The 70,173-nt window shown below is 34.0% G+C and overlaps 7 protein-coding genes, 3 non-coding genes and 1 pseudogene across 11 annotated transcripts in view; 6 read left to right on the top strand and 5 right to left on the bottom strand.

The window, feature by feature from the left end:
- LOC107487577 (uncharacterized) overlaps positions 1-1,144 on the top strand; it is a gene marked incomplete in the record, with an annotated part of 1,518 nt that extends 374 nt beyond the window's left edge. Inside the window, 1 exon segment of the mRNA XM_016108241.3 lies at positions 1-1,144. Within this exon segment, the coding sequence (XP_015963727.1) occupies positions 1-842 (842 nt within the window).
- Positions 1,145-17,150: 16,006 nt separating this feature from the next.
- Positions 17,151-19,846, bottom strand: LOC107487537 (uncharacterized). The gene is made up of 4 exons (XM_052261588.1): positions 19,522-19,846; positions 17,951-18,696; positions 17,702-17,891; positions 17,151-17,617 (listed from the first exon to the last, which is right to left on the bottom strand). The coding sequence occupies exons 1-4, from the start codon at positions 19,844-19,846 to the stop codon at positions 17,151-17,153; spliced, it is 1,728 nt and encodes a 575-aa protein (XP_052117548.1).
- A 13,933-nt stretch (positions 19,847-33,779) lies between these two features.
- LOC107487574 (ribose-phosphate pyrophosphokinase 1) lies at positions 33,780-36,662 on the top strand. The gene is made up of 8 exons (XM_016108238.3): positions 33,780-34,162; positions 34,274-34,447; positions 34,559-34,807; positions 35,185-35,328; positions 35,415-35,582; positions 35,686-35,755; positions 35,970-36,051; positions 36,335-36,662. Exons 1-8 carry the CDS (start codon positions 34,007-34,009, stop codon positions 36,513-36,515), a joined length of 1,224 nt encoding a protein of 407 aa, XP_015963724.1. The 5' UTR covers positions 33,780-34,006; the 3' UTR covers positions 36,516-36,662.
- Positions 36,663-37,703: 1,041 nt separating this feature from the next.
- On the top strand, positions 37,704-37,793 carry LOC127748284 (small nucleolar RNA U61). The gene has a single exon (XR_008010226.1). It is a non-coding gene; the product is annotated as a small nucleolar RNA U61 (small nucleolar RNA).
- A 151-nt stretch (positions 37,794-37,944) lies between these two features.
- LOC127748286 (small nucleolar RNA snoR14) lies at positions 37,945-38,028 on the top strand. The gene has a single exon (XR_008010228.1). It is a non-coding gene; the product is annotated as a small nucleolar RNA snoR14 (small nucleolar RNA).
- Positions 38,029-38,163: 135 nt separating this feature from the next.
- LOC127748282 (small nucleolar RNA Z101) lies at positions 38,164-38,257 on the top strand. The gene has a single exon (XR_008010224.1). It is a non-coding gene; the product is annotated as a small nucleolar RNA Z101 (small nucleolar RNA).
- A 1,022-nt stretch (positions 38,258-39,279) lies between these two features.
- LOC110281440 (uncharacterized) lies at positions 39,280-45,037 on the bottom strand (annotated as a pseudogene).
- Positions 45,016-46,616, bottom strand: LOC107487572 (peroxidase 20). The gene is made up of 3 exons (XM_016108235.3): positions 46,160-46,616; positions 45,797-45,988; positions 45,016-45,719 (listed from the first exon to the last, which is right to left on the bottom strand). The coding sequence occupies exons 1-3, from the start codon at positions 46,376-46,378 to the stop codon at positions 45,126-45,128; spliced, it is 1,005 nt and encodes a 334-aa protein (XP_015963721.1). The 5' UTR covers positions 46,379-46,616; the 3' UTR covers positions 45,016-45,125.
- Positions 46,617-46,867: 251 nt separating this feature from the next.
- LOC107487571 (type I inositol polyphosphate 5-phosphatase 2) lies at positions 46,868-50,228 on the bottom strand. 2 transcript variants are annotated; one of them, XM_016108232.3, is made up of 11 exons: positions 50,069-50,228; positions 49,863-49,986; positions 49,672-49,764; positions 49,488-49,569; positions 49,283-49,387; positions 48,370-49,195; positions 48,052-48,236; positions 47,853-47,961; positions 47,563-47,711; positions 47,199-47,463; positions 46,868-47,069 (listed from the first exon to the last, which is right to left on the bottom strand). In XM_016108232.3, the coding sequence occupies exons 1-10, from the start codon at positions 50,102-50,104 to the stop codon at positions 47,244-47,246; spliced, it is 1,929 nt and encodes a 642-aa protein (XP_015963718.1). In that variant the 5' UTR covers positions 50,105-50,228; the 3' UTR covers positions 46,868-47,069; positions 47,199-47,243. The 2 variants fall into 2 exon arrangements, with proteins under 2 accessions (XP_015963718.1, XP_015963717.1); XM_016108231.3 differs by having other exon boundaries at positions 49,488-49,575; positions 50,069-50,227.
- A 1,891-nt stretch (positions 50,229-52,119) lies between these two features.
- LOC127747552 (protein MAIN-LIKE 2-like) lies at positions 52,120-53,542 on the top strand. The gene is made up of 2 exons (XM_052261587.1): positions 52,120-52,197; positions 53,045-53,542. Exons 1-2 carry the CDS (start codon positions 52,120-52,122, stop codon positions 53,540-53,542), a joined length of 576 nt encoding a protein of 191 aa, XP_052117547.1.
- An 11,737-nt stretch (positions 53,543-65,279) lies between these two features.
- LOC107487570 (tobamovirus multiplication protein 2A) lies at positions 65,280-68,919 on the bottom strand. Its single transcript, XM_016108230.3, has 7 exons — positions 68,750-68,919; positions 67,918-68,233; positions 67,341-67,440; positions 67,072-67,152; positions 66,883-66,987; positions 66,317-66,526; positions 65,280-65,660 (listed from the first exon to the last, which is right to left on the bottom strand). Exons 2-7 carry the CDS (start codon positions 68,148-68,150, stop codon positions 65,553-65,555), a joined length of 837 nt encoding a protein of 278 aa, XP_015963716.1. The 5' UTR covers positions 68,151-68,233; positions 68,750-68,919; the 3' UTR covers positions 65,280-65,552.
- Between the last annotated feature and the right edge of the window lie 1,254 nt (positions 68,920-70,173).

Here is a 70,173-nt window from a genome sequence, read left to right as displayed (position 1 = left end):
CCAGCTTCACCCTCTCCCCTTCCTACGCCCCTCTTCCCTCTTTCTTCCTCCACCTCAAGCCCCAATTCGGTCATTTCTCCCTCAACAAAACCGTCTTCTCCGATGCTATCCCCCCTCCCGAACCTACCAAACCCTATTTCGCCAATGCTTCCCTCGATCGTAATGGTTCTTCTTCCGGTTGGCAAGAGATGAAACTGGAGCCTTTTGGTGCCAGAGACAACAACAACCACAATGATCGTATTAATGATACCCCTGGAACTGTGTTTGTTCCTGAGAGTGAGAAGAGGAACAACAGAAATGGTGACCGACGCGGCGTTTCAGCTGGTGTTGCGGTTATGGCTAGAACAGTGATGCCTGTGACGAAGGGGCTTCTATTGAATATGCGTTGGGGAGTGAACTTTCCGGAGGATTCGGGGTTGAAGATGCCGTATTTGACAGTAAACAAGATTGGGTTAGAGAGGGTTGTTGAGGAAGCTAAGCAAGAGGATGAATATAATAAGAAGGGAAGGGATTTGCAGATGCTGAAGGGAATGTGTTTGTGGATGAAGAAGGACTTGGAGGATGCAGAGAAGGAGAATAGGGAGATGAAGCAGTTGTTGGATGAGATCAGAGTTAGAAGCAATGGTGGTGGTAACGGTGGGAGGAAGGTGTCGCATTCGCAGCATTCTAGTGCAGGGTCTAGCGAGTTTGAACGTTGGAGAAGCAAGAAGAGTGTTAGAGAAGCTAACGAGAAGAAAGAACCACCATCACCGCCACCACCAAAACAGAGTGTAGCGAGTGATGTGGAATCTGAATTGCAGAAAGCCATACAAGCAGCCGCCGCAGCTGCTGCTTCCTCTTAGCAAGAAGGAGGTCATTTACTCATTTTTATTCTGAATTTGCAGTGCTTTCAATGTACATAAATTCTGAGCTTCTGTTTCTTATTTGATATCAACAATTGATAAAATGGTACTACTTCTATATGAACTCTGAAGTCTACAACAACTATCTCTTTGGGTTGATGGCAGGAGAGGTATGGACTGGAATGAAATACATTACCAAAACTTGCATTGTTTGGATTTGAAAATTTTGAGATGCAATGCAAATAGAGATGGATCGGGAGAGGAATTGAATGGAATAGTGATCTTTGATTTTCTTTTATTCATTTACTATCTTTGTTATATTACCAATTTAGGCAATTATATTTGAGAAATGCTAGAAGGTCAAATTTATTATTTAACTATTAATATTTAAAATTATGGGTTAAAAGTATATTTAAAAATGCTAGTCCTTGAGTATTGTTTCGGCCCAGCCCAGTTGGCACGATGCTCCGGCTCGGATGGCCGACCCGACGAGCACGTCGAATCCGAATCAGAAGGCCAACCCGACATCTCCATCCCTCCAGCAAGACACCTGACAGCTGGGGGAAAGGAAACTTTCTGGAAGGTGGGTCTGCTCCTGTGGGATCCGTCCTAGGCACAGAGTATATAGGGTAGGGTCCTACCCCTCCCCGAGGTACGTCACTACATCCTCACTCTTACTGTCATCTGTACGGATCCTAACTTGAGCGTCGGAGTCCCTTTTGCAACCATCCACCTTCAGACACGAACCCGGTGGCACATCCATTCACCAGCAGCCTAGGTTTAGATTCCCTTCACCACTCATGTCCGTTCCGTTCATTCGACCCGTTTGGCACCCGGTCAACTGAACATTGGCACCATTTGTGGAGACTCTGGCCTTAATGGACTTTCTGTTGGGACCAGTGGAACCAGAAGATGGAGGCGAGCCGAGTATGGAGGAATTGGTTCACCGAGCCAATAGGGTAGCCTCGTTGGCTTCCTCCCGTGAACGCACAAGATTCCCTCCTCGGCGAGACGAACGTCCCTCTCGCTCCCAGGAAAGGCGTCCCTTTGGAGGAACGAGGAGCGACAGCGCGAGAATAATGCAGGAGCTGTGCCACAGGGTGCAGAACCTGGAGCGAGAGCTAGCACACAGAGAGCGTTACCAGCCCGGTCCGGGTCACTCTCGTTCCCTGTCTCCTCAACGGAGGGGAAACCAGAGGAAGAAGCCCCCGGAGGGACCACTCCAGGCGCTCACGACCCCCCGAACCCAGTCAGAGGGCCAGGGGAAAAGCAGGGAAGTGCTGAGGAGACGGCAAGACCACATAATCTACACTCGACCTCCAGTGAGACACACAAAGGAGGAAAACCGAGAAAATAGCAGGGAGAGACCAAGAAGGCAACGATACCTCGTAATCATAGGGGCAACCCCTTTCCACCACTCCATTCTCGAAGTCCGGCTACCGAAACATTTCGACAAGCCAACGGACATGAGATACGACGGAATTCAGGACCCTTAGGAACATCTAACGGCCTTTGAGGCCAGGATGAATCTGGAAGGTGTGGGCGATGAGGTAAGATGTCGCGCCTTCCCCGTGACCTTGGCAGGACCGGCAATCCGCTGGTTCAACGCCCTCCCCAAAGGCTCTATGACGACCTTTGCAGACATATCCCGCGCTTTTCTGGCTCAGATCACCATGCGCATCGCCAAAGCTAAGCACCCGATCAACTTGCTGGGGGTGACACAAAGAAGCAGGAACCGGCTAGGAAGTATCTGGACAGGTTCAATGACGAATGCCTAGAGATTGACGGCCTGACCGACTCGGTGGCCAGCTTGTGTTTAACAAATGGTTTGTTGATTGAAGACTTCAGGAAACACCTCACCACCAAACTTGTGTAGACAATGCAAGAAATCTAGAATGTGGCGAGAGAGTACATCAATGACGAGGAAGTTAGTTAAGTGGTGGCAGCCAACAAGCGGCAGCCCGCCTATCATCCTACTTGTCAGCCCGGCAATGGAGAAAGGCCTAAGGAGCACTCCAAGGATGGAGTGCCGCCTAAAACCTTCAAGCCGTTTCCCCAGGTAGGGAAGTTCACTAACTACTCCCCCCTGATGGCCCCGATTGTTGAGGTGTATCAACAGATAGCCGATAAAGGCATCTTGTCGAAGCTTCGCCAGCTCAAGGATAGGACCGAAGGAAACAAGAACCTCTTCTGCGACTACCAGAAGGGTTTCGGCCATAAAACCCAAGATTGCTTCGATTTGAAGGACGCTCTGTAACAGGCGATTAGGGAAGGTAAGCTAGCGGAGTTCTCCCACCTCATTAGAGAACCCAGGAGGCGAGAGCGCGACCGAGCTGACAATGACAGGAGCTGAGCCGTGAAGCCAAGGCAAGAGCCCGAAGAGGACAGCGATCGTGGCCTCACCATCGTGAACGTTGTAGTCGAGAGGGATGTCGCACCAAAGTCTAAGTCGGCAACAAAGAAGGATGTTAAGGTCCTGGCCATGTCATCAGCCAGCCAAGGGCCTTCCCCCAGGAGAACCCCAACGATGTCATTCAGACCGGAGGACCAATGGTTCCACGACCTGCCGGAGAACCCTCCCACGGTAATTACAACGAGAGTGGGAACCAGCTTGGTTAGGCGAATCCTTGTCGACACCGGAGCCGACTCAAACATCATGTTCCGAAACGTGTTTGACGCCCTGTGTCTCCGAGAAGCCTGCTTAAGAACTCACCAACACGGTGTGGTTGGCTTAAGGGATAATTTCATCAAGCCTGATGGAATAATCTCCCTCCCGGTGTCCATAGGGGGAAGCCAAGGAAGAAGGTCGCTCCTGGCAGAATTTGTCGTTCTGAGAGACTCCACGGCTTACAACCTTATCTTGGGGAGGAAAACGATCAACGAGTTCAGGGTGGTAATATGTACCAAGATGCTAATAATGAAATTCGTAGCCGACGATGCGTCAGTGGGATCCGTCAGGGGAGATCTGAAAATGGCTGTCGCATGCAACAATGCCAGCCTCTCCTTGAGAAAGAAGTCAAAAGAGGCATACAGAGTTTTCCTAGCCGACCTGGACGCCATGATTGACGACAAACCGAAGTCAGAGCCTGAAGGAGACCTAGAAAAATTTAGGGTCGGAGACTCGGAAGATAAGTTCACCTTTGTGAATAGAAACCTCCCCCACAACTTGAAAGAGCCTTTCATGGAGATGATATGGGCAAACAACGATCTGTTCTCCTGGACGCCAGCTGACATGCCGGGGATCGAGCCCCAGTTCATGTCACACCACTTGGCCGTGAAGGCAGAGGCCAAGCCTGTAGCCCAAAGACGAAGGAAGATGTCCCAGGAGAGAGCCAACGAAGTGGCAAAGCAGACGGCCAGCTTGTTAGAAGCAGGATTCATCCGAGAGCTAGACTACTCGACCTGGTTGTCGAACGTAGTCCTGGTTAAGAAAGCAAACGGGAAGTGAAAGATGTGTGTAGACTACTCCGACCTCAACAAGGCATGCCCTAAGGACTCTTTCTCCCTCCCCAACATTGATGCTCTAGTAGACGGGGCCGCGGGATATCGCTTTCTGAGTTTCATGAACGCATACTCTGGTTATAACCATATCCTGATGCACCGACCAGACGAAGAAAAAATGGCGTTTATAACACCAAGTGGCACCTATTGTTACAAGGTAATGTCGTTCGAATTAAAGAACGTGGGAGCAACCTACCAAAGGCTAATTAGCAAAGTCTTCAGCGAACTTATTGGGAGGTCAGTAGAGGTGTATGTGGACGACATCCTGGTAAAGACCGACAAGTCGGAAGACCTAATTGGTGACCTAGAGACTGTGTTCGCGTCCCTCCGGCGACACAACATGAGACTTAACCCTCTCAAGTGTGCCTTTGCCATGGAGGCCGAAAAGTTCCATGGATTTATGATAACTCAGAGAGAAATGGAGGCCAATCTTGAGAAATGCGAAACAATTCTGCAAATGAAGAGCCCAAGTTGCGTCAAGGACGTACAGAGGCTAGCCGGAAGGCTTACAGCCCTATCCCGCTTCCTCGGAGCGTTGGCAGCTAAGGCCCTTCCATTCTTCAACTTGATGAAAAAAGGAATAGCGTTCGAGTGGACCCCAGCATGCGAAGAGGCATTCCGCCATTTCAATAGAATATTGTCGGCACCCCCCGTTCTCGGCAAACCCAAGGACTCTGAGGCGCTGTATCTATACCTTGCTATAACCGACGAAGCCCTGGCGGTCGTCTTAATACGGGAAGAAGGGAAAACACAACAGCCGGTATATTTTGTTAGCAAAGCACTACAAGGGTCAGAGATGAGATACAGTAAGTTGGAAAAGTTAGCATATGCGCTATTAACCTCATCCCGAAGGCTACGACAATATTTCCAAGGTCATCGCGTTGTCGTCAGAACAGACCAAGCGATACGTCAAGTCTTGCAAAAACCCGACCTGGCTGGACGGATGATGACCTGTGCAATCGAGCTATCTCAATACGACCTGCAGTATGAGCCCAGACATGCAATCAAGGCCCAGGCTATAGCCGACTGCCTTGTGGAGGTCACGGGAGACCCTCACGAAACCCCGGACACATAGTGGAAACTCCATATTGACGGAGCTTCCAACTAAACGTCTGGAGGTGGAGGGATAATCCTCGATAGCCAGACAGAGATAATATACGGACAGTCCATCAAGTTCGAGTTCCCAGTCTCCAACAACCAGGAGGAATACAAGGCCTTTATCGGCGGCCTGCTATTGTCAAAAGAAGTGGGGGTAACAAGGGTAGAGGTGAACAACGACTCTCAGGTCGTCACCTCCCAAATCAACGGTATGTATCAAGCCAAGGACCTCCTGCTACAAAAATACCTGGAATAGGTTAAGGGCTTGAGCAAGACGAATAACCATAGAAATACCTCTACATAGGCTGGCAAATCTAGGTATTCGCAAACCATCTCAAAACACCGGATCGCGGCCCAACTGTTCGGGTGCAGCTGGGACGGAGCCACGTCGCACCAGTTGAGGAGAGCCATTTGGAAAGCGGAGAAGGGGATGCGAACCCCCAGGAAGGTAAACATGGCTTTATACATCCAGATCCAGTCGACAACACGGGGAGTCTTAAGGTTAAGCTGGCATATACGCTCGTGGTCGACGGGGACAAACACCTCATAGCGTCCCTCCTCGGGACCTCCCCTGCACAGTTGGTCGCAAAGGCGGAACTCCGTTAGCTCCTCTAAGGTTATTTGCGAAGGTGTATCCTTCACGTCTGTGGTGACCCAGGCATATCTGTCAACACAGGACCTCGGAAGAGGAAGTTGCGCCATACCTACAGTGGGGGCACCACTCAAGGTCAGACTATAAGGTCGGTAGGTCAGGAAAACAGGAACTAACGCTAAATGCTATAGTGAGCCTATCTACAGTTAAGCCAAGGCTAAATCTACATCTAAATAAAGACCAAAAATCAGGAACCTAAATGGAAACCCCCTAACATCTACCTAGCGTTGTCACTATTCAAACATGCAAATCCAGCACCTAATCCAAATAGGCATGAACAGGGGAAAGCACATAAGCAACATAAGCACGCAACAAAGTTAAGAATCAGGAAAGAAAGGAAAAACTTACCAAGATAATGATGATGATCGAAAGAAATTGGGGAGTATCGAGGAAAGATTGGACAAGTTAGGAGCGATTAGGAATGACGAGCTTCAGAGAATGTGGAAAGAGAAGGAAGAGTGTGTTATAGCAATTTGGGAGTGCGAAACTGGAACGCAAAAGCATTGAAAAATGAACAGGTAACTGACGCCCAGAAGCAAGAAAGACAGAGGTAGAATAGACATTTCACTAAGGGTTCAAATCAGTGATTAAGAGCATTAAATGCCCAGCTCGGAGAACGAGGCGACAAATGACAATCCCTCGAGACGAGGAAACCTATTCGCACGTAAAAGGTACGCCCCAATCACGAGCGGACGACCCCGTGGTGATACCACTGAAGGAGATCAGAACGCGCCAACAATGGCACTAACGACCATAGCTGGCGCGTTGGGGGCACTGTTCCGGCCCGGCCTAGCTAGCATGATGCCCCGGCCCGGGCAGCTGACCCGACGGGCACGTCGAACCCGAATCAGGAGGCAAACCCGACATCTCCACCCCTCCAGCAAGACACCTGACAGTTGGGGGAAAGGAAACTTCCTGGAAGGAGGGTCTGCTCTTGTGAGACCCGCCCTAGGTACAGAGTATATAGGGGGAGGGCCCTACCCCTCCCCGAGGTACGTCACTACACCCTCACTCTTACTGTTATCTGTACGGATCCTGACTTGGGCGTCGGAGTCCCTTTTGCAGGTGGCTCCCCCTCTTCAACTCCACAGCTCGAGAGATCGCGAGGCTCCAACCATCCACCTTCAGACACGAACCCGGTGGCACATCCATTCACCAGCAGCCTAGGTCCAGATTCCCTTCTCCACTCATATCTGTTCCGTTCATCCGACCTGTTTGGCAACCGGTCCACCGAACAGTATCTATTTTGGAATCCATTTATTTTATAAGAAGAAAACATATTTTAAATGGAATACTAAATTGGTGATCCAAAAATAATAAATTTTTTTAATTTCAAATCCTATCGTCCCTATCTCGAACTAATACTTATCGTAGGAGAAGTAATAAGGGATCAATTGAGACCAATTCAAATCAGAAATACATACATACATATATTTTTATTAATAAAATATTATTATGTTAATAAAAAAATAAATAATAAGCGCTTTTAATTCAGTTCGGTAGTGTGATTCCAAAATTATTGGGTAGAACGTGGGTTTCCAAAATTCTACGGAGTGTGATTCCATTTTTATTATATTGAGAATGATAATGAAATAATTAAGCAATAGTTTAAAGGTTGAGTTTGACCTCCTGAATCACCTCGTCAGTATTGTAAAATCCTAGAAAAGAATCGTAGAACTCTAGAAAGTTAAGAATGAATCTAGAGTCATTTAAAACTGACGTGGCATCATGTTAAAAACTTAAGAAATTAAGAATAAATACAATAGTTATATTCAGTTCTATTATAATATATTACTAATTAATAGATAGATAGATTGTGCGAAGATAATGTAATTATTCAAGAAATATTTTTTTGTACCTAATAAAATGTTTCTACTATATTTTTTTGCTTTTATCTATTATTTTTTTTGATGTACAACTTTTTGGATAAATAGTACACCAAAAACAGTAGAGATAATAGTTATTATGCACCAAAAACGATATTAATTTCTATTATTAATTAGATTATTTGTGAGAATAAAAACAACAAAATTATATGAAAACTTATTTACAATATCTATCCCAAATTATTGATGATTTTATATAAAAAATAGGATAAAAGTAACCTTTAGTTATTTATCTCAAAATCTTTTTTTATTGACCAATTAGAATTGTCTCCTAAGATCTATAATTGTCTCAAAAGGTCCAATATACATACATTATTGGACCTTTTTAATACCAGTCACGAAAACCTTATGAAAATAGAAGATTTTCGGATAGAAGATGTAAAACATATCTTGGACATTTTAGAAATTCGAAATTGAAAGAAAAGTATTTTGCATAAATTGAAAATCCATTAGGTTTTTTTCATCTTTTTTCTTTCTTTTTATTTTCTTTTTTTTTATAAAAAAGAAAGAAAAAAAGATGAAAATATGAAGTTTGAATCTTTATCTTTAGAAAAATTTAGAAAAAATTTACATACTGAGAGTAGGTTCAAAATAGGATAAAAGTAACCTTTAGTTATTTATCTCACTCTTGACCGTAATTATTTAACTATCAATCTAAATAAAATATTAAATCAGTTTTTTTTTGTAAAAAAAAAAGAAGAGAGAGAATTAAAATTTAAAAATTTATCATTTTTATAACAACAAAACAAAAAGAAAAGTTAACAAAAATGTCATTCTTTTGATTGAGTTTTTTGGAATAATTTTTGGAGTGATAATTTTTTTTTTGAAACTTTTTTTTATGTATTTATCTCTCTGTTTCTCATTTTAAGCACTTTTTATCTCTATTTTTTTTAATCTATATCTAAAGATACAATCCAAAAAAACCTCAAAAATAATTTTATTATTATTTTTATTAATTTCCATAGCATGTCTATAATTAAACATACAAATATCATGAGTTTAATTTCATTATGTTATTTTATTATTTATATTATTATTTAATTGAATCATTCTTTTTAATATAATTATGTATATTGATATTATATTAATACGATATTATGTAATTAAATATAAAAACAAATAATAGGTTTTTAAATATTTTTTTATGAGAACATATATATATAAATTGGAATTAAAATGAATCATTCATAGATTTTTAACTATTGAAAACTTAAGACAACTTATATACTTTAATTAAAAAACTTATGAATCTAACAGAGGGCACTGGATTTGGTGGTCCCAAAACGTTTGAACCATTAAATGGTCCTATAATAAAACATGTTTTTTAAGTTTTTTTAACAATTGCTAAATAGTTCTTTTCAAATTTTAATTACAAATTAACCCTATATATTTTATTTAATTATAAAATTTATTTTTTATTTTATAAATTATTATTTTATTCATCTATTATATTTATTAACAATCAAAATAAAAAACAATAACGAATTAGATTTTCCATTGATCGTAATAAACTTTTTAGTCATTCCAATCGATTAAAAGTTAATATTTGATTTGTGACGTTCGTCAGGGCTGTGAAATCATGTTTATTTGAAAATCAATCGATTGAATTATCAAAATAATCGATTGAATTTTAGGTTTTCATAACTCAATCGATTGGACTACAGGTTATCACAAAATAATCGATTGAAAATTGTAAGGCAGTATAGTTTTTGCAAAAATCAATCGATTGGTCATATTACCCAATCAATTGAACGATGACTAAAATGTTGGTTTTTTAAAATTCAATCGATTTCTTGTACTACCCAATCGATTGAATGCTCCAAAGTAACTTGAGGTCTCACAATTCAATCGATTGGTTGTGTTACCCAATCGATTGAAGTCATCAAAGCAATATGGATTTGCCCAATTCAATCGATTGGTTATGTTACCCAATCGATTGAATTGTGTACTATGCCATTTTCAATTTTCTTATCGTTTTTATAAATTATTATCTTATTATTCATCTATCTTAACTTTAAATTTCAATCTTCAATTTTTAAGACTTTATTTTGATTTAGATACTCTAATCTTATCTTTTCTTTAATATTAACATTATAAATTGGTGAATAATCTATCACCAATTATTCAATCCCACCATTAGAATCGTGTATCAATCTCTTTATGTATCATGAGAGAGTGGTGCAGACTTATGACTCGATGCTTGGGTAGTTATAATGTCTCTTGACTTATCCTTTTTTGAAATCATGCATTGACTGGTAATGAATGTTCTTATTTTTTACATGGAATTCATTGCTTGAAATGTTCCTCCTTTTTGAGAAATTCATATCAAACACCCCCAACTGGAAATACCGGTGGTGCAGAAAATATCGGCGGTGCAAGAGATATTCAATATTTTCCTGTTTTAACTGCTTTTTATGTCTGCTCAAATGTTTTGTATTGAAATTCAATTATCCTTTTGTGCTCTTCATCGTGCAGAATGGCAAATTACCGAGTGACGCTGGTGTCATCTCCGGAGCTGTGAAATAGATGTTCAATATATTGGAGGCTCACAACATGAAAGTAACGTTATTAGAGCTTTACAATGAGGAAATAACGGCCTCCTGAGGAAATTGTAAAATCTGAAGATGATAAGTCTAAAAGTTCTATCGCTCTAATGGAGGATTGGAAAGGGGGCTTCCATTGTTAATCTATGAAAAATTGATTAAAAATCTGTAATATATATACTTCATATATGTCTTAGCAATATATGAACAGATTATTAAAATAAGATTCAATAAAGAGGACAAATCTTGAACAAATGAAAAGAACAAAATAGAATGCAAACAAATAAAAAGATATAGAATTTTTTTACAAATTAATTATATAAAATGAAATATAATTCACAAGACATAAAATTTGTATGGCATTGTTGTTGAAATAATAAATGAAAATGACATTACTTCATCATAAAAATATGATTTTTTTAAAATAAAATATGTCTATAGTACATAGAAATAGAGAAAAATTGTAAAAGTCTTCAATCGATTGGGTAACACAACCAATCGATTGAATTGGACAAATCCATATTGTTTTGATGACTTCAATCGATTGGGTAACACAACCAATCGATTGAATTGTGAGACCTCAGATTTGAAGCATTCAATTGATTGGGTAGTATAAGCAATCGATTGAATTTTAAAAAACCTACATTTTAGTCATCGTTCAATCGATTGGATAATATGACCAATCGATTGATTTTTGCAAAAACCATGATGCCTTGCAATTTTCAATCGATTGTTTTGTGATAACCTGTAGTCCAATCGATTGAGTTATGGGAACCTGAAATTCAATCAATTGTTTTGATAATCCAATTGATTGATTTTTAAAGAAACACGATTTCACAGACCTGGACGAACGTTACGAATCAAATATAAACTTTTAATCGATTGGAATGGTCAAAAAATTTTATAAAATAAAAAATAGTTTTTATAATTAAATAAAATATATGGGGTTAATTTGTAATTAAAATTAGAAAATGACTATTCAACAATTATTAAAAAACTTAAAAAAATATGTTTTGTTATGGGACCATTTAATGGTCCAAATATTTTGGGACCATCGAATCCTTAGCCAACAGAGATTTATAGATAATTAAATTTTGCTACAACATAGGTATCTTAAAATTAAATCAATAACTCATTTCTCATTTATTTTCTTTCTCTCCTTTTATAATCAGATTTCAAAAAAACAAAAATTCAATCAGTGGGCTACGTAAGTCTTCTCTTTGTGAGGATATTAATCTGGTAAAGTTGTAATCTTGAAAAACGGATACCCAGTAAAGAGAAGATTGAGATTCTTGTCTTCTTTCTCTTATTTTATTCGATTTTTGTCAGATATTTTATTTAATTATTATATATTTTATGTGTATCCTTGTATAGCTAAGTTTTTAAATTAATGGATGATCAAATAAAATATTTATTCATATAAATTACAATTAATTATTATTATTATTATTATCAATTTAAATAAATATTATATTTGTCAATTTTGATCTTTGCAAAAGTTTGATAATATTTATATTTATATTTTATTTTATTATTTTTTTACATATATATGAGTTTAATTTTAATATAAAAAATTTTGTATAATTATCTAATTAATTAAATTCATACATTTATATGTCTTGTTAAATAATAATTGTGAAAATTAATTATTTTTATTAATATAATAATATATATTACGTATCAATAACAATTCAAAAATGTGGATATAGTCGAACCGCTATTCACCCCTGCCCTTACTCAAAAAAATCGACCCAATACGCCCCAGTTGTTCCAAAAAAACGCACCTCAAGATTAAAAAGAAATTCAAAAAACTCTTTGGAAATGGAAAGATTTTTGGATAGATCTTTTTCTAGAGCAATAAAAAACTATATTAGTTGCATGGCAGTTCCAAAGAAATGCATCTTAAGATCCAAAAAAAAAATAAAAAAACTCTTTGAAAAAAGAAAGATTTTTGGCTCTTCCAAAGAGACACACTTTGATATCCAAAAAAAATTCAAAAAATTCAAGAAAAAGGAAAGGTTTTTTGGACAGATCTTTTTGTAGGACAATAAAAAATTATATTAGTTGCATGGCAGTTTTAAAAAAATGCACTTCGAGATCGAAAAAAATTCAAAAAACTCTTTGGAAAAGGAAAGGTTTTTGGCAGTTTCAAAGAAACGCATCTCAAGATCCAAAAAAAAATTAAAAAAAACTCTTTGAAAAAGGAAAGGTTTTTGGCTCTTTTAAAGAGACACCTCGATATCCAAATAAAATTTAAAAAACTCTTTGAAAAAGAAAAGGTTTTTTGGTATTAGTTGTATGACAATTCCAAAGAAGCGCACTTCGAGATCCAAAAAAAATTCAAAAAACTCTTTGAAAAATGACAGAATTTTATTTTCTATACTGGGAGTAATATAGTGTATAACAAGGTTGTGGGGGTGCTAGGTGCTTCACCCGAATGTGACGGCCAGAATCTTCAAATCGGACGGTCCGTTTTCAATCAACTAATCGGACAGTCCAATTTTAAATTAGGGAGGTACACAAATCGGATCGTCCGATTTGCGTCCCACCAGCCACGCGTCGAGCATGCAAGCTGGCCCTCCTTCACTTTGTATACACCCGAAGCAATGGGATATGGTTTCCCTCTTTCACTTTCATTCAACAACACAACCCGATGACCTTCACTTTCATATTCTCCTCCATTGTTAACACAAATCCAAACTTCCAAAAAAGAAAAAAATTTGGACCATTGCCTGTTATGCCAAAAAGAAGGAGAGTAAAAGATGTTAATCATCTCGAATTTTATATTGTTAATTATCTTGATCATCCTAATTATGTAAGTTTTTATTTTTAAATATTTTAATTAAATAAAAATAATAATTATAATGTTAGAAATTAATAGTTTATTATAGTGATAATGTTAGAGATTAGATTAGTGTAGTAATAATAATTTTTAATAATTTTGATTTAACTAAAATAATAGTGATAATGTTAGATTAGTTGTTTATTAATGTTGATAATTAACGTAGTAATAATTTTTAAATATTTTGATTTAATTAAAATAATAGTGAAATTAGAGATTAGTAGTAAAATTGCAGTGATATTGTTAGTTGTTTAGTGTGATAACAATTTTTTTGTAAAGATTCTGTATGTATGTCATAATAGGTTAATTAATTATTGTTATTAATAGACTGTGGCGTGGTAAAGAATAAGAATAATACTGTATATCCGTGTGGAAGTAAATTAATTATTATAACAATATTAAGTAATAAATTTTATTAAGATTAAATGTGTGATAATAAATAAATTAATTAGAGTTAATTGTTTGTAATAAATAATTGAGGTATTTCTGTTAGTATTATTATAATAATAATAATTATTATTATTATTAGTGCTATATAAATATTATTTTAGATATTTGAATGGGTAATTTTAATGCATCTAAAAATAATTATATTTACCAATAAGATTTATTGATAATCGTTAGATTGTAAAAAATATAGATGTGAATTTTTTGTAAATTAAAGTTAGTGTACTTTGAGTAGTTAATAATATAGTTGTTAACATTATTGTATTTTACTGGTTATGTGATCATGAAACAAGGTTATATTTGTATAATGTAGAATCGTTATTATGTTTTGTAGGATTCACGAAAGTTGCAATGTGACCACTATCAATCGCCAGACCGGTACAATCAGATTGTAGAAGGACATTTACGGGAGACAGGGTTTTATCACGTTTCCTAGATTGGAATTGTCCAATGTCAGTCGGCATTGGTTAATGCTCTGGTCGAAAGATGGCGCCCTGAGACTCACATCTTCCATTTACCGGTTAGTGAGTGTGCAGTGACGTTAGAGGATGTGGCGATTATTCTTGGTCTTTCGACGAATGGTTTGCCAGTTACAGGACCGACACTCAGCAGTTATGAGGCATTAGAGGCTGAATGCTTGGATCATTTTGGTGTTGCACCTAGGAAGACAGAGTGTAGAGGAAGTTTCATCAAGTTGACCTGGTTTCGAGCACTGAAGGATCGTATAGTGTTGGCTGACAATATTCAGATTCAAAGGTACGTGAAGTGCCACATAATGTTATTATTTGGTACTGTTATATTTAGAGATAAGTCCGGGACAGGGGTGCACTGGAAGTTTCTGTCGTTACTCCGTAACTTTTCTGGGATCATACAGTTTAGCTGGGGATCGGCATGCCTGGCACACCTTTATAGTGCGGTGTGTAGGGCAACTCGAGCCGGCTGTAAGGAGATTGATGGTCCACTGACACTTTTGCTTACTTGGGCTTGGATCCGACTACCATTCCTTGCGCCGATTCCTGGAAATCCTCGACTCTTTCCAATTGCGAACTGGTAAATTTAAATACTATATGCTTTTAAATAGTGGTGCACGCTGTATTTTAAACTTCATTGATAAATGTTATTCAATGAATTGTCTGATATCAGTTGGCATAACTGGGAGCGTGCCGATCGTCCCTACAAATATCGTAGTCTTAAACAGTTTAGGAGAGCGTTGGATGATCTGCAAGAAGGACATGTATGTTGTAAGAAATAAGTATTTTGTTTTTCTTTAGCCATGTTATTTTTTGGTGTGTAATCCTCCTTTACTTGCATAATCTGTACAGTTTGTTTGGGAGGCTTATGCAATGGGGCGGATTGAAGCAGGCTTGATTCCTCCTGATATCCGTCGGCATTTGGCCATATGGAGTGCCACAGTTCCGCTTATATCTTTTGAATGCATTGAGTGGCATGCATCTAATAGGCTGAGGAGACAATTTGGCTTAACTCAGGGCGTTCCTCATCAAGAGCGGGATCTAGGTGAAGCACACGGTGAAGTTCTGACAGGGCCTAAGAATCAAGATTGGTCTGGAATCCACTCATTCTGGGTTATGCATTGGACGAATAGGTATAGTCATGTTCTTGTCGAGTACATGGTGCCTTTACAGCATCAGCTAGAAATCTACTTGCATTGGTACCGAGGTACATATGGTGACCATTTACGCCTGTCAGATCTCGAACCGTAAGAGAATCAGGACGGTGATCGTATGCATAATCAGGACAATCAACAAGTACAACCACCGCCACCACCATCGCCACTGCAACCGCGACCGCCCCCCAGAGACACAGGCACAGTAAGAGCCTGAGCAGTTCACACCATACATTCCTGACACGCAGTCTGCGGATTATTTCACACCACCATATCCAGTACATCAACAGTATTGGAGTGTCCCACACCAAGAATCGGGTGAACAGGGTTTGTTTAGCCAGCTGCTTCGATTCATGGCTCCTGTGCCAGGTTACTCACATCCAGGTTACGGAGACATTCCTACCAACCATAGGGCCCAACCGAGTGGGATTGCTCCAGGTAGATTGTCGTTGGATATGAGACCTCGCCAGCTCACTTCATCTGGTAATTCCGGAGGTAGACTTTCTGTTGACTCTAGTAGGAGTGATGGTGCCACGAGGAGGATCATATAGAGCGAAAATTCACGTCGTATTCTGATGGGTCTAATTCAGGAGAGGCACCAGGCAGTTGAACATGACGCTGATGACTTTCTGGTTGACCATCCGGATGGGGATGGGGATGAGGATGAGGATGAGGATGAGGACGAGGACAAGGATGAGGACGACGATGATGATGAGGGTGGTGATGGTCCAAATGATGGTCCAGCGCCTAGTGCAGGTAAAATAATTTACTGGTTAGACTAATAGAATAATTTCCTTATAAGTTTGTTTTAATTAGTGATTTATTGAATCTTTTCATAGGTACAACCACTAGCGAAAAAGGAAAGGGATACAACCTTAGAGCTGATCCCCAGTGCTAATCGATATACTCCGTCCGCTTTTAACCGGGTTGCAAAGAAATATAAGAAATTATACAAGGATGTAAAATCGGCAATGAGAAAATGATGTCTGTATTGAACTTATCTATTTAGAGTGTGTGTTGTACTTATGTATTTAGTGGACTTATTTATTTAGAATGTGTTGGACTTATTTATTTAGAATGTGTTGGACTTATGTATTTAGTGGACTTATTTAAGTTGAATGTGTTGGACTTATTTATTTAGAATGTGTTGGCCTTATGTATTTATAATGTGTTGGATTTATGTATTTAGTGGACTTATTTATATCATCAACTATGCTACTTTACTTTACATCAGTTCTCTCATTAAATTTTCAGTATATGAAAACCCCAAAGTCATATAATAATATCACACAGGAAAGTCATACAACATACAAAATATTGAAAGTCATACAATAACTAGAGTGAGAAATTTAACTAGAGCTCTATTGGTTACTCGCACCTGCACTTGCACCACCACGTTGACGACATCTACTACGGTTGTGGCCCTCGGCCCCGCAATGCTTACATCGCCTAGGACGACGCAACATCTGAATGTCCATCTCATTCAAGAAACGGGTCATTCTTGGCCGACCTTTGGATACCCGTCTGAACGGATTACCTACAAATCGAGGTCCCTAATAAACAGGCCATATTGTGGGATTTTCTAGTGGCCTAAACCTCGCCCTGTAAACTCGTCGAACTTGTTCTATTTTGTAGACACCATGTACATACACTTGCTAATCCAGCCGCTGGTTTGCACAACAAGCAAACACATGTCAACACGGAAATCGGTCGACCTAGAATTCACCACAGTCACACCATTGTCGACGGAGGTCCACTGCATACTCTAGACCACTAGGACACTCACGCACTTCAAAAACTTCATTTTGTCGGTCAAAGCAACTAACTTGGATGTTACCTGCTGCCCGCTGATTGGCATGCAATTTGAAGGTTACAAGCTCAGAGAACATATGTCCAACATTAATTCGAGTATCAGCCTCGGCTCTTTTTTGGGTAAACAACTCATTAAGCCTGTAAAATGTTGCCTTAACAAGTGCAGTGACTGGAAGATTGCGAGCCCTTTTTAGTACCGAGTTGATGCACTCCATAAGATTGGTGGTCATATGACCCCATCGATATTCCCCATCAAATGCTAAAGCATACTGCTCACGTGGAATCCGATCCAACCAGTTGGTATACGCCTCACCCCGCTCGCGTAAACGCTGATAACGTGTCTCGAACTCACGAACTGTTCGCGAGTATCCTGTCATTAAAACAAAGACCCACTATAAGTAACATTCATCATAATAACTGTGTTCAAGAGTAACTGTAATCGTAGTTATCATACCGATGTTGACGATAAGCTTCTGCAGATACGGGGCCTTGAACTTCCTCAAAAAGCTGGACTCTATATGTCTGATGCAAAACATGTGGAATGCTTTGGGAGGAGACCAAGCTCCGTTACTACGAGCAATAGCTGCTCTAATGGAATCGTGCTGATCGGAGATAAGGCCCACACCATCACGTGTCACAACATGCTGTCGCAAATTACTAAGAAAAAAGTGCCAAGCCTCAATGTCTCTCCCTCAACTATCACAAATGCAATAGGCATGATGTTGTTGTTGCCATCCTGTGAAACTGCAATCAGCAAACAACCCTTATATTTTTCATACAAATGAGTTTCATTTACTTGCACTATTGGCTTGCAATGTCTGAATGCTCTAATACAAGGGTAACAACTCCAGAAGACTCGGTGCAGTACACAAATATTAGGAACCAAGTCATCTCCCTGATACGCAGGCATTGTTTCAAAATGAACGACTGCGGATGGCTCCTTGTGACACATGGCCTCAAACCATATCGGCAAGGCTTCGTACGAAGCTTCCCAACCTCCGAATATTGACTCCACTGCCTTCTCTTTTGCCAACCATGCTTTGCGATAACTTATAGTATAGTTAAACTTTGACTGTACTTCTGCAATCACTGATTTCACCTTTATAGACGGGTCAACTTCTACCAATAGCTTTATTGCTTTTACAATTGTGTTGGAATTCAGCTTCGAATGATCTTGAAAAATGGTGGCCCTAGTACAGGTGTGACTACCATTGTACCTCCTTATGTCCCAACAGTACTTTCTGGACATTTTGCTCACCCTGATCAGCCAATCACATCCTGTACCATATTGGGTGCATTTAGCATAGAATGCCGTCGGTTCTGACTCATGCACCCGATAATCTCCACCTCTGCGGATATTATAATCTTCCATCACCTTAATTACTGCCTCCCTGGAACTGAATTCCATTCCCATTATAAATTCACCATTTGGCATAATGGGAAGCTCTGCTGCAATCACATCACAAATTTATTAGTTCCATAAATAACTGTTAAATATGTGTCGCATTAATTAAATCAATGATCCGTAAATCAAGAATGCATGACGCAAAAGTTAATAAGTTTATCAACTAGGTCATGAAACAGTATTTAATAAACTAATAATCACACGACAATGGAAGACATAGTTACGAGAACCAAACCGGTTCATTCTGGATTTGGCCGGTTTGAACTGGTTCGTTAACCAAGTGTGGTCTCATCATCGGACCAGACCGATCTACGGTCTGGTTCGATGGTTTGTGGTCGAACCGGCCGGTCAGGTTCAACAGTTTTGCTAGTCAAACCGGGCCAGTCCGGTTCAATAGTTTTTTGCCCGAACCGGCCAGTCCAATTCAATGGTGTTTTTGTCAAACCGGTCGGTCCGGTCCAGTCGGGTCTGGTTTTACCAACAACAATGGAAGACATTGTTATCAGAACCAAACAGGTTCATTTTGGATTTGACCGGTTCACATCGGTTTGTTGCCAAGTGTTATCTCATCATTAGACTGGACCGACCTACGGTCCGGTTTGACAGTTTTCTGGTCTAACCGGCCGGTCAGGTTCAATGGTTTTCTTATCAAACTGGCCGGTCTGGTCCGATCTAGTCCGGTTTTAACAACAACAATGAAAAATACTAAATTTCTCAGCATACACGTTCACTTGATAATCAAACATTAACCAATTACTAATTATATGCTATATTTTGCCTATTTACCGTCGTCTTAAATATTTGTTCTAAAGTCAAAACCGATGCACAAATCATAGCTTAACAAATCTTAATTTAAAATGATGACATACCTGCATTTACATATTGAGGAAACTCCGGTGCATGCATTGTCTCCAAATCCAATGACCGCATGAAAGTCGGCTCTTCAAACGGCTGCTGGTTTGCTAGTGCATTTGCCACATTCGCCACGTCTCCCACCATAGCATCGTTAGCATGATCTTCGTCTACACCTGGACCAACAACCTCGTAGTTACTTTCAAACTCTTCTTCACTATCACTGTTGTAATCTTCCATTTCAATATCTCGGTCCGCTGTAGATTGCTCGAACTCAACATACAATTCGATGAATGATGTTTGTGACCGACCTTCAAGATACTCTGAAAATATTTCTTGCATGCTCGCTTCTTCAGTTACGTATTTCGTTTGAAATTGAACGAACCCACCAAACATAGATACAGGATATCTGTACAGAATACATGACACTCTCCTACATATTTGAGGATCTATTTTTTCCCAAATCACACTTTTTAATTCTTCAAATGATAGAGTGAACGGAATCACAATATCTAATGAATTTTTACACACAAATTTTACTCTCTCAGATGTTTGTAATAAAATGTGGACATGATAATACACTTTTAATCTTACTCTATCATCCATCGCAGAATAGAAAAGATGAGAAAGAAAGTTTCGAGCTTCAGGGAACTCAAAGCTGTGAGAAGAAGAAGAAAGCTTCGAGCTTCAGAGAACTCAAGCTCAAATCGGACCGTCCGACCGCATGCTCCATTTCAAATTTTTTGAAATCTAAAATCAGACCATCCTATTTCAGGTTGGCCGCCAAAAGTTTTCTTCAGCTCCAAGAAATTGCTGAGTCCAATTTCCTGGTCTTCTAATCCGCAACCATGAAATCGCTGGGTCCGATTTCCTTGGTTAAAAATATCCTCCTTCTTCTCATGAAATCGCTCCGTCCGATTTCCTTGCAAACGACATCACTGCCTCACACAAATCGGACGGTCCAATTTGTGTCCTCCCTCACCTGCATGAAATCGGACCGTCCGATTTTCTCACACCACCTAAACGCCGTCACACCTCCGTTAAACTTCTCTAAGATCCATAACCATGCGTTACACCAATATAGGTATCATATGCAAAACAATTAGCCGAAAAAGGAAACATATATATAATTTCGAATTAAAATGAATCATTCATAGATTTTTAACTATTGAAAACTTAAGATAACTTATATACCTTAATTAAAAAACTTATGAATCTCATAGAGATTTATAGATAATTAAGTTTTGCTACAACATAGGTATCTTAAAAAAGAAATCAAGAACTCATTTCTCTTTTATTTTCTTTCTCTCTTTTTATAATTAGATTTCAAAAAAACAAAAACCCAATCAGTGGACTACGTAAGTTTTCTCTTTGTGTGAATATTAATCTGTAAGATTATAATCTTGAAAAACGGATACCCATCGAAGAGAAGATTGAGATTCTTGTCTTCTTTCTCTTATTTTATTCAATTTTTGCCAGATATTTTATTTAATTATTATATATTTTATGTGTATCCTTGTATAGCTAAGTTTTTAAATTAGTAGGTAATAGGTGATCAAGTAAAATATTTATTCATATAAAATTGCAATTAATTATTATTATTATTATTTTTTTTTACATATATATGAGTTTAATTTTAATATAAAATTTTTTGTATAATTATCTAATTAATTAAATTTATGCATTTATATGTCTTTTTAAGTAATTATTGTGAAAATTAATTATTTTTATTAATATAATAATATATGATTAGTTATCTATAAATCATTTATACTAAAAAAATAGAAGAGATATGAGATTATATGAGAAGGAATAAAGAAATTGTGTAAAGTGAATGTTGATTTATATATAGAGATATAACAAAGAGTAAATATAAAATGTGAGAATAAATTAGAATTTAACAAATTTAACTCAATTTATACCTATTAAAAAAAATTATTAACATTGAAAGGATATAGTAATCTATATAAAATTAAAGAATAAAAATATAAAAAATAATATTTAAAAATCCTATTAACATCGAAAGTATAGAGTAATCTATATAAAATTAAAATACAAATAAAATTGATATATTACGTATCAAATACAATTCAAAAATGCGGATATAGTCGAACTGCTATCCACCCCTGCCCTTACTCAAAAGAATTGACACAATACGCCGCAGTTGTTCTAAAGAAACGCACATCGAGATCCAAAAAATTCAAAAAAAAATTTGAAAATGGAAATATTTTTGGATAGATCTTTTCGTAGAGCAATAAAAAATTATATTAGTTGCATGACAATTCTAAAGAAACTCATCTCAATATCCAAAAAATAAAACATAAAAAAACTCTTTGAAAAAGAAAGGTTTTTGGCTCTTTCAAAGAGACACACCTCGATATCCAAAAAAATTCAAAAACCTCTTTGAAAAAGAAAAGGTTTTTTGGATAGATCTTTTCGTAGGGCAATAAAAAATTATATTAATTGCATGACAATTCTAAAAAACGCATTTCAAGATCTAAAAAAATTCAAAAAATTCTTTGAAAAAAGAAAGATTTTTAGCAGTTCCAAAAAAACACATTTCAAGATCTAAAAAAAAAAATAAAAAAACTCTTTGAAAAAGAAAATATTTTTGTCTCTTCCAAAGAGACACACTTCGATATCCAAAAAAAAAATCTTTGAAAAAGGAAAGGTTTTTTGGACAGATCTTTTCGTATGACAATAAAAAATTATGTTAGTTGCATGGCAGTTCCAAAGAAATGCACTTCGAGATCCAAAAAAAATTCAAAAAACTCTTTGGAAAAGGAAAGATTTTTGGACAGTATTAAAAGTTTATTCATCAGTGCAATCAATTTCTACGAAAAATTCAAAAAAATTTTTTATATAAAAAATATAAACGTTGGAATACTCTGAATTAGGTAGATTCTATTCTCTAATAGAATATGGAATTTGTATATAATATTAACTAAAATAATTTCAAATAGTTATATTTTTAATAAAATTAAAGAAATGAAATTTTAGAATTTTTATAGAGAAAAAATATTTTGAATGAAATACTAAATTGGTGATCCAAAAATAATAAATTTTTTAAATTTCAAATCATGTCATTCTTATTTCGAACTAATACTTATCGGAGGAGAAATAATAAGGGATCAATTGAAATTGATTTAAATTGGAGATACATATATATCAATATTTATATAGTATATGATATATGGGCAAAATGTATTGGGGTTACTTAAAATTTAATAATAAATATTATTATGTTATTAAAAAAATAAATAATAAGCGCTCTTATTTAGTTCGGTAGAATGTGGATCTCTAAAATCTTATAGAACCTTATTCCATTCTTGTTATATTAAAAATGATAATGAAATAATTAAGCAATAGTGCTAAATTTGACCTCTTGAACAGTAAAATTCTAAAAAGTTAAGAATGAATTTACATTTACTAAAAACTGACGTGGCATCATATTAAAATCCTAAGAAATTAAGAATAGATATGGAAGTTATCTTTAGCTCTATTATAATATATTACTTATAGATAAATAGATTGTTAAAAGATAATATAATTATTTGAGAGATCTTTCTTTATACCTAATAAAAATATCTCTACTATATTTTCTTGCTTTTATCTGTTACCTTTTTTTGTTATGCAAGTTTTTAAATAAATAATACACTAAAAATAGTAGAGATAATAGTTATTATGCACTGATATTAACTTTTATTATTAATTAGATTATTCTGTGAGAATAAAAATAACAAAATTATATGAAAACTTATTTATAATATCTATTCTAAATTATTGATAATTTTATACAAAAATTGGGATAAAAGCAACCTAGAACTATTCATCTCACTCTTTACCGCAATTATTTAATTATAAAATTCTATAAACTGCATCCGTCATATATAGAACTATGTATTTAACATTTTAGTGCTTACTTGTGACTCTATTATCTTACTTTGTGAAAATAGACACTTTAAAAAAGCATATTCATGTTTCAAGGTCTTTTCCTTTTTAAAGATTGTATTATAAAAAATCTTCAATTCAAATAACTCCAATACTACATCTAAGAAACTCTATAGAAATGTCTTCATCTAATTTGTGTGGCTAAAAAACAATACTAATAAAATATATTGACTGGAAAACTCAACCACACAAGTTAAATGAAGACATTTTTATAGAGTATTTCAGATGTGTCATTGAAATTATTTGGATCAAAGATTTCTTGTGATTCATTGAATTCATCAACTGTTACTGCCACCGCTGCTCAAACCACTAGGCATGTCGCGAACAAGAAATTTCACAGCACGGGTGCCAAGATCATCCAATATTTCTATGCATTCTTCCAAATCTGAGTCATTCCTCTTCATCGTCGAGATACTTGAGTTGGAAAGATCCGATTTGTAATTTGAATGTTGTTGCAACTTCTTCATAGAGCTGGAGACAACCAGCTGCAGGATCAAACTTGAAACAGATCATATCTTTTCTGTAGGCAGCTTTGACAATAATTTTTTATCCACTATCAACACAAGGTGATTTGCCTTTCAAATGTTTCCGATTCTCAAAATTGAGCAAGAGCCATTCGACGAGTCTGTCATGCTTGAAGTAGTCGGATCAAACTTCAGTCCTCCTTCCACACCCTGGACCGAGTCGAGCACGCTTTGTATTTTCTTTAACGAACGATTAAAGGGGATCCATGTCAATGGCAGCGGCAAACTATACGCATGACACACAGCTTGTAACACATCAATTATCTCTGTTAAAGCTGCTCTTTTGTTATTTGATAGACACTGCACAGGAAATAAACAATCTGAGTAACAAGTTTTTAATTCCAGATGAAAACACATCATTGTGAAAGTTCAACTTTGTCTTCTATTTATTGTTGTTGGGGCGGTTGGGGGAAGCATCTTCTTTACAGTACCTGGGACATAGTCCTTAAATTAACTAAATGATATTAAAAAATATAAATTATTGAAAGAAAAAAATTAATATATGGATGAAATAACTCGTGAATATAATTATACCAAAAATTACAAAAAATTATAAAGGTATAATATTTTAAGAATTTATTAAGTGGTATGATATTATGTGAAAAGAACAGATAAAGAAGATGTGTCAAGTAAATGTTGATTTATATAAAAAACATAAAAAGGAGTAAGTATGAAAAAAGAGGATGAATTATGTTTTATTATTTAATTAATCAATTTATATCTATTAAAGAGAAATAGCATTAACATTAAAATCATACAGTATCTTATTTCTTATATAAAAATAAATAGTAAGAGATTATAAAAAGTATAGAGTAACCTAAAAAAAATAAATGAGATAATAATGAGGAAAAAATAAAAAAAAATCCTAAGTTGTAACACTATATAATAATTATAAGAAAGAGTGATTATAAAAGAGGATGAATTATATTTATAGCTAATAAAGAGAAATAATATTCACAGAAAAGACAAATAGTATCCTATATAAAAATAGAGAATAAGAGAATATGAAATTATAGAGTAAGCTAAAGAAAAATAAATGTCATGAAAATGAGAAGAAAAAAAAAATCCTAAGCTATAATAATAAGACACATGAGAAGTAGAAATAAAATAGTTAAAAGTAGTTCAATTAGAAACAAAAGAATTAAAAAGTAATTTAAGTCAAATTTTCTTTTTCATAATTAGTTGCATTTTCTTTTTCACTTTCTTCCTAATAAATACAATTATATAGTCACTTAAAACATACATTTAGCAAAAGTGGTAGAAAAAAAAAAGAGATACAAGATTATGTGAGAAGGGATAAAAAAAATTATATAAAGCGAATGTTGATTTATATAGTGATATAACCAAAAGTAAATATAAAATGTGAGAATGAATTAGAATTTAAATCAATTTATACCTATTAAAAAGAATTTATTAACATTGAAAGAATATAATAATTTATATAAAATTAAAGAATAAGAAAATATGAAAAGTAATATTTAAAAAATTCTATTAACATTAAAAGTATAGAGTAATCTATATAAAATTAAAACACAAATAAAAATGATATATTACGTATCAAATACAATTCAAAAATACAAATATAGTCCAATAGTCAAATTTCTCTTTCCCGAGGAGAAGACGCGGATTCCATTCCCACTATCCACCCTTTCTCTTACTCAAAAGAAAATTCTGATTCTTTCTTAAACCCAATAAAAAACTATTTGTTGCATGGCAGTTCCAAAAAATCGAGTTTTCATTTCCACTATCCACCCTTTCCCTTACTCAAAAGAAAATTCAGACTCTTTCTTAAACCTAATAAAAAACTATTTGTTACAAGGCAGTTCTAAAAAATCGCACCTCGAGATCCAAAAAATAAACTACATTAGAGGCATGACAGTTCCAAAAAAATGCACCTCAAGATAAAAAAAAAAAAACCAAAAAACTCTTTATAAAAAGAAAGGTTTTTCGATAGTGCAATCACTATCACTATATTAGATGCATGATAGTTCCAAAGAAACGCACCTCGAAATAAAAAAAATATCCAAAAGACTCTTTGTAAAAGCAAAGGTTTTTGGATAGCGCAATCACTATCACTATATTAGATGTATGACAGTTCCAAACAAATGCACCTCGAGATAACAAAAAAATCCAAAAAACTCTTTGTAAAAGGAAAAGTTTTTGGACAGCATTAAAAGCTTATTCATCAGCGCAATTACTGTCACTATATTAGATGTATGATAGTTTCAAATAAACGCACCACGAGATTAAAAAAATCCAAAAAACTCTTTGAAATAAGAAAGGTTTTTGGACAGCATTGAAAACTTATTCATCAACGCAATCAATTTCTACGAGAAATTTAAAAAGTTTTTTTGTATAAAAAAATACAAACGTTAGAATACTCTGATTTAGTTGGATTCTATTCTCTAATAGAATATAAAATTTGTATATAAAATTAACTAAAATAGTTTCAAATAGTGGTATTTTTTAATAAAATCAAAGAAACATAATTTTAGAATTATTTTTATTTAATTTTAAAAGAATCTTTAAATAAAAGTAATTCTATTAAATAAATTTTTTTACTTATAACTCATATAAATATCTATTTTAGAATCTATTTATTTTATAAAATAAAATATTTTGAATGAAATCTAAATTAGTGATTCAAAAATAATAAATTTTTGAATTTAAAATTCTGTCATCCCTATTTCTTACTAAGTAGAACGTGGGTCTCCAAAATTTGTCAAAACGCGTGATTCTATTCTTGTTATATTAAGAATGACAATGAAATAATTAAGCAACACTTTAAAGGTTGAATTTGACCTCCTAAATCACTTCGTCGGTATTGTAGAATCCTAGAAAAGAATAGTAAAATTCTAAAAAGTTAAGAATGAATCTAGAGCCACTTAAAACTGACGTGGCATCATGTGAAATTAAGAATAAATACGAAAGTTACCTTTAGCTCTGTTATAATATATTACTAATAGATAAATAGATTGTGAGAAGATAATGTAATTATCCGAGGGATCTTTCTTTGTACCTAGTAAAATATTTTACTATATTTTCTTACTTTTATCTGTTATCTTTTTCTGTTATATAAGTTTTTGGATAAATAGTATACCAAAAACAATAGAGATAATAGTTATTATGCACTGAAAACGGTATTTTCTTTTAAAGTAAAGGGAGATTAACACAGCGAAATGGAAATGGAGCAAGGAAAAGAAACCAACAAGCAACATCTGACAAATCAAAGTACAAACTAACTTCTAGTCATTTTCGATATTACCATCAATAACCAAAGGGCTCACCACTAATTCATTCATCAGAAAACGTAAACAATCTGTTCATAATTTTCACCACACCTGAGGCATGATTTATAAAGATTCTAACTAAATTGTTCAGATAATAGCAAAGAACCCAATGAAGCACCTCTTTTTCTCATCCTTCCTGGCTGATATATTTGTTCAACTTTCAAAGTGTTGCTTTAGTGTACCTGGAAAGATCCATATCCTTCCAAGGGCGATCAGCCAAGCACACCACACATGCTAAGTTAGCTCAAAACCAACAAACAAATGAAAAGCAGTCTCCACACTTACAACATAAAACACACATATTGTCATTCTGATCAATAACACATAATCTACACAGTCTATCCTTAGTATTCACCTTGCCGACCAACACAAACCAAGAAAATAACTCAATTCTCGGTGGGATGAAACCTTTTCAAATAGAACTAGTGAAACTATAGCTTGTGATTTTCTCCGATAGAATTTTTGCTTACAACACCTGCACAAAAGAGTTAGTCAAATAAACACCTATTTTATCAAATTTTCAGACTACTCTATCCTCTCTTTTAGTTGTGAATTTGACTGATTATAAGATCTCTCAATCTAACCCCATTTAAAAAATAACACAATCAAATCTAATTAAATCTTGTTCAGACACAATACTAGTATTACCATTCAATTTAAAACAAGAATAAATTACTTTTTTGGCCTTTATTCATTTATTTAAAGGACAAAATATCTTTTTCTAATTTAAAAATCTTTAATTAATTTTTAATTATCCAAGTGACTAGTCTAAACGAATTCTGTAAAAGATGACATACTAATGTGTCAGGATCGCTTAGTCTAGTAATAGAGATTGTTTAGGCCAATTAATTGGATGATTGGGAAATAGTTATAAAATTCCAATTTATAAGAAAATGCTTTGTCATTCAAACAAATAATCAAAGACGAAAAACAACATTTACTCTTAAAATAATGACCAGATGAGGCTCTCACCAAACCCACTAATCATGAGAAATAAATTTCAGCTTTGAATTACTGCAAACTCGAGCGTTAAGCTCATTGGCAGTAAATACGAGTAATATTATACTAACAAAGTTTATCGAGTAACATCTAGAAAAAAAAAGATAATTTTAAAATAAATCTCCATTTCTAACTACCAAAGATTTAATAACTACAAACAAATTAAATTAATACTATATTTATAAAAGATAAATTTTTTTAACAATATTATCCAATTGTTAAATTTAAAGTTGACTCTGTTAATTCTCATCTTTTCCATCCCATTCTTTTTAACCTCTTCATGCTTAGCTTTCATCCATGGATTTTCAAATATGTTTATTCTGTACAATTAATTAGAACAATTCTAGCATCCAAAAAATGAATAATAACTTAGCAGAAATCACAAAATTTACATATGCAAAAGTTCAATTGTTCAAATTGTTAATTTAGATAAGCCACGATGTTCCTAAGGAGTACTTTTCCCTCAAATTATTTTTACGAATAAAACACTTCCAAATTCGTAAACAGAAAATAAAAATCTTAATAATACAAGTAGAGATTTTTTTCATAATAAATTATAAAAAATATTTATTTTCACCAAACTTAGTTTTTAACTTTATTTATCGAAATGCATGTTTTTTTTTTTTTGACAAGTGCGGCCCCACGCGAAACTCTATAAAAATTAGCAAGTTCGCCTTACCCACCGGTGAACTTTATAAATTTTATAAAGTTCGCCTTACCATTCGGCGAACTCCACTTTAAATATATTAAATTGAGTTTGAAAAATTAACAATGATAAGTGTGCATACCTGACCTAATATTATGGATCAGGCTCAAGTAAGCCTAAAAGACCCAACCCAAATATTGGCTTTCACCACTTAACCGACTTCATTGAAAGAGGTCGGGTCCGACATAGGCTCCTCCCCAAAGAGGTCGGGCTTGACATGAGCTGGCAGATAACACTTACTCAAATAAGTAACTGTCCCCTAAAATCTCTCGTCCACTTCCAGAAATAATATCTCAACAACCCTAAAATAAAAGGACGGTTATCCACCTTTAGAAGTGGAACTATTTCAATGGTGGTTACTAGATCACCACTATAAATATACTGACACACTCAGGTAAAACTAAGTTCCAATACATTTTAAACCTGCTTACCCCCTTGCTAACATAGGCATCGGAGTGTCTTTGCAGGTACCACTCCCATTCCTTCAATCACACAACTCGGACAGCGGCTCCCGAACGGGAACAAGTCGGAGACTACCCTCCATTAACGTTTGGGCCAATTCTTCAAGCCCAACCCACTTATCTCAGGTTACCCATGTAACATTGGCGCCGTCGCCAGGAGCCTGGGAGATCACCTTATAATGGCAGATGACCAGAATGAGGACGGACACACTGCATCAGAATTTGAGCAAGAACAACAAGATGCAGTTAACAACGACAAGACAATAATTTCTATGCAGGGAGCGGACCAACAACACCGAGAAGGTCTCTCAGGTGTGAAAGACCCAAGGGGAATCTCCTCTGGGGCACATGAATCAAAGAAAGAGGGGCAACCTCATGTTGCCAATTTCATGAGATTGCTCTACAGCCACCAAGGACGGCTGGAGCAACTGGAACAAGAACTAGAGCGACAGTAAGAAGCAGAGAGAAACCTAAGAAGAGAGGTTGAACGACGACAAAAGCTTGAAGAAAAGCTCTTAAGATTGGAGTCCAATCTCCGAGGTAGAGGCCCTCACGCTAACCGAGAAGATATCCCATTAGGGGGAGAAGATCCGTTTAGTGAAGATATTATGAGGGCAAAAGTTCCGAGGAATTTCAAAAGTTCTGACATGGATCTGTACGATGGGACTACCGACCCAAAGCATCACTTGAGCAACTTTAAAAGTTGGATGTATCTAGTCGACGCCTCTGATGCCACCCGCTGCAAAGCCTTTTCAACGACTTTGACAAAAGCGGTAATGAAGTGGTTCGACAACCTTCCCCCAATGTCGATTATCAGCTTCGACGACCTCTCACGCAAGTTCCTCATGCAGTTTTCAATCTAGAAGGACAAAGTCAAGCACGCGCCTAGTCTCTTGGGAGTAAAATAGGAGACCAGAGAACCTCCGAGAGACTATATTAAAAGGTTCAACAAGGCGTGCCTAGAAATTCAAATATCAATTATATTATATATACACTCTAAAATTTAATTACTAAATAAGTTTTTGTTTCTTTAAACAAAAGAGTTCAGCACAATAAAGTGGAGCGAGACAATAAGAAATACAAACACATCAAATAACAACCAAACAACATATCAACACAAAGATTTATCCCATTGTCATCTCCAATATTATTATCAACAACAAAAGAGATTCACACCTTTCCACTCCTTGTAGTTAAGAAAGGACATGTTGATGATTTTCTCTAATGTTTTCTTTTATTCTGAAATATCCTTCTATTTCTTTTCATCTAGATGTTCCAAATGATTGCAAAAAAATATATCAACCATTTTTTGTGCTCCTTCTTTCTATTTATTACTCCTGTCTAACTTTGAAAATGTTCCTTCAAAGTATCCAAAAAATATCATTGTCTGCCAAAATCAGATATCCGTGTGCATCACACTTGCCAAGTAAATTCAGAGCTAAGAAACAAGTGGTGAATACATTCAACATCCTTATTATATAATACAATATATTATCTTTCTGATTAACCATCCCGATCCGACTCGGTCTTTCCTTTGTATTCACACTGCCTATCAAGACAAACTAAACAAACAGCTATACTCTTGGTGGAACTAACTCTTTCCAAATAGTCCTAATAAAATTGTAATTTGTTCCGTCTTCCATAAGCATTTTCGCCTATAACAGCTTCTTGTGAATTTTGGGTATGCATCATCTTGCTTTCATCTTCTGTTTTATCAATCTCTTTTTTTTGAACAATTTTTTCATTCTGTGCTTAAAAAATTACCACAATATCATCTTTTTCATTGTACAACATTGTTCTTGACTCCATTACTGATTTCCAAGTCCTTTTGTTTTTCAGTATCCCCTCCTCCAATTTTGAACACTGATTGTCACTGGCCCCAACATCATTGTCATCCCCTTCTTCCCCCATAACAACCTCTCTAACTCCATCCTTGTCATGCATCGAAGCCTCCCTCCCTCCCTTCGATCCAATTCTTATACCTCCATCAACAAATTCTTGATTAACCCACCATCTGTTTTCAAATTCAATACTATCACTGTTTGCATCATCATCCCAATAGTCCCATCATTCGAGTGCTCAGCGCCATGATCCCCATCATCATGAGCTTCTCCAATCATTCCATCCCCATCACCAACGATTGCATCGAAATATTGTTCCATGATTTTTTGCGTGTTGCTGGACACGCTACGCCGCCGCTTCCATCGTTCCCAACGTCCTCAACATAATCCACATTCTTCACAAATTTAGTGGAGTGTGGTTGGGCTTCAACGTGGTTCAACGGGCACTCTGAATCATCGCTTACACGGTTCGCATCTCGGCCACCTCCAACGTAGTAGTCTCCTTCTCCATGAGACAAATCAACGTCATCTCCTCCGTTATGGCTTGCAAAATGGGTGGGCATACTCTCTCTAAGAATCTTGTTACCCACCCGACCTGGTTATAGCGGACTCGGCCTAGATGCAATGCCTTCTTTAGTGTTGTTCACCCATGTTGTTGATGAACTTGGGCCCATGTGGCCTACTAACCCTTTTTTGTAATTTGTTTATATTACTGGTCCATACATTAGACAGACATTGGTTTTTTTTATCCCTTATGGCCTCCTTTTTCAGCCTATTATGCCTACTGCTATAGCCCCATATCAATGTTTTTCAAATTCTACTTCATTATTTATAACATCACATCCCACAAAATCAGCACTTCCTTCAATATCTCCATAATCTGATTGATATGATTCTATTTTTCTGTGATTATATTTTGAATGGTCATTAATCCGCTCATTTAAAATTAGTTTTGGAATTACCAATCTACCCTTCTCTTCTTCATCCTCCCTTAGCACCTCCATTATCACTTCTGCTGCTTGGTCTCCATAATCTAACGGGTTTGTTAGCCTTATCGACCTTACAACCATATATGCCCATTTACTCGCTGTACCATTCTTTCGTTGTTTGCAGCTTGTGCTACTTTCACCATCATTTTTCAGGTTACAATGCAATCTATATGCTTCACATCCCACCTCTTTTACCAATACATCGAAGTCACTAGTACCTATTGGGATATGAACCTATTCATTGATCACATCCATAACACAGGTATCAATTTGCAGACGTCTGACACTGAAGGAGATGCACGATTCCATTACTTTATCACACCCAACTACTCACCTCATTGACCTTCTATCGTCTTGAAAATATTCACTGACTAAGCATGCAATAGAACTCCAAAACATTCTAATCACACTCTTCGAATTTCACTTCTCTCCAAGTCTATACACCGTGAAACAATTGTAAAAAGCTATTCATTTTAAAAGTGTATGTTTTTTCAACATTCAACACACAATCAAAAGTCAGAAGAGTTTTATACGCTCCCAGTTTCGGTACTTAGATGACTTGAGACAAGTTCTTCACAACCATTTCCTTCAAGGAGTTAAAATCAATAGCATTCGCCGTATCACCTACTAAACTTCTCCATAGCTACTTTAAATATTCTTTCGACACAACTACTTTCACCTTTTTTGTCCACGCGTTTTCCATATGGATCTTGTTCTTTTTTCTGCTTCCTTAATTCTTTTACGTTTATAAGTGAGTTTATTTGGGCCTCTTCTCATTATGGCTGACGAATTATAGTGTTTTGATTGTCACTATCTTCTCTGTGTCCTCTCCATGTCTTTCCTATTCGACATTTTACTGTATTTTATTTCTCCCACAAAATAATTTTGTCTCTCAACTTCATTCATCATTTTTGTTATAGTCTTCAAGACCCTTCATTCACTGTATATCGTACGAATGCAAAAATTTTTCGATTTTAAATTCTAGAATCCTTAACCTATTCTTTAGTTCTACTAATATTTTGTGTGTTTTTCATCTACACTCTCTCTCTTTCTTTCTCGTTCTCTAACAATAATACTGTCTTAATTACTAAATAAATTATTCGTATAGAATATCATTCGAAAAAATATTAATTAATATATACTCTTATAAAGATCATACATTAATAAAATGTCGATGTTTGTATGGATTTTGATGGTTGTTATATAAAACGTTAAAACATAGCATTGTTAGCGCTAACATTTGTAGTAATAATTTGCATATTTTGGAAATAAACGGAAAGAAAGAAAGAAAATAAGAACGGTAGTGCATGAACAATAATATGAATGTACCAGACTACCAGTCAAGTTGTCTAGGTGCATGGAATTTTTTCTTCGCCTTGTATTTAAATCAGCATTAACCACGTTTCCATTTTTCTTATCATCTATTTTTTTTTCTTTTTTTTTTAAATTCATGCTGCATTTGCTAATTACTAACCCTAATTTGGCAAAGAGTATAAACACCTTTGAAAAAAGAAATTGAAAGCTGGCAAGATAAATACGAGCGCCTCTTTGAAACGACGTCGTAGAAGAACCCGTGCATGAACCGCACGCGAATACCGAATCCGGTGCTAAAGAAAGAACATAGACACCACCTTGAACACACTTGCACCGATAAGAGAAATATAAACAAAGCTTAGTTCCAAATTCAAAAGGAACTTCCTCTTTCTCCCACTCACAAGCATAAACCCTTAATCGGCGGCAAATGGCGCACACTCTCCTTCAGCCTCCACCGTTGTCGTCGTCTTCTTCTTCTTCCGCCATGTCTTCCTCTTCCTCTCTCTTCCCTCGTGCCTTCGCTCTTCAATCTCTATCCTTTGATCATTCCCGCACTCCAACCTTCTCTCCCTTTACCTCCCTGGTAATTGCATTTACAATTAATAGTTTTAATTTTCTCATTTGTTCTTCCCACACACTCTCATTTCCCAGTTTACATTATTTTAATTTAAAAAATGGTCCTTTGTTGTGTTAGAAATGTGATATGGTCCAACCCCTAAACTGTGTCAAAGGCGAACCGGTAATTCCAGTTCTCAATGAACCCTCGCTTCCTAAGTTCCTTGAATTACCAAAGACTGGGAGAACAGTCAATAGGAACGGTAACAAGTTGAAGCTTTTCTCTGGCTCCGCCAATCCTGCACTTTCTCAGGTTAAATTCCATTAACAAAATAAAAGTTTCTAGTTTGTTACTTAGCGTGAGTTATCTCTGAATTGGATAGTGTTGTTGTTTTTACTAATTTGCTATTTCCTTTCATTCTAGGAAATTGCTTGGTATATGGGCCAGCAGCTTGGGAAGATTGCTATAAAGCGATTTGCTGATGGCGAAATCTATATCCAGTTGCAAGAGAGTGTTAGAGGTTGTGATGTTTACCTTATTCAACCAACTTGCCCTCCTGCAAATGAGAATCTAATGGAGCTGCAAATAATGATTGATGCATGTCGTAGAGCTTCTGCCAAGAATATCACTGCTGTGATTCCCTACTTTGGATATGCCAGGGCTGATAGAAAGGCAAGTATTCCTTACCTTGAAGCTTATTCTCTTTGGAAGGAATTCATCTGTGTGGTTTGTGAGGTAGTGAAGCAGCTAGTCAATTGATTGTTCATTTTTCTTCTGTGCACATTGCAATGGAGAAATGATTTGTTTTCTCTTGAGTTTAAACCATCATTGAATCAGATGTTTGTGTTTTTATGTCTTATAAGATAGTGTTAAGCTGTCATTGAATATGATGTTTGTGTTTGTATGTTTATAGGATAGTGGCTGGTTAATATAATTTTTTTTTTTGTGTGGCAATATTATTGAAGAAGATTTTCAATCGTGGTTTGTTTGATTGATGAAGCAGTTGAAACTAACCAATGATTGGATTTTCTTGCTCTTCCCCATCTCAGACTCAAGGGCGTGAATCCATTGCAGCTAAACTTGTTGCAAATCTTATTACGAAAGCCGGTGCAGATCGTGTTCTTGCTTGTGACCTTCATTCGGGGCAATCCATGGGTTACTTTGATATTCCTGTGGATCATGTACATTGTCAAGTAAGTAAGATTTAAATGGCAGTGGTTAATTTTGACATTTGTTGACAGCTAGATGTTTTTTAACGGTGCCCTTCTATGCCCACTAGCCTGTCGTCCTTGATTATCTTGCCAGCAAGAGAATAAGTTCAAAAGACTTGGTGGTTGTTTCACCTGATGTTGGTGGCGTTGCAAGGGCACGAGCTTTTGCAAAGAAGTTATCTGATGCACCTTTGGCAATTGTCGACAAAAGGCGTCAGGGACATAATATAGCTGAGGTGATTGCTAGAACTAAATATGTGCATTATCAAGGTCATACTAAATTCCTTTTGGAAATGGCAGTTATTTTTTTGTTTCTTATGTTTGAGCTTTACTCTGCAGGTGATGAATCTGATTGGTGATGTAAAAGGAAAAGTTGCAGTTATGGTGGATGATATGATTGACACAGCTGGTATGGGATTAACTTTCACTTCCAATTTCAACATTTGAATAGGCAGCAGACTATTGGTCCTGAACTTTTATTTGCTGGTTGTTTTTTCTTTTGGGAATGGCAAAGGGATGCGTAATGCTGCCAAAATGAGTTTTCACTAAATTGCTTCAAAAAAATATTTCTGTCAATTTGTTGGGGTTATACTAGTTTGAGTTCTAATTGTACTGCATTTCAGGGACCATTGCCAAAGGTGCTGCTCTGTTACATGAAGAGGGAGCCAAAGAAGTCTATGCATGCTGCACTCATGCTGTTTTCAGGTATTAAGTTGCTTGTGTCATAGATATTAGGAACTATCAAAAGTTTTGTAGGGTCGGTGTCTAACTGTGCAGTGTTATACCCTAATTGAATCATTAGTGCATCAATTTACACTAGTTGTGATATTTTACTCGGTAGAGCCTAGAGTGATATTTTACTATAGAAAGTTGGAAACCTCACAGCATAATTAGGTGTTATCACTTTAATTAAGTTGCATCTGAATTCTGAAGGAATATTATGTTTATGTTTATTGCTTGTTTTGTTTTATTGAAAAAATTATTACAGCCCTCCTGCAATTGAGAGGTTATCTGGTGGCTTATTTCAAGAAGTGATCATCACAAACACCATTCCAGTTGCAGACAAGAACTATTTCCCGCAGTTAACTATTCTTTCCGTAGCAAACCTGTTGGGTGAAACAATTTGGCGTATTCATGATGATAGTTCTGTCAGTAGCATTTTTCTATGATGAGTTCAGATTATTTATCATAGATGATAGATAGATAGGTAAATTAAATCCATACCTGTCTGGAACCCAAGATTTTCTTATTTTGTATCAATTTTACTGGGTTATCACTCAGTAGTTTTATATATATCCTTTTGGAATGTTCAACTTCATGCGTTGTGATTAATCTGCCATGCCTATGACAGCAATTCTTCACAAACCCATACAACACGTTAGGCCTAAATTAACAATGCTTTCTGTTGGGCGAAAAAAAGGGAATTCTTATTTGTATGGTTGCAACTTGATATATAAGGTGGAGAAAAACTTTGCATCCAAACTATATAGTAAAAGGGTTTGATACCTGATAGTAAATGAAAATTAAGTAGAACTTTGATTAAATTCGAAGCCGCGAAATGATGGATCAAAGTCTAAACTTAAAGAAGATTAATAGTTTTAAAACATGGTGACAGATGATGTCATATGTCAACTTAAGATTTGAGATCAATTAGACAATTACTAATGCTAATTCGTTTCCAAAAAAAAAAATTCAAAAAAGACGTAAAATGTAAAATGTGTAATACTCTCTGGTGAAATTTTTTTTATATCTTTATATGTTAAATTAAATATTCAAACTTTTATATGTGAAACTGTTATATTTTTATCCTTTTAAATATGAGTTTAATTTTGATGCATTGATTAGCGTAAAACGTTTTATTACTGTTAGATAAATATTTTTACCAATGTGACGTTACGTAATTAAATGTACGTGTACATTACTTTATACTAACAATGCATTAAAATTAAATTCTTTAGATATTGCATTATAAAAAACTAATTAATTAGAATAAAAAATTATTTGATAAATTTAAATAATTTATATAAAATATAATAAATGTATAGTCTATCTATATATTAAGAAGTGTAACATTTTCTTAATTTAATACGCAGGGTAGAGAATATAGCTAAGATTAAAATGTAAAATATTCAAATTATGTATAACAATATTGTGGCGATTAGAATGGAATGGGCCTCAAAGCAAGTCCGGCTCAATCCAAATCAGCTGAAAACCCTAAAACCCTAATCGGTATTCTATAAATTCAGAAGGTTCCTCCATGTACTTCGATAAGGCGTAGCAGGTAAAGCTTCATGGATGAACTCTTCTCTTCCTAAAACACCTGAAGTCATTAGAAGGATGAAATTGGTTGAGACTTGAGGCAGTGATGAACAAATAACTGTGCCAGAGGCGAGTCTCTTTCTTGAGCTCGTCGTTGATGGCGCAATCCTCTAAGAAGTTCTGAGCTCTCAACTTCATTGATTACATATCTCCCCTCCTTTTTTGTTATGTTTTTCAAAAATCTATTCGTATTTTGGATTTGTGAATTAATTTTGGATTTCGAATTACTGATTGAAATTAGGGATAGGGTTTTGGATGACTGAGAGTAGAAAAAAAAATGCGATGTGACGAAAGAAATTCATTGTCTGTCAATCCGCTGATACTTGCGTGATGTACACATGAATCTCGACAGGCTCTGATCGCTACTTTTACTTCCTCTTCATCGTCATCTAACACCTCTTTTTCTTTTTCTTTCTTTCTTCAGATTTTAAATTTTTATGCTCTATAATTTTGAAAACGAAACGATTTTTTCCGTTATTTGCAAGCAAGGGAAGTAATGTTGGGCATGTGATGAAACTTATTTTGACAAATGGGTAATTTGCGTCTGAATTCTTTCATTGATGCTATACACCTTGGAGACCTGATGCCCTTACCCTTCCCTTATCTCTCTGTTTAGATCTAAAAATTATTAAGCATATAANGTTAGAGTCGTCTTGCTAATTTTTTAATTTACTAACTAAAAAAACTACATTATTTGATCCCTAATTCCTTCGGCTTGTTATTAGAGGAGTACATGGATGAGCCAATTCGAAGATCTGGTCCAATTTTAGGGTAAATCACTTAAATAAGGTAAAAAGAGCAAAAAATTATATAAATTTGTCAAACTAAAAATTATTTTATGAATTAATTAATGCATATTTTTATATTTATATAGTTTGAATTAGGTTATTTTGAATTTGATTTACATGTAATTCGAATTATCTTGATTTGAATTATTCACATTCATATTGATTTGAACCTGATTTGAATTATACTCTGATTTATTAAAAAAATTAATATTTTATTAAAAAATCTACAAAAAATAATAATTTAAAATTAAAAAATATATATTTTATTTTATATATTAAAAAAAGTTAACAAAATATTTAATTATAAAACTTTTTTAAAATATTAATAAGTTATCAATTCGAATTTTGTATAATATTCTTTTGTCCATTTTTAATAGCTTATGAATATTTTTTGATAAATTTTTTAAAATTATATGGTGAGATATTACATGATTCGAATTACACATGAGAAAGTTCGAATTACTCTTATTCGAATTATATGGTGAGCAATTCGAATTCTGTCCATTTTTAATAGGTCATGAATATTTACAAAAAAATATTTTATTTTGTGTAAAATAATTTAAAAAATGGCTAAAAAATGTTAGGAGTACTGTGTGTAATTCGAATCAGGTTGATTTGAATTAGTGGGCGTTGGGTTGATTTGAATTTCTTGGCGTCGAATTAAGGTGATTTGAATTATATGTAAATCAAGTTTGAAACAATCTAATTCGAACTATATAGAAATGTGCATTGGTTGATTCATGAAATAATTTTTGGTTTGGCGGATTTTTTGGTGACTGAAATAAATTAAACAAAGAAAAACAAAACAAACAAAACAAGGAACTGCTTAAATAGAGCACTCCTCCCAAGATGAAAGAAACTCCACATGCGAAAGTTGTAATTTCATCGCCATCTTTGTCATAGTATCTGCTACCGTGTTTGCATCTCTCAAAATAAAACGAAAGTCAACACGCCAATTCCAACGCATGATATCTCTTATTTTGAGCACCAATGAATCAATAAACCCAAAACTATCTTGAGTAACAAAATTAAATGCTATTTTGAGTACCAATGGATCAATAAACTCAAAACCATCTTGAGTAATAAGATTAAATGTTTCCACACAATCCGTCTCACAAATAACATCTCGTTGACCCACATCCCAAGCTAAGAGATATCATCTCCAAATAGCAAACAATTCTCCTTGAAGAATACTATTACTCTCAATCATTCTCAAACACCTCATTTGCCAACTCCCATTACAATCTCTAATAACACAAGCAAAACCAATACTATCACCCGGACCAAAATAACTAGCATCACAATTAATCTTAAAAGTACCAATAAGATAGGGAATGGACATACGTTGTAATTCAAAAATATTCCTAAACTCCTTTTCTGAAGTTAATGCCAGACAAATCACTTTTTTCGGGGGCAAAGTCTCATGGGAATTAAAGATGTCATTATTCCTTACTCGCCATATTCACCAAAGTCCCGAAAAGAACTTGAACGGATGCTCTTTGCTATGATACAAGAACCAGCTCTTCAAATCCAAATGATGACAAGAAATATCCAACTTGTGCCAGACAAGCTGAGCTTTTGGACAATCCCGAATACAATGTAAAACCGATTCTTGGCTAGAAAGACATCTTAGACACCTATCCGATGACGACATCCCTCTTCTAAAGCAAAAATTTGCAGTAGGAAGAGCCTCCTTAAGACACAACCAAACCAAAAACTTATGCTTTTCCGAAACAAGCTAACGCCAAAGCCAACGCCAATTCTCCTGCTCCTCCCAACCAAACAGCTGCTTACACAACCACAAGTAACCATTGCGTGAGTCATAGACTTTGGCAGCAGACCCACCAATACCAACCCACTTCTGGACCTGCTTGTTTATCTGGATTGTAAGAGAGAATATTATCTTTCAGATTTTGAGATAAAGGAGAATAAAGAGTATCCAAATGCCACCTACCAACCGACCAAATATCCTGTATCCGGAGATTCGAATCAGAAATGTGAACATAATCCATCTCATTAGATAACCGTCCTTCTCTCCCCCAGCTAGAAAACCAAAAATTTTAGTTCAAATCTGCAATACACCAAGCAAACTCATCCTTCAACACTTCCCAAGCCTTGCAAAGACACTTCCAAATGGGAAAGTCCTTGTTCTTAGGATAACTAAAACAGTCATATAGAGATGATCGGTATTTGGCATCCAACAATTGGACCCAAAGCTTGTTTGGCTGCTGGAAAAAAGTCCAAACTAGCTTCCCAAGAAGAGCAATATTTACACAATAAGGATCTCTAATCTCTAAACCTCCATATTTTTTTGGAGTAACCAGTACCTTCCAACTAACAAGATTTAATTCTCTTCCATCAACTTGTCCTTTCCAAAGAAAATTCCTCATCATATACTCCAATTTACTAATGATTCTTTTGAGAAAAATAGAGACCTGCATCTGGTACGTGGGAATAGCGGCGGCAACAGAATTAACCAAGCAGAGTCTACCAGCCCGATTGAGTAAACTCTCTTTCCAGCTTGCTAGCCTACTCCAAATCTTATCTAGGACATCATTGAAAGCTGAACGAGTCACCCTAGAATGACTAAGGGTAACTCCAAGATACTTGCCCAAGTCCAGGACAAATCTGATAAAAGATACCCCAGTGAAAACCCATTTCCTTGTTGCAGAGACATTCTTGGAGCAAAGCGCTTTAGACTTCTCCACATTAATCTTCATCCCAGATGCTTTGCATAAAGTCTCTAAAACCAACATCACATTTTACACTTGTCTCTTTGTAGCTTTACAGAATAGAAGCAAGTCATCCGCAAACATTAAGTGGGATATTCTTGGTCCCCCTCTAGAAATAGCAATCGGCTCCCACAAGCCCAAATCAACCTGATGACTAATAAAGCATGCCAATCGCTCCATACACAACACAAAAATATAGGGTGACATAGGGTCTCCTTGTCTAAGACCTCGGCTAGGAGTAAAGCCATTCAGACGATTCCCATTCCAAAGAATAGATAAGGAAGAAGCAGTGACACAATTCATAATCAAATTAAGTGTAGGAATAGAAAAACCAAAGCTCTTAAGGGTATAAGCTAAAAACTTCCAGTCAACTCTGTCATAAGCTTTCTCCAGATCAATCTTAAAGGCCAGTGTGCCTTTCTTTGATTTAGTCTTCTTCATAAAGTGGAGGACTTCTTGAGCAATAATGATGTTGTCAGAAGTTCCTCGTCCCGGAATAAATTCTCCTTGAAGCGGGCCAACAATATCCGCAAGATGAGGACAAAGCCTATTAACAAAGACCTTCGTGATGATCTTGTAAACTACATTGCAGAGACTAATCGGCCTGAAATCTTTCATAGATACCGGTGATTCAACCTTTGGAATAAGAACCAGTAAAGTCTCCAACATTCTCGGATCAAGAGTAACACCGGAAAATGCCTGCTTAACCATCTTCCAAACATCAAGACCAATGATCTCCCAATATTCTTTGAAGAAGAAAGCTTGAAACCCATCAGGACTCGGAGTTTTAAAAGAGTTCATGTGAAAAACAGCTGTTCTGACTTCCTCCATAGTAACTGGTGCCGTAAGATTATTGCAAGCTTTCTCATTTAGAGAAGGAAGAGGTACACCACCAAGACAACCCAAATCAACATCATCCAAATGACAGAATAAGCTTTTATAGAAAGACTCCACTTCTTGACTCAGAACCTCTGGATCAGTTTCAAACACTCCATCCTTGAGAAAAAGGCAATGAATCTTATTATGCTTCCTTCGCGCAAGAGTTTGAATATGAAAGAATCTTGTATTCCTATCCCCGAACCTTACCCACTTCTCTCTGGACTTTTGGAACCATAGGAGCTCTTCTTGCACTAGAGTATTATTATAATCATCAAGCAACTGTTGCTCTTTTTGACGCAAATAAATACTATCCACCACTTCTAAATGCTTTTGCAAATAATTAATCTGCTGCTCTAATTCACATTTCTTAACAAAAATGTTACCAAATACCTTCGAGTTAAACTCTAGTGAATTCTTCTGTACTTCCGAAAGTTTGCCATGAATCCCTCTATTACTAGACCACCATGACTGGTTCACAATATCCCTATACCCAAGATGAGTAGCCCAAGCAGCAACAAATCGGAAAGGTCGGTTCTATTTAGGCTGAGGACGACCTTTACAACGCACCAGAATAGGGCAATGATCAGACTGAAGCCTATTTAAAACTTCTGCATAAGCCTCTGGAAAGATAGATAACCAACTACTATTTATACAGACTCGATCAAGCTTTTTTGCCACGTCAACATAATTTTTCACCCTCCTGTACCAAAAAACTGCCTCCCAATAGTCTTCAAATCAAACAAACCACTATCCCCTAACGAAGTAGCAAACATGTTTGCTCTTTGATGAGAAAATTGGCAGCCTTTAGATTCATGAGAAAATTTGACTTCATTAAAATCACCAAGAACAATCCAAGGTCCTTGAAAAACCATGGAATGTGCAACAAGATAATCCCGAATGAGAACTCTTTTATTAAATTGAGGACTGCCATAAATACCACTACACCTCCAAATTAAATTAACAAAGTGAACCTCAACAGTAACACCCTGATCAAAAGCATCAATGAACTTACAACAAACACCCTTCATAGAGGATAGAAACCAAATACCTCCCTTATGCCCCCTCTGCTTCTACTATACCAACAGAGTGATACCACAACCTTTCCCAAAATAATTTTAAATGCTGAAAAGGGGAGTGAGTTTCAATCACAATAAAGAAAACATGTCTAAATTTTTTAACAAGTTCCTTACAATGCACCCGGGCTAACTTATTAGAAACACCCCTAATATTCCAAACAATCATATTTAAACTATCCATAAATAATAGGGACAGAATAAATAAGAATATAAACTCTAAACAGAATCACCAACCTCAATAAGTGGTTTGTCCTGCGGTACTGGCACACTCTGATCCTCAATAATTGCCACCTTCGGACCCCCTGACACTGCACCTGCCATGCTTCCATCTACTAAGGTTTCCTCCGTTGTGCCACCATTTTTATCAACTGGCGAGTTCTGCAGGGAGGAAGGCCGAGGAAGCTTCTGTGGAGAAATTCCACGACGTGCAGGAGTTCTGCGTGATGGAGATGGTGCAATTTCATATTTTTCTCGCTTCCCCATCCTAGTGCCAATTGATTTGCCTCCATCACCATGCAAATTGGGCCTTGGAACTCTTCTCGAACCATATTTGTGCTGCTTTCCATCTTGGTCCTTCAAACCTGATGACTGGCCCATTGTGAATTTTTCCTTACGCAGCACTTGTTGTCAGCCCTCTCCATCATCCATGCATGCCTCATTAACATGACCATCAGGCACGTGAGGAGCCAATGATTCCGTAACCACATCATTCCCTTTAACAACTCCTAATTTCTCACCCAAATTACGAGGATTCTCACCCAAATCACGAGCTTCTGATTCAGCCTCTTTTTGAATCTCATGATTGTTGTGTAGCACTAGTGTCGGGGCTTCATTATTTTTTCCATCACCAAAGGAATTTTCATTTCCTTCCAAGGACTCCTTCTTCATGCACAACGATTTATCATGCCCATACCGTGCACAAGTAGCACAAATCAACTGTAAAATCTTGTACTCCACTTCATAAGTCACACCTTCCACTATAATATGTTTGATTACAGGCAACTCAAGATTAATTTGAATACAAGCTCAGGCATATTTTTCTCTTTCTGCAAGCTTAGTGGCCAAATCTACTTTCACCGGAACTCCTATTGCAGAAGCAATTCGCAGCATTGCTTGTTCCTGGTAGCACCAAATTGGAAGTCTCGAGACTCGAATCCATACCAACGTTGATCCAAAGGATTTTTTGCATGGCCTAAAATCCACATCACATGGCTTTATTGCAACATAGTGACTGTCTATCAACCACGGGCCACCAAGAATGACTTTCTCACGATCCGCAACAATATCAAATTTAACCAAAAAATATCCAAACTCCACATCCAACAAATCAAACCCTTCTTTGATGCGCCATACTATCCGAAGCTTATGCATGAGAGCCGTGTAGCCATAATGCTTATCCAGCACCTTCATCACGATGGCTTCCTTATAAGGTTCAGCTAGACAGCTCTTTGCTTCCTTGGTAAAACTGACACTTGGTGGACGAAAATCACCTTACTTACCTGTTTCCGTCGCGATACCATCCCTTGGTTGGACGGATTTGTGTAATTTTTTGCTTCCCTTGATTTAATATAGTGATTTGCCCATTAAATATTTTAAGAATTAATTTAGTGACTTATTGGATTTAAGGTCGGATAAAAATTTTAAAAATAGATTTGGTCATTAATTTAGTCTAAATCTAGGTTAAGATGAATTTGGCTTCACTCGATTTATGCGTACTCTAAGNTATTATTAAAATTAATAGTTATAATCCAAAAATATTTAAGTTTTATCGAATTTAGAATCGAATTAGAATTTAAAAAATAAATTCGATATATATTTAAAGTCTAAATCAAGACAAATTTGATTTCACTAGTCCATGAACATTCCCACCGGCTATAATAAAATTGAAAGAAAACATTATTGAGGATTTTACATGACCGAAAGAAAAACAAAACTTATATTCTATGAAATAGAATAAACATAAAATAGAAATTCTCAAAGTCAAACTAAGCATTGACGAACCTACAATTTTGCCTAATTTGCCCTTCATTTCCAGTAAGTACATTAATATTCCCCATCTTGATCATGGATCTAGCAAACGACTTAAAGAAAAGGTCTTCATTGGCGGCATAAGCCCAAACCTGCTCCGTAATTCTACCATCGTAATCTTGACTAATCAACACGTTATCAGAGCCTAACAAACCATTCCCTTGTAGAATATTAATGAAGTAATGGTTGTCAAACCTGTTTGGGGTCTCATAATCCAACGGTGCAAATTTGTTGTCCCTTCCAGTAATGGGGCACACGGACTGTAGGATCCTTCGGAAGCTTGTGTAACGCTTATAGTGATCATAGCCATAGTGATATTCCTGCTTCGGTTCATAGATTCTTTGCCTGAAGCTCACACATCTTGCTCTTCCAATGGTGTGGCTACCTGATAGAGCTACCAAGTCTCCTATGTCGAGTTCCTGCTGCGCAAAGTTGTTGATGAGAGCTTCCAAGGAGGAATTTGGAGCTGGGATAAACAAGTTTGCGCCGCTGAAACTCGATTCTAGAGAGTCTTTTCTCCCAAGCAACACGTCCCATCTCGGTCCTCCTCTCTAATAGTAGTAGATGTGATAAGTAGACGATTATGTAAAATATTTTATATTGTTAATGCATAAAAATTATGCTGTACCAGTTGAACTGCATCGCGAGCTGCAAGTGCAAGAATATCTGCACAAGAAACTGTTAGGGGGCATTCCTCTTCAAGCAAGAACTTGATCTTGTCTATGATCTCAAATCCACGCAGTGAATCCTTGTTTGGTCCTGCTTCTTTTTCGCTTGCCATCCCTTCAACGCTGTCCAAAAGCACCGATGCGTCGCACCCCTACAGACGCATCCACATGTACAAATATTTCATTGACTTTCTCTATACTTTTGTCTCGTACTTTTAAACATTAATAATTAACTGTTAGTCAAAAACAATAATTTCTGATAGCTATGTAACCTTCAACGTACAAAGAATAATGTATAGAGATGGTTTAGTTTAATTGATTACCATCACAAAACAATCATGAAAGTGTAGTCGCAGTAATGATGCTGCCAGACGAGGATCTTTCAACACTGCTACTTCAACATTGTGTCTCACTATCTCTTCAGCCAAGGGACACTTGTCTTGGTAGTACTCATGAACAAGAACATCATCGACGCTCCGAGTCAGACTTGGTGTGTTGAGCAGAACAGTAATTAAGATCAATAAGAGTTTCATATGCTCCATTGATGAAAAATGTACTGATCCTGTTGTTTCTCAATGTGTTGATTGATACTTAAGTAGCTAGCAACCACTCTGATAAAGATGTTTTCTTGTACCATTTGATTTCAATTTGTTTCTGCATTGTCAAACCAAACTCTTGCACTGCAGAAATTTTTCAGGTGCTTTCGGTTTAACCAAGAGTTGATGCAACTACCATCACCTAATTGCATTTTCTTAACTTCTGTTTTGGAGATTGTTTTTCTTTTTGAAACTACCTTTGGTGAAGTGCATATAAAGACAATGGATTTCCCTACTATTAATTGTCCATATAAAATACTTGACATTAATCAAAATTAATCTTTCTTTTGAATATAATCATGTTTCTAATTTCCCAAGCAATGTGGTATTAAGTAATTTTCAAGAACCAAGTCCATTGTATAAATCAATATTTGGCTTACATAGAATGTGTCTACTAGTGTGTTTCAAAAAGAAAGAAAGAAAAAGGACCAAAACTTTATTGTCCAAGAACCAATAAATGGAGTGATTGTTTACCAAAGATAAAAAGAACCCCTCTTCATATATCAGCCTATTACTATGTACATATTTCTTTTTAGTGTAACAATTATATGGATAATGCTTCCATGTAACTCAGGTTTGCCATAGTGCTCCTTATAAATTTGTCACATGACTTCAAAGACAGCAGAGATCTCACACCCTGTAGAGAAGCAAGAAATCATGTTATCTCCATGCAAGTCAAATATAATTATATAGACACCATGTATACCCTTTCTAAGATATCAGAACACATTTATTTAAAGATGATATTAAAAAAAAAATCCCTTACCAAGTACATTGATATTGCTCCCTTTCTTGAAAGAATGCCTAATGTCTAATAATATGATTCTATTGCACCATCTTCATCAAGAAATATCTCAGGGTGTATTGCTGCACTATTGACATTTAAAACTCTCTTAAGTTTTCGGTGGTCAAATACTTCAACTTCAACCAAGAATATTGAACTAACAGGTCTATGATCCGAGAGCTTAATTTCTGCACGTTCATATTGAAGTTGCTTTATACCTTTTCCTAGCCACAATATACGGTCACACCTGCATAACCATACCCAGAATCAAACTCTGCATAACCATGCATGTACTTTGATCCAAACAAAGATTTAGGCTTGTTTGTTTGTAGAATGTTGCACTTACCATGCTGGAGATCTCTTCTTTTCACCTTCTTTTGTGTTCTCACCAACATATCTATCAGAGTTAAATTCATACTTGTAAGTTGGTGGAAAGTTTATCAATCCCTCTCTCCATCCACTAAATACATGCCCCTCTCGCAATTCTTTGCTTAGCTGCAATACAAATTAAGTGGGAAAATTTAGAAATTATCTAAGATAAACCAAATTTGCATCCATTTAATTAGTAGTATATAAACAAACAAGTAAAGTTGAAAGATTTAATGATGATAAAAGATACTAAGATAGCATTCTTACTTGATCATTATTCTTAAGTTGATCCCACTTCTTTAGAGCCACCAACTTTCGAACCTCGGTATCCAACATGTCAATACGATAATTCAAATCCCCAAACCAGAAAATCTGACTGTTACAGCAGGAAACAAGTCATGAATGACAATGAACACATAATCTTAAAGAACAATCTGCATAAAGCTTGAGGTTAATAAAGGCTTACTCATGAGATGGGATTGTTTGTGGTTGATCTGTATCAAACACAGAAGAGGATGAAAAACAAGTTCTTCTTAGGATTTCGTGAACATCGGAGTTTCGCCTAGCTCCATCCTTTTGGCCAGATGTAAGGTGGGAGCAAACAAAGCACAGGCGTGATTGATAGAGAGACATACTAACTGAAACAGAACCCTGCATCAGTGAGAATTGTGTTGGTCATAACTTCTACTCATGTTGGTCTAAATGAGCAAGTTTCTATGTGTAAATCCAAAAAAGACTAATGATGATGATCATAGAATGCATGATATTATCAATGATTGCTTACCTTGTTTCCCATGTAGCCCATGAAACCAACACCAACAGGAGAAACTTTCAAATTGTTAATGTGTCTTCTCAACTTCCTCTGCACCCAAACAGAGACATAGATCCCTACCATTTGCTTGCTGACAATCCGAACATACCTCGGCCGCGAATTCAAGGCACTTAATCCATCTTCATTGTCATGAACATGGCTTTCGGGTAACTCAACAAAAGCATCATCTTCCTCAGCTATTAACAGGTCAGTGACTTCATCTAAGGACTCAACTATTTCAGGTATCACTTTCTGCTCTTTCCACAACAATCCCAAGTTTCCAGAACTATGGTGCGAGCGCTTCAATCCAGCACCATATATCAAAGAACTTTCATTCCTGTTAAATCCAATTCTTGCTGAGCTACTTAGTACTCTCCTCAACTTTGCATCTGAATCAACAATTTGTGGGATTGCATCTAGTGGTCTTTCAGGCCAATCTATTATCTTCTGAAGATCAAGGCCATAGATTTTTCTCAACTCCAAACTCTTGCTTATCCCAATTATATCTTTAGCTTCATTCTGCTGATGCAGATCATAATTGTCAGCTACAGTTCCTACATACTCCTCATTCATCACCATATCTATTGCATTACCATCTATATTCTCTGCTAGAAGAATATCATCAGCAGAAGTAGTTCTTAGCACCGGCGAAGGAGGCGCGCTGTAACTTTTGTGTATTCCATCAGGCTCATAAGACTTGTTTAGTGTTCTTCTAATGATTGCTTCCCATTTTCTGATTGGTGCATTGTCCTCTGCTCCTAGTACATTTCCAGCATTCAATGGAACTACCTCTTGAAACCTGTGGTACCAGAGTTATAATCAACTATGATTCAATAAAAGACAGTTCTTTGATCATAAAGCATTGGAATCTTGAGAAAGTGGTTACCCCAGAATGTAAATATCTGCTGGTTCTTGAGTAGAAAGCCATTCATCAATCCCAAGATCTTCACTTGGAGTTCTTCCAGCAACATTCCAAGTTCCAATTGTTACCCTGCAGAAAAAAATGAACCATGTTCAAGATGCATATATATTTCATTGATTACTGAACTTGAATGTTGATTATGCAATGCATGATTATCATCACCACAAACCTCACTTCCTTAGAATTTATGTACTGAGCACGAAGTGTTTCTGATTTCCCTCTTCTGTGTCTTGTCTTGTTTCCCTTGCAAGCTGCATCTGAATCACAAATATCAAATCAAAGATTATGATCAATTTCCATGCAAACCATGCCAAGATGCTATCAATTTTTGTAACCAGTAAGAGAATTATTGCCTGATGATAAATGACTTTGGAATATGCATTGGTTCCCTTGAGTTCTAGGTGGATTATCTTGGAGCATTCGAGTTCTTGAATCCTTAAATGAACCTGAAACAAGAAGAGGAAACAATCAAAGATAAAAAATAGAAACAAAAAGCAATGAATACAATAATGAATGTAGTAGTAGTTAAACTCCAAATGCATACCATCATCTTCACTCTCAGTTTCAGTTTCAGTTTCAGTTTCAGCATCAACTTCATCTTCACTAAAATCATTGGCCTTAGGCTTAATATTCAGCCACTTTTTCATCACAATGGAAGGCCAAAAGGCCTGCTACAACAAAATGAAAAACCATGAAATCTAATCACATAATTAAGTGTCAAAGAATGATGTTAATTATCAATTTAATTACCTCTGAACGTTTTCCTCTCTTTGCCTTCATATGCATCTTCTCAGGTCAAAGACTACTACAACAACACAACAACACAAGCTTCTTAAATTAAATATATAGAAATAGAATCAATCACTGACATTCATTTGGTGCTATATGAATTGACATGTAACATATATATATATTTTTAAATATCAGAGGCACTATATCTGACATTGGATTAATGAGAAGGAAGATTCGTACAAGGAGCAATGTTAGAAAATGACAGAAAATGTTAAAATGTGTGTGTGAACATACATTACAATTACATCCACAATCACAACTTGCAAAAGCAAAAATAATAACACTGCTGGTCCTCACAGCAAGACTCTCACCACGTCTCAATTTTCATATAATTAAAAAAACAACCACTATACTTATTCAATTCGAATTCCAAGACATAGAAACCATGTCACTTTCAGATGAAGACTTGTATGTTAATTAATTAATTTCTCATAATAATAAAGCCCCAACAAACACAAGAATGCTGAAAATATTAATGTTGATGACTAATATTTGCTTAGAATTTTGTCATAATCAATTAAGCAGGTAACTAGTTAACAATAATGCAAATAAAAATATCAGATAGAAACAAGTACAAATTTACCAAGTGCCAGAAAAGTTAAAAGGGTGTAGCAAAAAAACATAAATACATACATATACTGATATACATATATATTTATATATATATAATCACCGTCAAGATGTGCAAAAAAGACCCCACAAAAATGGTAATATGTCTGTAACAAAGCAATGACCTTATGATTAAACAAAGCACTAGTTGACACTTTGACACTTACATTACATAAATTCTATACATAAAATAAGAATAAGAAAATGGTTGGTTCAAATGGACAAGTAGAAACTACACTATACTAAGGAATGCATGATTTAATAGACAGCTGTAGACCCATTGGTTTCTCAATAGATCTTGTATTCTATCTCCTATCTTTTTTCTGGCCCTTCTTTTTTCTCTCTTCACAAACCAACATCTATATATAAATAAATTATAATGAATAAATTAAAAAGGGTAAGACATTGACACAAAAATTGAAATATTATGAGGGATGGCAGATATGTAGGGCCATTGCTGAGCGCACTACTAGTGAATGAAGATAAGAATTCTGTCATTCTGTGATTTTTCAACCCGGTCAAATGAACAGAACTGGTCTAAAGTTTAATTACTATTATCCATTTTTATATATTATGACGGTTCAGAATCTGGACAAGAAAAAAAAAATTAATTCTATCTCTCTCACCCTTCTGTTTGAACTTTGAATGTTTGAATAAGATTACAAAAAGAATAATTTTAATAGACAGATAAAATTATTGGAAAAATTTTAAGTATATCGAAAAATACTAGTGTCCCAGTTGTTTTAATCGTTGATCTAAATTATAAAAAATATATATGATATATATTAATTAAAATCAACGGTTAAAACAACTGAAACACCAATATTCTCGATACACTTAAAACTCTTCCAAAATTATTTTATATATATATATTCAATTATATAACATTGTATTAATAAAAACTTATTTTTATATTAATTGTATAAATAATTATCTAAAAAATAATTATAATTATATCACTATATAAAATAATTTATATTATCAATATATCAAAATTAAAATTAGATTAAACAAGACTAGACTATACCGGAAATTAATTTTGATATGGAGCTAGCCTTGGTGCTATACAACATTATGGGGAGGCTTTGTGCTTAACAGATGTGTGGGATCAGAGGGCAAGGGAATCGGACCGTGCGTTTTGGGGGGAGTTAATCGGACGGTCCGATTTTGAAGCACAACACGGACGGTCCGAGTTGTGAAGGAGCTTCCACGCGTCGCAGCTCCCTTGCTCCCCAGGACGGTGCCCCCTCACCCAGCAATGAAGTAATTACCACCAAACCTACCTCCGAAACTCCCTCAAACCATCATTTTCATCTATCCTCACCCACCAGCAGCCACATTCCTTCTTCTTCTTCATCCTTCAAGAACACACATAACCCTTTTATACAAGATAAAGCAAGATGCCGAAGAAAAAAAAATATAGAGATGTAGATCGTCCTGAATATCATATTGTAAATTATCTCAGCTATGATGACTATGTAAGTGTATTTATTAATTTTTTTAATATTTCAAAATCAGTATTAGTGTTGTTAGAAAGTTAATTATAGTTATTATTTGAGATAGTTTAGGAGGAGATATATAACAACAACAAACTGACTATTAATATTGTTCTTAATGTCATCATTATTTTTATTTTTAGTATTTAAAATTATAATTACAATTGTTAAGAGTTTTAGTTATAGTTGTTTGTTTGCCTGATGTAGTAGTAGCGTTTTAGCTTAGGATAGTACATTATTATTATTATTATTATTATTATTTAAAAATTTAGTGATTATTACTAGAAATTTAGTTAAAATTGTTATTGTTAGTAGTAGTAGTTTAAGTTATATTATAAGTGGGTTTATAGTTATTATTATTATAATTATTATTATTTAGAAATAAATAAACCGATTATTTCTAAAACTATAATTAAAATAGTACATTATTATTGTTATTTAAAAATTCACTAATTATTACTAGAAATTTAGTTAAAATTGTTGTTGTTAGTAGTTTAAGTTATATTATAAGTGGGTGACATTATAGTTATTATTATTAGTATTATTGTTGTTGAGTTAAGAAATTAACTAAATTAATTAGTGATGACAAACATTATTTTTGGGCAAAATAAATAATTAGTGTTAAGTGTTAATAAGTATATGTAATAAATAAACTGACTTAATATTTAATATTTGTTGAGTAACTGGTCATATATGATTAATAATTATGGTTACTTAATTAGTAAGTTAGGGTCGTAATGACTAAATTTGCTAAATAACATATAGTTATGATATTTCTGTGATAAATTAATAATTGTTAATAACTTGAGTGGTATTTTTGATTTTGTAGAGTTCACGGATGTTGACGTGTGATCATCCTGTACCCCCGGATCGGTATGATGAAAGAGTTGAGGATCATTTAAGGGTAACAGGTTTTTATTATGCGTCCCAGATTGGAATAGTCCAAAATCAGAAGGCATTGGTGAATGCTTTAGTTGAAAGGTGGCATCCAGATACACATACCTTTCACCTTCCTGTTGGTGAATGTGCTGTGACGCTAGAAGATGTGGCCTTAATTCTCGGTCTTCCGACGGACGGTCTTCCAGTCACAGGGATGACTATTAGTAGCTTTGATGCCTTAGAGGCGGAGTGTCTCAATCAATTCGGGGTTGCACCAAGAAAGTCAGAGTGCAGAGGGAGCTGTATAAAACTGACATGGCTTCGAGATCTTAGAGAACGCTTACAGTTGGTTGATGAGATCAGTATACAGAGGTATGTCAAGTGCCACATAATGTTATTGATCGGTACGATATTGTTTGGAGACAAGTCTGGAGCATCTGTGCACTGAAAATATCTGCCCTTGCTAAATGATTTTGGCAATATCGGACAATACAGTTGGGGTTCCGCATGCCTAGCCCACCTTTACAGGGCATTATGTAGAGCATCTCGTTATGACTGTAAGGAGATCGATGGTCCACTCACACTGTTAGACATATATTTAATAGCCAAATTTAAAGATAGATCAATATTCACTGCATCGTTTGTGATATAAATAAACTTTATATCAGGTTGTATCTCAGTCCAAATAAAATAAAGTGCTAAAAAGATAATTACCTAAATACTTAAGTCCATACTAATTTATATTTAACTAAACCAATAACAAATTAAAAAAAGATTATTATCTACAACTTACCTAAATAAGCACAACAAACAAATTTTAATTCGGTATACATTCACATGTCACCTAACTTTCAAATCTACATCAATTATTAGAAAATTCTTATCTTTTTAATAAACATAGCCAATTACGTACCTACACTCGTATATTCCGGAAACTCCGGAACATGCATGGCTTCCAAATCCAACACTCGCATGAAAGATGGCTCCTCAAAGGGCACTTCATTTACGAGTGCATTTGCCACGTCTGTCACATCTGGAGCCACAGTGCCATCCCCTTGCTCTTCATTCCCGTCTGGACCGACAACTTCGTAATTGCTTTCAAACTCTTCTTCACTGTCACTATTGTAATCTTCTCGTACAATATTCCGGTCGGACTCAGATTGTTCGAATTCCACATACAGTTCAATGAACGAGATTCGGGCACGACTTTCAAAATACATTGAAAACATCTCTTGCAAACTCGCTTCGTCGGTGACATATTTGGCTTCAAATTGGACGAATCCACCGAACACCGGTATGGGATATCTGTATAAAATACAAGATATTTTTCTCGACATCTCAGAATCAATCTTCTCACAGATCACACCTTTGAACTCTTCAAATGAGATTGTGAAGGGAATAACAACATCTAACGGATTTTCACAAATAAATTTCACTCCCTCAGAAGTTTGTAACAAAATCTGACCAAAATAATACACTTTTAAAAGAACTCTATCATCCATCTCTCTCACTTACCTAAATAAGAACAGAAACTATAAAACCAAAATTTTTTATCTCATTTTACAGAAACTAAGAAGGACACAGGTAGAAGAAGAGAGGAGAAGAAGTGCTCAAGCAAGAAGAAGAAGAACCAGATCTGAAATCTTCTTCACAACACACACCCTTATACACCCATAAATCGGACCCAGCGATTACTTGCATCTGATTCAAAAAGTTATAACACTCAAATCGGACCATGCGACTACTACTTTTTTCGTTAACTCATAATTTAAATGCAGCCCTAAATCGGACCCTACGATTACTTATGTCTGATTCAAAAAAAACTATGAAACCCTAATCGGACCATGCGACTTCTCAAATCATTTTTTTATCAGTTTTTAAACACTCACAACACGGATGGTCCGATTAGAGTGTTGCTGCGTTTTCAAATTTTTCCTTCAATGAAATCGGAGCATCCGATTTTGGCATCCAATTTATTTATGAAGTAGTCGCACAGTCCGACTTCTACAACCTTTTACTGAGCAAAAACCTACCCCACAATATGGTCTAGCTCCCATGTGACCCATATCCATGCGAAACACAACCATGGTCTCCATAACAAGAAAAAAGAGCCAGACTATACACAAACACCTAAATTACTATTTTTGATGTGTTTATCTTTTCTCAAAGTGGATTAAGCCAGCAAAAGGAAGCGACCTTCTTTGTTTGTAAAAGTTGTAATAATGGCATGTGGACCATTGGGACTTGGTGAGGGACACCCTATCTTATCAGTGACCTATGTTAGCCTTCATAGCCATAAAATATGAGTTAAGACCCAATTCATCAAAAATTTTTTATTTGGTAATTTATAATATATTATTAGTAAGTATGCATGTGACTAATTCATTTGATCTGATTAAAATTCTCTAAAAAATGTAAAGATCTCTCAACAAAGAACTTTCATGTTTCTCAAAAATCTTTTATGTTACTTAGTATTGAAGTGACTTAATTGGAGATAATAATGTTGGTTTAGCCATAGCCAGCCTTAATTACGTGGTTTTATCTTTATGACGGATCTCAAGGAACACGATTCTGTGAAACTTTTTCCCATTAAAAGAAAATCTAAACCAAGAGATTAGTTGTATGTATATATATCAAGCAAGAATAATATTATTTTTGTTATTCAAATGCAATGTCGTCTATGTGATAAAGTACGAATGTACTACTTTAATTTGTATCACAAAATTCAGGTTTGATGTATATTATTATACAAATAATCTTAGATGCACATAAAAAACATCAATCAAAATTAATTATTAGTGTAACATAAGTATTGAATATAAAATATATATTAAAAACAAATTAAATTATACATATAATTATATAAAAATACATAATAGATGATTTTAATGACTTTTTTTATAGATATCAAAACATAAAATTAAAAATAATAATAATAAACAAAAATTATATTAAAAAAAACAATCCCAATAAATTCTGCATAAAAACTTAAAAAAAAACAAAAAAAAATGACATTCTAACTAAAATTTATATTTTTGTCATGCTAATTTATCTGTACAAACATTTATTTTTCAAAACTTATGAACGATGTTTTAATTATTTAGCCTATTACAACGATTTTTAATAGCTAAAATTAATAGTACATCTCCATGGTTTTTTTGAAGGCAAAAATTTACTTTCTTTATAATTCATTTTTATATAAATATTTATGTATCCAAAGTTTAAAGCTAACTAACTAAGTCTAACTTCAATAGAATACTTTGGAACTTTACTAAAATTATCGTATACTTACCTAATTTTAGTATATAAATAATATATTTATTTATCATAAAAGTCATTTAATTACAAGATTAATGATCACACGTTAATGTACGCAGATAGACCTTATCTTTAGTTACTTTTCATTGAAAGGTATATTAAAATTTAAAACTGAACTTTTAAGCTACAAATTAAAAATCATATCTCATAATTTACAAAGGCTGCTTAAATTGATATATATGAAGAATAAGACGAAAAATTAACATAGAAGATATATAATTGCATCATAAGATGGACGGTGCAATTGAATGGTGTTGTTACATCGTATAGTTTGTCCCTATTTACAATCTCATAATACAAAAATGTATTGAACAACCGCATTCCCCGGGTAATGTCTATTAATAATGTGTCATATATAGTTACTTACAACTCACAAAACTTGATCATTAAGGTGGCTATATTCATGAATATATGTTTACGTGATGTGATATTAATTAATAATTTAGATGTTAATACATATCATATTAAACAGTTTTGTTAAATATATTAAAGCGTTCAAAAATTTTTAATTATTATATTTACTAAAAAGTTTCAAATAAATGAATAATTCTCCACGTAGAAGCGTTTTCTTATACAAATTTTTATAAGTCATTTATATTAACGCGCTTCGAACTGTTAATGCATGTTTTTACTGTACCTTTTTCTTCTTCTTCTTGCTGCACGTTCTTCTTCTTCTTCCTCTTCCTCTTCTTCTTTTCTTTCGTTTCTTGCCTTCTCTTTCTCCTTCTTCTTTTACGTGTTTTTCTCTCTGTTTTCTTTTTTTGTTATTCTCGATTTCTATTATTTTTTGACATCAAACTCTGAAATTATTTTTGAAGAAGAAGAAGCAGCAGAAGATGAAGAGGAGAAAGAGAAAGAGTTCTGAATTATGCATAAGGTGTACTTCAACGAATTTTGGGTGTATTTCTTAAATCATTTGGGTGTAGTTTTGTAATTCTTTGGGTGTATTTTTATAATCGTTTGGATGAATTCCTATAACCGTTTGGATGTATTTCTGAAACTCGTTTTCATAGAGGAAGAAGAAGAAGAGTCGTTCATAATGCATGGTGAATAGCGCGCTTTGAAAACAGGAAGTGGTTGAATAACGTGCATTTATTTACTCTTGAATATGAAAGTGTAATACGTGTGTTTTGTTGGACTTATGCCAATTTGTAAGACTTCTAAATTAAAAAAACTTGTATGTGTAGCAGACTTTCAAACAAATAACCACGGATAATTAATTAAATCAAATCGAATTTTCATTTATTAACATCTAAAGATTCTAAGAATAAAGGCATTATTATTCGGAAGCAGCACATGTATGATGCCTTTGCCATATACTTCAATAGTAAGCAAGCTGTCAACAGCAGAGAGATATATATAATCTCTATCATAATTGTTCTTTAATTTTTTGCCAAGATTCTATTTAATTTGAGAAGTGCAGTAGAAAAAAGATTGTAATCTCAGGAAGTTGCTATCAACTGAAAATTAATTAAACGAGGAAAAGGAAAGCGAAAATTATTTGGGAGTGGCTAAGATATGTCTAGCTACACATCAAGTTATTTGCGGTCGGAGATGTTGACTTCAACTCATCAAATTATTTTCAACTGTTAGCTAGATATATATTAAAATTAATTATTAAAATTAATTATTAGTATAAAATAAGTGTAATTATTCTGTTGATCTTTATAATTTTATCAATTTTTCAATTAGATTGTTATAGTATAAAATTAGCCTTTATATTTAATGAAATATTTTTTTAATTTCAACGATTTTGTCACGACAGGAACTTAATTACAAAATCTGATATAATATAAGCTAAGAATTCAATTAAAAAAAAGCTAAGTATAAAGATTTAGTTAAAAATTCGGTAAAATTATAAATAATTAAACTTATAAAATATATTATATTATTAATATAATTAATAAATAATAAATATTAAATAAAATAAGCTCTAATTATTTTTTTTGGATCTCCTTAATAGTATCGAATATATAAATACATTGTAATTAATTTTTATGATTTTATTTTAATGTATAAATAATATTTTTAAATAATTTTATTCCGAAATTTCGAATCTAGCTCAAAAACCGTGTGCTGCTACCTATATATTCACTTTTTCCTTAGACTAAACGTCTTAACTTATTTTATTTTCCTCATCCAAAAAAAATTAGTATATATCTATATATACAGACCAATGGAGGAATATATTCAAAATACATGCTACCACTTTCAACTCTGCTATATAATATGAACCCGTCCTTATTCAACTATAATTAAGTGTATTTCTTCTATTAATGAGTACTAATTGTTAGGTAAACAAGCATAATTAATTAGAATAAGTGACTTGTAATGTTTTTCTACAAAACAACTTGCCATTTGTAAATGTGATAATGTCAAGCATTCATCATGTTAATCATTTATGTATTTTTAGTCTGCTATTTATAATACATAAATTATTCTATATATCTAATACCAAAATATAGTGACTAATTTATTTCGTTATAAAATAATCTGATTAAAAACAAATAATTAATTATAGAATATTTTCAGTAAGTTAAGAAGACAAAAAAATTAAATTTATTTTAATTAATATTCATTAATTCTAATAATAATTAATAAATTTAAATAAAATAAATTCTAATTTTTTATTTTTTTATTATAAAATATATTCGATGATATATATGATGCTATGCGTTGACATTTATCATGTAATAATTTGACAAAACAGTTCACACTTAATACTGCTGCTGGGTTCCATATGCTGTTTAATTAAACCCGCAGCCAAAATGGAACGAAATTAAAATTGAAAGAAACGTACAAATTAAACTATATCTGCTACGAATATGACACAATATATATTACATTGAAAAGCCCCATCAAAGCCAAAATAAATAAATAAATAAATAAATAAATCCATCAAACTAGTGTCCCCTATTGAAAATTGGATGTTGACACAATGGTTACAATTAAAAGTATAAATTTTCTTAAAATTTCAAATTATTATTTATCATATTTTGTTATATATTTACCATCAATACAGTTACTAAATTACTTATTTATATAAATATATCTTAAATTAAAACATGTAAAACATCATAAATAAATAAATATATTTTTATATTGACTAATTTTTATATTTACATAATATTTTTTATGAGATAATTTTTATACATCTTTAAAAAATAATAATAATGTATATTTAAATTAAATTACTATATAAAAATTTAATTATATTATGTCCTAAACTATAAAATATTTAAATTTTTAATATATTTATTTTATATTTATTAAAAAAAAAAATCTTTCACTGCGCATATATTGATATATATGTGTGAGAGAGAAGACGAGTGTAATTGGAATTTGTAGAAAAAGTCAACTGTCTTAAAATGCATGGTTTAATGAAATTAAAACAGTGTGGACTCCTCCGACTTAAGCCACTTCTGAACATCGTACTTATCAACTCAATAATCACTATCAATCAACTAAACCATCCACTATTGCAAAGAAAAAAGCTAAATTGCTTTTTATATATCAATTAAACACGTGTGATTATCATCAATAATCTACGTGGTTGTTGCATAGTTCTTGCAAAGGGTGGTCTTATCTACATTTATATTATTATTAAAACCTAACCGACATATATATAGCTCCTACAATTATTTATATATCTTTTCAGTTTAATTTTTTTAATAATTAAATAATATTATAATATAATATTAAAATTTTTATGATTAAAAAAAAAATTAACACTTTTATATACCAGTTAAAAAATTTACGAAAATCAAATTTTAAATACTTTTTTTCTTTAAAATTTACATACTATGTCACAGAAATATCATATCACAAAATTATTTATCTGAAATTTAAATTAATAAAAAATATATAAATAATTATATCTGTTGACACTATTAAATAGTCATTATTAAAATTATTATTTTTGAATAATTAATTAGTAGCACTAGTGTATAACCAACACGTGATTAGTTAGAGTGACATATACTTCTTCTCTTTAACGTTTTAAATTCTAATTCTATATATAAAAAAGAAAAATCAATGTTTGGAAGAGTTTTGTACAACTTAAGTATACAGAATACTAAATTTATCATCATTAATAAAAATTTAATTTTGATATATTGAAAATACAAAAAAATCATTAAATCAAATTTATAAATATAAATAATTTTTAAATAATAAATTTAAAATTAAATAATTTTATTACTAATATGGTAATATAGAGTTAATTATATGCCTAAAACTCTTATAATAAATATTACATTGACTGTAGTAATATACAATAATAAACATATATATATGTGTGTATAGTTCTCCACGATATTTTTCAGTTTGGCTGATCAATGACTAATCTGTTATGAATTTTTATAGATATGAGCTTTATTTAGGAGCGCTCTGTTGCTAATCAATGAATTGTTGCATGAACAAGATAGAATTCAAACTTCAAACACTTACTTAAATAAACGAGTGAGTTGATCACTTGATCAACTCAAATTAATTAATATATATTGTTTAAGAGAGCCTTAACCAACACAACCCCCTCTCTTAACCTTTAACCTTTGTTAAAAGAGTAACAAATGATGATTCTCCAAATAGTAGATGAGGAACACGAACACGCATTCATCCAAATAAAGAAGAAATAGTTGATGGAAGCAATGAATGAATGAATGATGAAATGATATTCATAAGCATAGGCATAGAAAAGGAAAAGGACATGCACTTAGTTCAACCCAATAATTATGAAAATGAGTACACATTCATCAACTTTTTTGACAAAAAATTTAGAGATTCAAACACTTGTGTGGAGGAGATATATAACCATTCAACTATTACTTCTTTCAGTTCAACACAAAATTAATTAATAACAAGTGTTATGTTGTTTTATACAATTAATCAAGATTAGTGCACAAAAAATGCTTAATAAAAAAAACTCATCAAGATATTTGCATGCATAAGCCCAACTCAGTCGTCACAATCAAATCAACTATGCACTAATAATAAACTACTGAATTAGTTGTCTCCTATATTTTTATTTTGCTAACTTTCATTTTTATTTTATTTTATTATTATCTTTTGTCTTGAAAATAAAATAGAAGAAATTGCGTTCCACTTGTTCGTGTATTTGGTGCTAGCTGGCAATGGCAAGCCACAAACGTACAGAATAATGATCCAGTTGACATGTTTCTTATAGTAGTGACAAAAATTAAGAAACAAAAATGTTATGAAGTACGGATATTTTTTTAATTTATTGTATTTGTGTTAAATATATTTTAAACATAATATTTATTAACATTCGATTGGTATGTGTGTCTTTTATGTTTAATAGTATCTTAGTAAAAAATAATTTTTTGTTCAGATAGATTTAAACACACTTAAATATCATCACGTATTATTTAAATAAATTTAAAAATAATATATATTATTAATTATTAAAATAAAAAATATTTTAAATTCTTTATATAATTNAAATATAAAATAAAAATACACCACATCTAATTCAAAACCCTAAAATATTAAATTAATGGACTTCTTATCTTATAAATTTCTTATTCTTTCTTATTTTCTTTGACATAGAATTAACTTTATACACTCCTCACACTTGCAACATTAATACATGTCTTATAGAATTTTCAAATTTGTATATCTATATTTTTCGTGGTAAAAATAAAGCTACAAAATAAAATATATATTATTAATATTTTCAAAAGAAATGATGAAAATTAAAGCCAAGTCGCCATTACTCTGCAAAATTAAACCACACACTAAAAGTAAAGCTAAGGAAAAAGTTGTGTTATGTCTTCATCATCACACGCTTAACCAAAAAATGTTGACGATATCTATCCCTAAGGGAAAAAAATCTAATAATATACATGTCAAATAATAATAATAATATTGCTGTCATATGATTCAAAAGCTTGGGTTGCGTATGATTTATTTATAACTTAAGCAACAAATAATCTATATTACAATAATACATTATGCATGTCATTGACATAATATTAATGTTCATGCAAAAATTTAATTGGGGTTTGACAACGAAACGTTCCGCTAAGTGGATAATAATCTGAACCATTATTATCTAACGTTAATGATGTGCATATATATAATAAGCTTTCTTCTAGAAGACGTACACGGAAACTGAGGAGGTTTGAAGCTTAGACTATATAAAATAATAATAATAATGAGTAACACATTAAAATAAAGGTTCGAGAGCTTTCTCATTAAAATAATATCATCATATATGGTATTATATTAATGCACAAAAATGATCCTTAATTATATGACGGTAGGACGTCTCAAACGTTCTTTTTTCTTCTTTTATATGAACTATCATTTTTCTTCTTAATTGATTATGCTAATGATTCTCTTCATTATTAACTAACTAATTAAGAAGTTAATTAGATATCGAACATCTACGCTTCACTTCATCTATATTTAGACATATCAGAACAAGTACGCTTTGCTTCATTTATATATATGAAATTTTGTTAGATATATTATAATAATATTTTTATATTTTTATTGTTATTAATATGTAAACTAATTATTTTTAATTATATAAAATAGTTAGATAATTTATTATTAATAATTAATAAGTATATTATTGTGAAACTTATTATGAGAACATATATATAGAATTATAGATCAAGAATAAAATTAGATATACTAACACAATTTTATTTACATAAGTTTTAATATGCCTAAATAAATATTTTTATTTTTATTAAAATAAAATTAAATATAAGAAGTGTGTATATCAAAAGAATATAAATTGAATATCCTATTTAAAATGTATCTATTACTCAACAAAAATGTCTGTTATATATATAAAGGACTTAAAAAAGGAAACATGGAAGTTGGTGAGAGAATGAGGTTTAAACGCACACCAATTACAAAGCTTGATGGGTCTCAACCTAATTGGCATGATGAATGTACAAGTGTTGTTCCTCGTACGAATGTGTACAATGATTGGAGCCAGTTCATAGTTAACGAAATCCAGCTAGGCCCCTAGGCGTGTGTGCAAAACAAGTGACTCTACATTGATTTAACCAAACACATCACAAATGAGTCAATGCAATTTCCCACCATTTTTCTTTTTAGTTCAAGTTAGACTAAATTAATTTCATATGTAGATCATACATTATATACTATATAATAGCACCAAAAAATGTAAAGCAACTCGTATTTCTATGGATGATTTTTTTTATATTCATATAACATAATTATACTTTTTAACTTCATGAATTATAATTTAAATGACATAATTTTTTTATTCTAACTAAAAGTCTTGAATTCGAATTTCACTTCTAATTAGAAAAAAAACATAATTATACTTTTATATATATATATATAATTATATTACACGTCGACATTATAAATTTGTCAATAATCAATCAATCATATAAAAATATAGAATGATGTTAAAGTTATATTTAAAATTAAATTAAACATTATAAACAATATAATAAAATAACATAAATGACATAATCAAAGTTAATTTATATTTAAACTAAAATACAAATAAAAATAAAAAAATATTTTGATATTCTTAAAAATTTATTATTTTATTGCAAAAAAGTATACGGGAAGCTAGTAGATACAAATAAATTGATATAATTTTCAAAAAATAATGTAATCTTAGACCACGATAGTTTTTTTCATTTGTTTACATCTATTCAACTTTAAAGGTTACGGATAGTTAGTAGATATAATTAAATTCTAAAGTTGGCACGTACCTAAAATATCATACTTAAATAAATTACTATATATTTGTATATATTTACATGTAATATTTTAAAACTTTAAATGTACATTCCGTGCTTTAATATGTATTTTATATAAATAATTAATTGTTAGTTAAATTTGGTGTACATGATTCATATAATTTTCAAAGAATAATATAACCTTAGGCTAAATCGAGAGAAATTCTTACATGTTTTAAGAGGAAATCAAGTAATTTATTGTTTGACTTGTCAATAAGGAGAAATTATTTTTTATTTTAATTTTAATTTAAAAAATGTCTATTAAGAAAATCTATAATTTTAAAAATGTATTTAATAAATATAACAATTTATATTATTTCTATGTGAAACAATTAATGATTCAGTGATTAACTCACTAGCCCATTTAAGTAAGTGATGAGAGTTTAAATTCCGCCTTATTTATGCAATAACCCATTGATCAACAAATCTTTCAATGGAGTTTCAATCCACAACAGATTCGTTCTTTACAAGTCTCATTGAGAAATACCGTAAACAACAAAAAAGAATAAATAATTTAAATTGCCCCATAGAACATACCATATTAGTAATCCTTGCTCTCAGAAAAATAAAAAAGTATTGAGTCAAATCCAGACGGAGTTGTATACGAAAAACCTTCTAAAGCCCACATCGCCTAAAGTAAAAAAAGAGGAAGGCGCCATAAAGCGATGCCCAACAAATATAATCATCACCTTGTGTTACCAAACAAAAAAAATCACCTTGTAAATTGTCAGATACAAAGGAAACTAGTGCAGATAAGATAACAAAAGAAAGTCCAAAATAAAAAAAAAAAACAAAAGAACAATAATTAAGAGAAGTTAATACCCCACAAATCGTATAAATATATGCAAACTTCATAGCTAAAATGAAACGTAGAAGCATCGTTTTTTGTTTTCCCCAGCATACTAATTAATAATTAATAATTAATAAAATAGATCAACCGGTCAAATAGGATGAAATGTGAACTTGGGAGATGACAATAAGCTTGGTGCGTATCAGAAAACCTACTCAATCAAAAAACAATTTAGTTTAAATTTTATCAAAAAATCATTTCAAAATAATTAAAGCATTTTTCTACCTCATAAATAATCAAGAAAGATCTTACTCACAATATAAATAAATACTTGGGCCATAACATACAACAAAAATAGAAACAAGTAATCTGTGGGATTGAAATCAGTGATGGGCACCTCATGAGCAAAGTGAACCCCACAAGTTATGATGTCATCACAACAATACACACAAGAAGAAAAAGATAATGTTGCAAGGTCCTAGAGTGATTTTGTAACCTGTAATTGTACACAAACTCTGCAAACGAAAGATATTTCTCTTAGAACCTTCTACACCAACCTGCCATAGCTTTGGTACACCATCCACAAAGTGAGATCACATGATGGTGCAGCGGCTCCTCTCTTCCGTTGGCTGTGAGTTTGGTTGCTGGAATCGGTTTGACTCCGATGGGTTGTATGTAAATTCCGATGTATCAAGCCCATACTGAACAAGGAGCACTTGGTGTCAAACACTACAAACCACATACAATTCCCTCCAAAACACTAGTACAAGCAATTTTATTTTATTTTATTCATTTCAAAATTCCATCCAATAATATTATATTCAGGAAACTCATTGAAATGCCGAAAGATATTACCACTAAAATAATATATACTTGGTTAGAACAGCAGTAGTAATAAGAATATGTAATTAACAGTTTAGCCATTAATGATGACATGATTTCAACAGAATGATCCTGGTTACAATACTTTAAAAGTCTCGTACAAGGTTCTATCAACAATGCACTACACATGCTCTATTGTTTCGAAAATACAATATAATCAGGATAATCATTAGAATGCTCAAAAAATTCAGACTGAAAGAAACTACAATGAAAATGATATAATTGGTTGTCAGTTGGAACAGTAGTAAAATTCTAGTTTAAAGAACCTATATTGGCTTTCAACAATGTTCTAGCAGCACAAACCATTATCCAAGTCAGGGAAGCTACAATATGAGTGTGCACAAGTGTGTATCTATGTGTAGGAAGAAGTTTGGTAACCAATTGCACCGGATAATCACAAAAGTTAGCATCAAGGAGCCCTAGTCGCATAGCAAGAATATTAGATAAGGCGAACTTTCAGAGATAATTATTGTACCTTCTCCCTCATGCGTGTACTCCATGCATCATTTCTGCTTGGACGATGGTCAAGGGTCCCAGCAACTGGTACCCCTGTTGCTGGGCCTGCTGTTCTGTTGAGCAATGGTTGTCGAGCTTGGTGCCTTGGGTTAATGAACTCCTCGTCACTATCATAATCTGCTGGTCTATTTGCAGCCTTAACAACAAGTACTAACAAGAAAAGAAGGGCCTGCAATTCCATACACAATTGTTATTCACCAAACAAACAGACAGACACATTACGTTGAATGCATGCATAAATCTTCTTTTTTTTTTTAGATCCCTACCCTCTCCCTTTGTTGGCAGGTAAGTAGGGTAGGAGAGGACATTTAAAAGCATGCTTGAGAATTGGAAGTACCATATCAGAAATGAGATATTACTTCTTACCATCCTTACTAAATAGACGTTTAATAGTTTAATCATAGTCTCAGCTACTATTTTTCTGTGGATATAACGTATATGTAGCATACACAAGGAGATATGCATGTCTGGCTGCAAAATCATATTGCTTTCATATCAATATCAATCATATGACTTCTTGCTTACCTCAAAGATAACAATTCCAAGTGCAACCCATTTCACAATGCTCCAATTCTCTCTCAAAAATTCATATATCATATCAAAATCTCCAGTTTTATCAGTTGGAATTTCCTGAGCAAAATACAGTTGTAAGATGACAAATATATTTTCTATAATTTCAGATTCACAAGTTAACCACAGACAATTTTTACTTACTTCTTTCCAGCTTTTGTCAAAGAAAACAAAGGCTGCACATCCCAGCTCTATCAAGATCAGTAGTACCAACAAAACTGAGTACTTTGTCGAGTTAAGGAAACTAATAATAATTCCTTTATTATTTCATGCATGCACGCACAAGCAGCTGGACATACATATAGAGAAGAGTAGAAGAAAGACTTCAACTCAAGCTATTTGTATGTTAGTGCAAATTTTTTGAGTCCGTGAAATACTTTTGGATGTATCATAAAGATGTTCTATAAGGATACACAGCTAAGGCAGCATCCGTTTCGCATTGACGTTGCAATACAACCAAAACAAGAAATAGCAAAGAGAACTACTCCAATGCCAATGAATATATAAATGAACCTGCCAAACATGAAATACACAATTAGATTCAGACAGTACCAAGACAGAAATGGTTTCGGAAACTTCATCCAGAAGTAACAAAATCTGCCTATAAAAAGATATTGCCATCACCTATTACACAGCATTTCAGAAATTCAAACATGCATCTTCCATGGGATGTGAATAACACCAAACCGATTAACAGATTGATTACTAGACATAAGTGTAAGTAGCAGACGATCACCGCAGTACTTCACTCATAACTTTCCAGAATTACTCTTTTATAAACTCAACTGTGAGATGTTTCTTATACAGTACTTGGAAATTTTTATTAAACAAAAGTGTTCGCACAATTATAACTTAGGGATAAACCAAATAAATCATACCAAAACACCAAATTGATCCAGCAAAATATAGCCAAAAGCAAAGTCTTTTGCAAGTCAACACTACACATCACTCAATCAATATAACTCAAAGTTGGCCGGGAAAGAAACATACCAAGCCTTAGGCAAATCATCAAAGAAGCTGTTCGATAGAGACACAGCCGTAAGCATGGGTCGACCAAGTTGAATCAGAGAACTATCATCACTGACAGGGGAAACTGCATCATCCGGAGCTTGAAGGAATTCAACCAACAGATAGATCCCATAGCCAACCATGGCCAGACCGGTGAGGGTCAGGAAGAAGTTCAAAAGCTTCAAAAGGCACTCCCAGAATCCCCTACACGCCATCCTCTACAGGCTACACCTACAAATTGTAGTTCAACCCCTAAACCAGAATTCCAAGAGGGAGGTCAATGCCCCCAATATCTTCTCTGCAGAGAAAAAACCAAAAAAACAAAAGCATTTTTCAACAAAGTGTTAGATTAGTAGTACACAGAAAACACTATCACAGCAACAATAAGACCTGCACTTCAAGTTTAATTATAAAGGATTATGCTAACTTATACTCCTTAAAGTTTACTCTATCTAAAAAGACAAAAACTAACAATATTGATGATAAATTCATCCTTTGATTTACACTAAAATTTAACCCTGTGATCATCATATTAAACATTTTGAAAATAAAGAAAAGAAAACTATTTCCGTCTGGCGAGGTCAATTTTGCTGCAAATGTTGAAGTTCCTAATTTCATCGTGTAAGTCAATCTTATTTTCAACGGGAAAAAACCGAAAAAGGTTCCTAACTTGGAGACAACAACTAAGAATATTCAATGCAACCGACCCCAATTCCCAACCACAAGAAAAAAAATCTCAGCTTTAACAATTCATTGGAAGGAACAAGAAATAAAGAATCAAGAAAGGGTTTTGAGTTGGGAGCAGTAAACTTACAGAAGGAAATTAACGATCTTGTACAGCTAGCAATTTTGGACCTGCAAAGCTTTCAAGTCTTTGAAAAATGAATTGAAGTTGGGATCAACCCACAGCCCACAGGAATAGACATAGACACACAGTACAATCATAATTAACCCCTTAATTAATTAATTTATCATCAAAGTGAAAAAAAAAATGAAAAAGCGAAGAAAGAAGAACAGAAAATGGGTGAAAACTGTTTTTAAATAAAATTGATAATTACATAATAATTTAATCAAATTTATTAAATTTTTTAATAATTTGTTACTACTAATTTTACATAAACAAGTCTTTACCCTATTAATATTCAGTAAACCTGCCACCCTGGCATTTTCACTTTAGCAAGGCCCACACAGCACAGAGGCCCAGACATAAAGAAAGGGCATCCAGGTCATTTTGACTTTTGGTCAACGGTAATTTTAACAACTTCTGTATCAGGCGATTTTATCCTCTCTTAATTTTCTTTCAGATATAGCAACCGGTCAACAACTTTAGACTTCCGGTTCCGGAAATTTCTATTGTCAACAACATATTTTGTTTCTAGTTTCTCTCTTTTTTTTTTAGTAAAATCTAGTTTCTCTTTTTTGTTCTTGCGGTTACTTGTTTACAACGTCAAGCTTCTAGTTGGGCTTGAAACTTTAAATCTGGGCTAATTATTAACATATTTCTTATTTGGGCCTGTCATTGTTCATTTCATTTACGCAACCTGTACTTGGTAATTCTCATTTTTCTCTCCAGATTCAGCCCACACTTTAAAGATGTACATGTTTTAGGGTTGGCCCAAGTATTTTATAAAAATCAAGACTTAAATATATCTGAACTTATATGACCAAAAAAAAAAATCAGAACTTGTTTGCTAAATAAATTATTAAAACAGAAGTATTTGGTAAAGAGATAGAAGAATGACAAGAAATAACAAAGAGGACCCAGGTCGCTGGAGTATTTTACCAACGCAAGTTGGCACAGATAGATGAGGGTCTGTATCTCTTAACCATCTCTCCCAGATTCGATACTCACCGAAGGATGGGAATGGAGCTTGCTTGCTTGGAAGGGTCGCCCACTTTGTGTGCCTCTTCTAGGGGTGGCAACGGGACGGGTAGGGGCGGGTTTTTGCTCTACCCGACCCCGCCCCGCCCTACAAAAAACCCGCATCAAACCCGCCCCGCCCTACCCGCGGGTTGTAAAATGTTAAACCCTAACCCGCCCCTGCGGGTACCCGCCCTGCTCCTATCCGCCCCTATAATTATTAAATCCAACAAATAAAATTAAATTTTAAAAATTATATAACCACCATTTACATACATAATATAAATTAAAGTAAAAATTTATATATGATATAATATTATTAATCATTTTACTAATTATTTTATATATGTTACATATATTATATATTAAAAACATAT

This window comes from Arachis duranensis, chromosome 5 (assembly GCF_000817695.3).
Source record: "Arachis duranensis cultivar V14167 chromosome 5, aradu.V14167.gnm2.J7QH, whole genome shotgun sequence".
Taxonomy (NCBI): Eukaryota; Viridiplantae; Streptophyta; class Magnoliopsida; order Fabales; family Fabaceae; genus Arachis; species Arachis duranensis.
This window is presented reverse-complemented; position numbering and strand designations above follow the sequence as displayed.

Excerpts from the sequence above, each read along its gene's own strand:
- LOC107487537 (XM_052261588.1), bottom strand. The coding sequence starts at position 19,846 with ATGCAAGAAATATTTTCAGAGTATCTTGAAGGTCGGTCACAAACATCA. Across the intron at positions 18,697-19,521 it reads TCCTCAATATGTAAATGCAG|CAGAGCTTCCCATTATGCCA; the intron begins GTATGTCATCAT and ends ATGTGATTGCAG. Across the intron at positions 17,892-17,950 it reads ACATCATGCCTATTGCATTT|CATGTTGTGACACGTGATGG; the intron begins GTGATAGTTGAG and ends AATTTGCGACAG.
- LOC107487574 (XM_016108238.3), top strand. The coding sequence starts at position 34,007 with ATGGCGCACACTCTCCTTCAGCCTCCACCGTTGTCGTCGTCTTCTTCT. Across the intron at positions 34,448-34,558 it reads CCAATCCTGCACTTTCTCAG|GAAATTGCTTGGTATATGGG; the intron begins GTTAAATTCCAT and ends CTTTCATTCTAG. Across the intron at positions 35,583-35,685 it reads AGGGACATAATATAGCTGAG|GTGATGAATCTGATTGGTGA; the intron begins GTGATTGCTAGA and ends TTTACTCTGCAG.
- LOC107487572 (XM_016108235.3), bottom strand. The coding sequence starts at position 46,378 with ATGGAGCATATGAAACTCTTATTGATCTTAATTACTGTTCTGCTCAAC. Across the intron at positions 45,989-46,159 it reads TTCATGATTGTTTTGTGATG|GGGTGCGACGCATCGGTGCT; the intron begins GTAATCAATTAA and ends ATGCGTCTGTAG. Across the intron at positions 45,720-45,796 it reads CTCGCGATGCAGTTCAACTG|AGAGGAGGACCGAGATGGGA; the intron begins GTACAGCATAAT and ends TACTACTATTAG.
- LOC107487571 (XM_016108231.3), bottom strand. The coding sequence starts at position 50,104 with ATGCATATGAAGGCAAAGAGAGGAAAACGTTCAGAG. Across the intron at positions 49,987-50,068 it reads AGAGAGGAAAACGTTCAGAG|GCCTTTTGGCCTTCCATTGT; the intron begins GTAATTAAATTG and ends TTGTTGTAGCAG. Across the intron at positions 49,196-49,282 it reads GCAGATATTTACATTCTGGG|GTTTCAAGAGGTAGTTCCAT; the intron begins GTAACCACTTTC and ends CTGGTACCACAG.
- LOC127747552 (XM_052261587.1), top strand. The coding sequence starts at position 52,120 with ATGCCGAAGAAAAAAAAATATAGAGATGTAGATCGTCCTGAATATCAT. Across the intron at positions 52,198-53,044 it reads ATCTCAGCTATGATGACTAT|AGTTCACGGATGTTGACGTG; the intron begins GTAAGTGTATTT and ends TTGATTTTGTAG.
- LOC107487570 (XM_016108230.3), bottom strand. The coding sequence starts at position 68,150 with ATGGCGTGTAGGGGATTCTGGGAGTGCCTTTTGAAGCTTTTGAACTTC. Across the intron at positions 67,153-67,340 it reads ACGGATGCTGCCTTAGCTGT|TACTCAGTTTTGTTGGTACT; the intron begins GTATCCTTATAG and ends AACTCGACAAAG. Across the intron at positions 65,661-66,316 it reads GTACACGCATGAGGGAGAAG|TATGGGCTTGATACATCGGA; the intron begins GTACAATAATTA and ends CTCCTTGTTCAG.